General features: G+C 42.2%; 8 protein-coding genes across 10 annotated transcripts in view; 4 read left to right on the forward strand and 4 right to left on the reverse strand.

The window, feature by feature from the left end:
* Positions 1-549, forward strand: part of LOC308132130 (activated RNA polymerase II transcriptional coactivator p15-like) — a 3,959-nt gene extending 3,410 nt beyond the window's left edge. Inside the window, exon 5 of the mRNA XM_080499102.1 lies at positions 166-549. Coding sequence (XP_080355228.1) covers positions 166-245 — 80 coding nt within the window. The 3' untranslated portion in view covers positions 246-549. The remainder of the gene's footprint in view (positions 1-165) is intronic.
* Positions 550-4,283: 3,734 nt separating this feature from the next.
* Positions 4,284-9,382, forward strand: LOC308132122 (GTPase IMAP family member 8-like). Its single transcript, XM_080499093.1, has 4 exons — positions 4,284-4,715; positions 4,936-6,138; positions 6,215-7,831; positions 8,237-9,382. Exons 1-3 carry the CDS (start codon positions 4,403-4,405, stop codon positions 7,828-7,830), a joined length of 3,132 nt encoding a protein of 1,043 aa, XP_080355219.1. The 5' UTR covers positions 4,284-4,402; the 3' UTR covers position 7,831; positions 8,237-9,382.
* Positions 9,383-10,611: 1,229 nt separating this feature from the next.
* Positions 10,612-12,100, reverse strand: LOC308132751 (uncharacterized protein; the record flags this gene model as incomplete). The annotated part of the gene is made up of 2 exons (XM_080499933.1): positions 10,612-10,867; positions 11,454-12,100. 2 exons carry the CDS (start codon positions 12,098-12,100, stop codon positions 10,612-10,614), a joined length of 903 nt encoding a protein of 300 aa, XP_080356059.1.
* Positions 12,101-15,260: 3,160 nt separating this feature from the next.
* paxx (PAXX non-homologous end joining factor) lies at positions 15,261-18,029 on the forward strand. Its single transcript, XM_080499100.1, has 7 exons — positions 15,261-15,403; positions 16,119-16,179; positions 16,254-16,303; positions 16,540-16,718; positions 17,094-17,144; positions 17,478-17,574; positions 17,815-18,029. The coding sequence occupies exons 1-7, from the start codon at positions 15,309-15,311 to the stop codon at positions 17,861-17,863; spliced, it is 582 nt and encodes a 193-aa protein (XP_080355226.1). The 5' UTR covers positions 15,261-15,308; the 3' UTR covers positions 17,864-18,029.
* Positions 18,030-18,648: 619 nt separating this feature from the next.
* On the reverse strand, positions 18,649-24,786 carry LOC308132126 (phosphatidylinositol 4-phosphate 5-kinase-like protein 1). Of its 2 annotated transcripts, none has more exons than XM_080499097.1 (10): positions 24,725-24,786; positions 23,228-23,416; positions 23,096-23,146; positions 22,590-22,744; positions 21,720-21,844; positions 21,227-21,261; positions 21,065-21,120; positions 20,867-20,979; positions 20,625-20,787; positions 18,649-19,535 (listed from the first exon to the last, which is right to left on the reverse strand). In XM_080499097.1, the coding sequence occupies exons 2-10, from the start codon at positions 23,414-23,416 to the stop codon at positions 19,142-19,144; spliced, it is 1,281 nt and encodes a 426-aa protein (XP_080355223.1). In that variant the 5' UTR covers positions 24,725-24,786; the 3' UTR covers positions 18,649-19,141. The 2 variants fall into 2 exon arrangements, with proteins under 2 accessions (XP_080355223.1, XP_080355224.1); XM_080499098.1 differs by lacking the exon at positions 24,725-24,786 and adding an exon at positions 23,943-23,971.
* Positions 24,787-33,976: 9,190 nt separating this feature from the next.
* LOC308132132 (C-X-C motif chemokine 10-like) lies at positions 33,977-35,257 on the reverse strand. 2 transcript variants are annotated; one of them, XM_080499104.1, is made up of 4 exons: positions 35,144-35,257; positions 34,496-34,628; positions 34,340-34,411; positions 33,977-34,109 (listed from the first exon to the last, which is right to left on the reverse strand). In XM_080499104.1, the coding sequence occupies exons 1-4, from the start codon at positions 35,208-35,210 to the stop codon at positions 34,073-34,075; spliced, it is 309 nt and encodes a 102-aa protein (XP_080355230.1). In that variant the 5' UTR covers positions 35,211-35,257; the 3' UTR covers positions 33,977-34,072. The 2 variants fall into 2 exon arrangements, with proteins under 2 accessions (XP_080355230.1, XP_080355231.1); XM_080499105.1 differs by having other exon boundaries at positions 34,003-34,106.
* A 1,924-nt stretch (positions 35,258-37,181) lies between these two features.
* On the reverse strand, positions 37,182-38,286 carry LOC308132129 (uncharacterized protein). The gene is made up of 4 exons (XM_080499101.1): positions 38,171-38,286; positions 37,725-37,857; positions 37,562-37,639; positions 37,182-37,381 (listed from the first exon to the last, which is right to left on the reverse strand). The coding sequence occupies exons 1-4, from the start codon at positions 38,238-38,240 to the stop codon at positions 37,249-37,251; spliced, it is 414 nt and encodes a 137-aa protein (XP_080355227.1). The 5' UTR covers positions 38,241-38,286; the 3' UTR covers positions 37,182-37,248.
* A 2,845-nt stretch (positions 38,287-41,131) lies between these two features.
* Positions 41,132-42,220, forward strand: LOC308132131 (uncharacterized protein). The gene is made up of 4 exons (XM_080499103.1): positions 41,132-41,250; positions 41,554-41,686; positions 41,772-41,849; positions 42,030-42,220. The coding sequence occupies exons 1-4, from the start codon at positions 41,178-41,180 to the stop codon at positions 42,055-42,057; spliced, it is 312 nt and encodes a 103-aa protein (XP_080355229.1). The 5' UTR covers positions 41,132-41,177; the 3' UTR covers positions 42,058-42,220.
* The last annotated feature ends 26,951 nt before the right edge of the window (positions 42,221-69,171 follow it).

The following is a 69,171-nucleotide window of genomic DNA, read 5'->3' on the forward strand; positions in this document are numbered from 1 at the left end:
CATGTTTACTGCAGCAGTCTTTCAGAAAAGTTGTCTTTCCCCCGTTTCCACGGAGACGGCGTGGGGAGTGTCCTCAACCAGTCGTGGTTTTGAGCGCCGTTGTCGTATGAACGGGACACCCAAAGCGCGACGGTCTGTTTTCAGCGTGTCTGTGCTCTCCTGCAGGCATCTCCCTCAACCCCGAGCAGTGGAACCAGCTGAAGGACCAGATCGCGGAGATCGACGACGCCGTGAAGAGAACATAATCATTCCTTTTCGTCTTTACATTCTTCAACTACTTGTGAACGCCTCGGCTGATTTAGTTTTTGTAAAGTTAAAAAAAAAAGAAAAAGTTTTTGGTTGTTTTCTAATGGGTTTTATTTGTAGTTCATGGATGCAGACGTCTTCTGCGCACCCTGTGTTTTTGTGCGTGTGTGTGTGTTTTGGAGCTGCTGTAATGTACGTGTGTTTGTGTGTGTGTATGTGCGTGAGACCCTTCCACTTGGTGGGTACAGTACACCATCAGTCATGTTTTTGTACTGAATAATAAAAAAAAAAACTAGCAACACGCTTTTTGTTGAGTCGACGTTTACTGTGCTACCTCGTTTGTATTGTCGTCTATGAGGCTGATGGAGGGAAGCAGAGAATAGATGGATGGATAGATAGATAGATGGATAGATAGATAGCACTTTATTAATCCCAGAAGAGATATTCTACTGTCCTGCAGCTCATCAAAAGGAAACATAAAAACATCGACCGCACTTCCATTCATACAGCACTATTTCATAGATGAGAATGGAAGAAGTGCAGAATAGTAGGTTTTAAATATACATAAAATAGTTAAAATGGGATATGGAAAACGATAACAAATGATGATTGCTGTGATTGAGTTCAGGAGGCATTAAAAAGTCTTATTTCTCAGTGGAGGAGGTTCGTTGTAACGCACCGCCTTCACACATTGCTTGCATTTGGAGTATGAAATAGGCTTTATTGCAATTAATAAGTACTCATACTGGTAAGTATCCCTACTATAAACATATCAGAAATGGTGATTAGGAGGTTCAATTAAAAAAAAAAAACCCAGTGAGTAAGAAACAAATTCCCAATGAAAAAGGCATCGATGTTAGGGAATCTTTGGACATCGGTATTGGTCCGATACTAGCGCATAAATAAAATCCTCCTGGATCCACTGAGTAGTTAAACTTACTAAGTGATATTAAGCTGCTGGTGTTGTATAAACTATATTTTTATCCCCTTAATTCAGCAGAACATATTTTGCAGTCTCTTAATTTTGTCATTATCATCATCATTATTAAATAATCCCCAAACTGCGGACATCGCTCGTGCTCTCTCCCGTTGGCTGATGACGTCACGTAATGCTTGCCAGGTTAGAGTAGAGAGAGCTTTATTCCTCCCCAGGGGGAAACACAAACTTACAACAGCTCAAGGTAAAAGGTGCATAACTTAAAAAACTAAGGAATTAAAACATGTAAACATGCAAATATAGATACGAGCAAAAAGAGCACACAAAATAGAATATGTAAATATAAAAATAAAAAATAAATGTAAAATAAAACAATCCAGTAAAAAGAAAAATCCTGTAAAATAGAGTAAATTACCAGGATTGTTATACACACAGCGTAGATAGGTAAAGAGCTGTGTACAGTGCAGGTGTAACGGAACATGTAGGACATTTACAGTGAGTTGTTAAATGTCCTTACAGCTGTTGGGATGAAAGACTTCCGGTAGCGTTCTGTTGGGTACGATACGACACAACCGACACACTGCGGGTGTCGGTTGTGTCGTATCGTACTTGTAGTATCTGACCTGACACCAGTACTCCTGGTTAATTCCTAGTTTATATTGTTTTGGATTTGAAAGAGGGAGAATGTTAGTTTGGATTCAAAGAAGTGGAAGAAAGAGACGTGTTACTTTGAAAACAAAGTACAATTATCAGGGTTTTTGTTGTTGTTATTGTTGTTGTTTTGGTATATAATATACTTCCCAAATGTTTCTAAATATAGTCTGAAAAACATATTGTTGATGGTGTTCAGTAAATCTTCAATGTTTTAATGGTTTAACAGCCTCAAAATGATATGTTTTAATTTATACATTTATCTTAAAAAAAAAAAAAAAACATTCAAGGGACTCTCGCGTCAGACCTGGCAACCCAAGTGAAATCGAAAGTAAAGTAGTGTCAATACAACCGAGTGCATGTGAAAGCGTGACGATGATCAAGCTCTGGCATTTGTTCTTTAATATCGTGGAGTTGCAGGAGTTTTAATCCCGTAAGAGGCAGTTTGTGAAGGAACATCAGATTTCACAGGTGAGTTTTAATGAAACTTTCAAAGTTTTGTGCTCAGACATTTAATTTGAGGAAGTTTAAGAACTGTCCCCATCCTTGACGACGGCGCCCAGGGGCAGAAAATGGTTTCTACGTTTGAATTTAACTGTGATTTTATTTCAGAATATAAACAGGCTACATACTTGTAGTGGGACACTATTGTTTCCAACACCATTTGTCAATGCTTATGGAGAGGCGTCTGCCTGTGTTTCAATCACGTCTTTCTATTAGTTGTTAATGGTCATAGTTTACACTAATGAGTCCAAATCTGAAAAGAAAAAAAAACGTTTTTGTTTATTTCTTGTCAACAGCAACCGGATAATGTGTCAAAATTGCCTTTTAATAATAATTTACTTTTGAAAACAAAAAACGGTCCATACTGTAGTTTCTGAGATGTGTTTCCTGTTTGACTTTTCTTCGGTGGTGCTGGAAGGTGGTTGGTGTGAGGTGGGAGGAGTCAAGCAGGAACAGGTGGGAGCAGGTGGGAGGAGTCAGGCAGGAGCAGGTGGGAGGAGTCAGGCGGGAGCAGGTAAGACGAATCTGACTTTCTCCTCACATGCTTTTCGCTGGTGTTGATGTATCTTCCTCACACTGATTCATAATTTTGCATATTTGTTCACACAACAGATATTAGAAATTCTGATGTGTTTTTCTTCTTCTTCTTCTTCTCTCCAGTTTCATTAGCCTCAGATGTTTTCTTTAGAGGTAATGGCGACCAAAGCATCTGGTGAGTCTTTTTTCTTTCACTGCTTTCAAAACTTAAGTCCTCCCCCAATAAGAGATTTGACATGTGCACTAATGAAACATCAGATTTGAGTAACGTCACAACCGACCATTTGATGGAGAACCTGCAGGACGTGAAGACGTCAAACTAAAGTCTGATATGACGCAGAGGACAGTCCGTTGTCTTGATGCAGTCGTCTTCCTTTCAAAGTTCCGTGTCGAGGTTGTACACAACGCAAAGTAATTGACCACTGTAACGCTATGGGGGAGGAGTTTCTGGAATATCTCTCGTGAAATCGCATGAAACTTGTTGGCAGAGTGTTCACTTCCTGGTACGAGATGTTGCATCCTGGTACAATGTGGGATTCGATTGAAATGTGATTGGTTATGAATAAACAAGTTTTATTTTGTGCGAATATGGAACAAACCAGAAAATGGGAGCACCTGAAATGACGTAGTACAGCGGACCAATCACAGCCTCGTGTTCTGGGTTGCTTTGACGTGTAGTTTGAAATATTTGGAGCCATTAATTAGTCTGAAGTGAAAGATGTGTGGACGTTTGATTCCCGTCTTTTTCCAGTTTCAGGTTCACCGCTGAAGCGCAGCAGCAGCTTTTGGTATATTCCACCTGACAGTGAGTACAAGTTTCATACCAGCAGGTGGCGCTGCAGCAGTGCTCAGTTATTTAAAGTCTGACATTGTCGGAGCTGATAGGAATATTTTACAAACACATAAACAAGGGCACCCATTCCGATGTAGATCTACAACACACAGATTTACAACGACACAAAGTGAACATAAAGTCTTCAGCTGTAACAGAGGTACAGTATACATATAGGAACACTGTTCATATCTCAAACTCTGGTGAGGCACCCTTGAAAGATCTCGTTCGAGACGGATCAATATTCCTGTACTTTACTCTGACTGCCGTAATAAACACTGATTCAGGGTCAGAACTGTCTGATTGCAGAATAAAGCTCCTGTAAAAGTGATTAAACAACTTCATGTTGAACGCCTGATGAAATAACTTTCTTTCCAGTGTCGGAGCTGAGGGCGGTTCTGTTGGGGAACGGCTGGTCTGAGAGAACCTCAGTGGGAAACTTCCTACTGCGAGACACTAAATTCAACACGGAGGAAGAACTGAGTCAATGTCTCTGTGTCGGCAGAGAGTCATTGGACAAAACAGTCATTCTTATCAACACCCCAAACCTCCTGCACCCCAACATCTCTCAGGAAGAACTGACACGACATATAGACATTTGTGCGAGGTGCTCTGATCCTGGACCTCATCTGTTCCTGCTGGTCATTCATCCTCAAGACTTCAGCGAGGAGAACAGTCAGAGCCTTCAGTCCATCATGGAGAACTTCAGTGAGCAGTCATGGAATCATTCAGTCTTACTGATATCAACACCTGAAGAGGAAACGTCGTCGCCTCTTGAGGAAACTTTCCCCCCATTGAGAGACTTGATAAAGAAATGTAGAGTCACACTGTCGTGGAACCAAAACCTCCAACAGGACCTGTTGACTGGCATTTGGGACGTGATGAAGGAGAACAACGGAGAGCATGTAGAGGTTTTCAGAGATGCACATTCAGATTTCCTTTCTAGTCCCAAAAATGTGAAGCAAGAACCTTCGACGAGCTTCAACCAGGATCCAGCGGCAGGAAACAGTAAGTAGACAAACCGTTATACCGTTATATTGGCGCAAAACCTTGCAATGCTCATTTTAGAACTGGCCCTGAACTAGCTCTGGGTTCTTTCTGGTGGAAAGGCCCTAACAGTCATTTCCAATAAAACCTGACCTCACATCAGCTGTGTAAATATTCTTAATTTTAAATGTTTGAAGGTGTTTGGTTCTTATCCTCACTCTTATTCATGTTTTCATTCCAGCACATGGACTCAGGATCATCTTGTTTGGGAAAAGTGATGATAAGAAGACATCACTGGGAAACAGCCTCACTGGAAAACAAGAGTTTAAAGTGCCATCTATATACTATGGAGGAAAACAGTGTGTGTCTGTCAGTGGAGAATGGAACAGAAAACCTTTCACAGTGGTGAAAACTCCAGACTTCTTTAAAATGCCTGTGGAAGCAGTGAGAAAGGAGATGAAGAAATGTGTGGACTTCTGCTCTCCAGGACCAAATGTCCTGCTGCTGCTGGTGAAGCCCTCTGAATTCACCGAAGACGACAGAAAAACTCTGATGTTCATCCTGAGTCTGTTTGGTCAGGATGTCTTCAAACACTCCATGGTTGTCCTGACCCATGAAGAAGAGCGTCATGACACAGTAGACCAACTTATCCAGGACTGCCGGCAAAACGTTCACAGCATCACGAACAGGAAGGATCCTCCCAAAACCGAGGTCCAACAGTTGATGCAGAAAATGGAAGATATAGTGAGCACCCAGAGAGGAGAGTATCTGATAGTAGATAAAGAAACAGATGTTGTAGCAGTGACAAGAAAACAGCAACCTTGTGTGAACCTGGTGTTGTTTGGCAGAAGAGGAGCAGGAAAGACGTCAGCAGTCAATGCTATACTGGGACAAGGAAGGTTTGGACCAGCTGCCAACTCCTCAGAGTGTGTCAGAACCCAGGGAGAGGTGTGTGGGTGGTGGGTCTCTGTGGTGGAGCTGCCTGCTTTGTATGGAAGACCTCAGAAGGAGGTGATGGAGGAGTGTCTCAGGTGTGTCTCCCTCTGTGGTCCTGAAGGTGTCCACGCCTTCATCCTGGTCCTACCTGTGGGTCCACTCACTGATGAGGACAAGGAAGAGTTACAGACCATCCAGAAGACCTTCAGCTCTCAAGTCAATGACTTCACCATGATTCTGTTCACTGTGGACTCAGATCCTTCACATCCAGATGTCGTCAACTTTGTCAAAAAAGACAAGAACATTGAGGAACTACGTAAGAGCTGTGGAGGAAGATATACCATTGTCAACATCAACAAGATCCAAGTGTCTGGCCTGTTGAAAGCCGTGGGACAGATGGCCAACACTTTCACCATAAAAACGCTAGCATTAGGACAAAGGATTGACATGATTCAAAAAGACACGAGAATCAATGAACTCGAGGAACTGCAAAAGGGCAAACAGACTGGTGAGTTCAGGATGTGTTTAATTGTTAGAATGTTTTCCTTTCACAAAATAACAACTGACAACGTTTTCTTCTGCAGGTGTTAAAGGGATGCTGAGGCCAGACTGTCTCCGAATCGTTCTTCTCGGGAAGACCGGCAACGGCAAGAGCTGCTCAGGAAACACCATCCTGGGAAGAAATGTGTTTAAATCCAAATCAAGCCAAAAGTCAGTCACTAAACTTTGTGAGAAAGAAGTGTGTAAAGTGGACGGTCGTGACGTGGTTGTGGTCGACACTCCCGGACTGTTCGACAACAGTTTGTCCCATGAAGAGGTTCAGGAGGAGCTGATGAAATGCGTCAGTCTCCTGGCTCCGGGGCCACACGTCTTCCTGTTGGTCTTACAAATTGGACGGTTGACCCCAGAAGAAAGAGACACCCTGAAACTCATCAAGCAGGGTTTTGGAAACAATTCTGAAAAATTTACCATTGTTCTTTTCACGCGAGGAGATTCACTGGAACATGAGCATACCTCCATTGAAAACTACATTAAAGAATGTGACGATTCCTTCAAGAAGTTGATCAGTGACTGTGGAGACAGAGTCCATGTGTTTAATAACTTGAGTCCAAATAAACACACACAAGCCAGAGAGCTCATCGCAAAGATCAACGACTTGGTGAATGAGAACAAGGGCACGTGCTACACCGACGATATGCTGCAAGAGGCCGAGGCAGCCATACAGAAAGAAATGAAGAGACTCCTGAAAGAGAAAGAAGAAGAGATGCAGAAAAGGTTTGCAAACCTCGAGAGCAAACACAAGGATGAGAAGGAAGCCATGAAACGAAAAATAGAGGAGCAAAAAACAGAAATCAAGCAGGTGATGCTGCAGAAGGACCGAAAACTGAAGGAGATGGAAGCGCAGATCAACAAAGAACAGGATGAGAGGAAGAAAGAACAACACAAGAGGGAAGAGGAAGAAAGGGAATGGAGAGATCAGAAAAAGGCTTGGGAGGACAAACTGGCATTGCAGGAGGAGAAATTCAAGGCTGAATCGCAGTCTGAGGTGCAGAAGCGCACCGTGGAGATGAGAGAGCAACACGATGCCTGGGAGACGGAGCGAGACGAGTGGGTCAAGAAACGAAACAAAGAAGACGAAGAGAGAAAACAGAGGGAGGAACAACTTCTGAAGGAGTACACCCAGAAGAAACGGGAATATGAGAAGAAGAAGGAGGAGGACGAGAGCATCAGGGACGACTACAAAAAAGCGATTGAAAAATTGGAGGGTATGTTCAATGAAAAACTGGAAAACGTCAAAAAGACTTTTGAGGACGAAGCCAGGAAGAAAGCTGAGGAGTTCAACGAGTTCAAGACAAAGTACAAAAGTAAATTTGACGACCAGAAGCAGCAGCATCAGGAAAGCATCAAAGACAAAGATGAAAAATACGACATTCTGAAGGCCCTCAAAGAGCACAACGAACGAGAAAAGACGAGAAAGCACAGAGAGCAAATCAGCGACATCGTGACGTGTGTGATCAAAAAGAGGGACAATGTGACGGATATCAGTCGCTTGTTGATGAAACACGAGAGAGCGATGAAGGGGGCAAAGACGGAGGAGGACCGAGAACGGCTGCAGAGAATCCAGGAAAAGGAGACTGGCGACTTGATCGAGAAACTTCTCGAGACGGAGGAGCCTCAAAAAAACTGCGCGATTTTGTGAGGTGGGTTTGGTACGGCGCGCGAGAGAAACGTTATGTGTATTCAGTGACACAGTCGGTGGAGCCGGTGCTTGGTCTACATTAGGTTTGAATGTGCTGTAAAAGGCCTCCGTCGTACCGTCACCTATCAATTCAACTTTATTTCTCTCGATCCAAATACAACACAGTCATCAGAAAAGACACTGTTGTAGAGGAAAAACTCACCGATTCCACACGAGCGATGCAAAAAAAAAAAAAAACTCCCCTTTTCACCAGTCAGTGCTCGGACCATAAATAGATTTGTATAGATTCACGCTGATCCATAGATTTTGGCAGGAAGTTGTGTTGCTTGCAGCGAAGAGTGTTGGACTGGGTCTCAGTGCTGTCGCTGTTTTCACAATGACATTTCCTTCTGTCTCTCTGTTCCAGAGTCGGGTATGTGACCGCAGGAGGGGGTGTGATGGTGGGGCAGCGGTGCGTCCGTACGCCTCACGTCCTGCGTACCCCTGTTTGATTCCAGTCCTTGTCTGCATGTTCGTCCGCTGTACCGGCGTTGCCTTGCTTCCTCCTGCAATCCAAGGACTGGTTGGTGTATTGGTTGACCTCCTGAAGGTCAACATGTAAACATTTTTTTTAAAAAGACCAGCAATCAAGTTGAAGGTCACTCATATGTACTAATTGAAATGATACAAAATACATACATTTATATTCAAACTGTCAAATCAAGATTATTTTTAGGCCTCTGCCTGTGTTGTTTATTTTGTGTATGTGTCACAGGGTGGAAGAGAGCCTGCCTCTGACATGTGACATGTGGGCTGATGTCATACGGCCACATGGGGATGTTACTTAGGGATGTCCTGATCAGAATTGTTACCCCACCCCCCAATATTTGATCAATTTTTATTATTTTTAAATTGAGCTTTGTCTGACCCCGTTTGTCCCCTTCTTCTACTTTGAAATGACTTGCAAGCTGCTGTGCAGCTGCTCCGTGGATGTTTCACAGCAAACCACTGAAGGAAAAAGATTTGCTCCTTTCAGTGTCTGATTCATTATAAGATGCAGAAATCACCCTGATCTGATCAGGACAGCCCTCGTGTTACTATTTGGCGATCGACGCGTTTCAGTTAAATGAGTTGTGGTGTTCGTTGCAGACCTTTCCAGTTTCAGTGGAAGAAAGCGAGTGTCATTTTTTAAAATATATTTCATATATTTTTGTACATCTGATCTGGTCATGTTCAGTTTTTGTCCTGCAGCTTCAAGTTTTATTCTCACACTTTTATTTTTTGGTAACTTTCATTTCTGGTAATTGTCCTAGTTACATGGCATTTTCTTTTCTTCTTTTTTTTTAAGCAAATGTATTCAAGAATATAATCATTACAGGCAGAAGAAAATGGGAAAATAGTTTATCAGTATTTGTGGTCAACTCCATGGTTGAACCTTTGCTCTTTTCATTGAAACAGCCACACAGTGTTAGGTCTCGTTCTACATGTCAAGTCTGCTTCGCTTACCCGTTTCACCTGTGCCCTCCCCCTCCCAGTGAATTCAAACCCCTCTCCCTCTGTTGTCTGTCAGTTCTGCCTTTCAGAGCCGAGAATAAACTCTGTTTATAATGGAATTTGTCAGCGAGTCTGATTTTAGGTCCACCACGATTTGTGACGCAAGGTAATTGAGAAAATAAATTGAGAAAATATGAGTTGTTGATTTATCACGTTTGGTTACCAGACAGATCCAACCACCTCCCAACAAGCAACAGTTGCTCAACCACTCAGCGCTTACATGAAGCGATCAAGAAAGATATATGTAAATAACAGGGAGCTTCTAGGTCTTTTATTTTTTGGGGGGGTGGGGGGTCAACTGTGCTTCGAAAGGTCTATATTTTGGATTGTGATGGGTTTATCGGTTTAGAGTACATTTGATAAAATTCTCTGAATGCATTTGAGGGTCATGAGAAACATTGTTTGTTTTGCGGCATGAGCCACAATTCTTTTCCATAATTTTTTTTTAATATGATGAAAAGATTTTTTTTTTTTTACAGTAACATATTTATTCAAATTCAACTCAATTGACACATTTCATTCAGCTTGAAGAAGAAACCAAACAGTTGCATCTCAAAAGCAAATGAATTTATTCAAGTCTAACAGAGGAAACATGGAGACAGTGCAAGTTTCGCTAAAATAGCTACATAAATATATATATTTTTAAAAAGGATTTATTTTTCCATTTCACAGTAAAACAGTTGAGAGAGTAAAACACATGTACGACATTAAAACAAAAGCTCAGAAAACGGTGAATTTTTTTTAAAAAAGACAGGGGGCGCCACTGCTCCTGGCCTGCCAAAGTTCAGGCTTTGAGAGTCTGTTTCAGGTACCTGCCTAAACTCAGACTGTGGCTCTGCTTTGCTGAACAGCTTCAGATTCTCAACAGAAGTACGTTCCTGAAGAGGCAACTTCTCTACTGAAGCCCCCCGGTGGACCAGTGCCCCGACCGGAAGCATCCAACGCCCCAAAATTGACTCGGATGACAACAGCAGAAAGCTTTTAAAGGCTCAAATCTGGAAGCTGAATGGCGGATGGTCCAGGAGGAGACCGTCCAGGAGACGGTGCATGAGGGTTTTGTGTTTAAAGTGCTCAGAGCTGCCAGAACAGGTGGACGAAGGCGCCGCCTGCTGGTCAGCTGACAAAAACTCACATCGAACAGGACTGAGATCTCCGAAGGGGTTTGCAGTCGCCAAAGTGGGCCGAGTCTCGTTTTCCAGTCTCCCGACTGGACGCCACAGTCCCCGGCGAGGATTCGACGACTCCCCTTCACGGCGTTATCGAGTCCCTGAAGGCGAGGAGGAAGATGATGATGCCCGTCAGCAGCATCATCATCATCACCATGGCGGTCAGCAGGAAGGCGCGGCAGGCCGGCCGGTCCGTCAGCCTGTACAGCATCCCGGCCACGCCGCCCGGCTCGCCCGGCCGGACAGGCGGCGGGCTGGGTAGCCCCACATCCAGAGAGCGCCTCGGCAGCCTCACCGACAGTGAACTTTGACCCCACCGCTGCTGAGCCTCCGCGGACCTTAATGAGAGGGAGGAGGAGTTACTGAGGGGGATGAGAGGCGTTTTCAATAAAACAAGACGCAGCAGCAACAAAGCAGCAGAGATAAATGACCAACATACAGACGGCTCTTGGAAACTAACTGCTATTCAAGATTCAAGCATGCCGACGCGAATCACAGTTGCTGAAGATGCACGCTAATGCTACTTGGGACGTCTTTCATGGATTGCTTGAGGATTAATGAGGCTCCTCTTGCAAGTAAACTGGAGTTTAGGCAAATGGTAACTAACTCTTTGGATAATGCCAATGTGAGCAGTGGTTTCCACGAGCAATCTAAAACAGTAATCCCAGTTCTAAACTAGTGGATTTACAGGTCGGCAGAGCCTCAGACTTAAAGAAAACCATCATCCAATCAAACGCAGTTCGTTACTGATGGATTAAAGTGAGTAAACCGGGATTGAACCCCTCCTTCACCCCCAATGCTGATGATACCGACGATAGTTTCAGATACGAGTTCAAATGTCTCTTCCTGCGGGTCCAGCTTCCCCGCAGACGACGATAATCTGTACAACCCGTCTCAGTCAACACGTGGCGCCGCCCGCCTCACCTTTTCACCTGCAGCTTGCCCTTGTTGCGGACGAAGCGGATGCTGTAGACCCTCTGCATGGCGGCCGGCAGGCAGGACAGCACGCTGGAGTCGGTGGCGAGCCTGGGCAGGCCGTGGGCGGGCAGCGGCGTGAAGCGGCGGCACAGCGGGCACTGGATGGCGCTGGGCTCCGACGACTTCACGTTCATGCGCGCCAGACACTCCAGGCAGAAGGTGTGGTGACACTGCAGCAGCTTGGGGCAGCGGAAGACGTTGTTGAACTGGCTGAAGCAGATGGCGCACTCCAGGTCCGGGGGGGTCTCCTCGGGGGACGGCGACGGGAGGGGGTCCGGGTGGAGGTCCGGCGACGGGACGACGACGGAGACCTGGTAGGACGGCGGCGTGCCGGGGAGCAGGTGGAGGCCGGATGAAGGAACGGTGGCCGGATCGGAGGAGGGGAGCTGCGGGGCGGGGCCGGACAACCGGTTCGGGTTCGGGTCTGAGGGCGCCCGACGGGGGTCGGAGACCGTGGCGGAGCTTCGGCTCGTGGGGACGACCGGGGGGGACCACAAGCTGGGAAGGGAGGAGTCCGAGCTGGAACATGGCGGCGGATCGGGAGCTTCGAGCAAATCGGCGGGACTCGGATTGAAGTCTCTGTGCAGACTCATGACCAGACGGAGGACTTTGAAGCTCTGAAGAAGGAAGTCGCTGCGGAGGGCCGGACGGTCCTTTACTGAAACTCTGTGGAGGTAAAAACACAATCAGATCTCTGCTAAAGATGATTAAAACCTGGGAGTTTTGGTGCAGGACCACGACAGCTCAGTAGACGTCAGATAACAGGCAGTAAAACCATTTGTGACGGTTTTAAGCAACAATCCATACATTTTTTTTATCTAAAAAACAAACATAGGAAAACAGATCCAATCATTCAACCTTAGAGTTGAAATTACAGCAGTTGGTGGGAGGAAGATGCTCTAAAATCTGGATGTTCGCCCTTCTTAAAGAAACAGAAGAAATATCTATAAACTAATGACATCCAGTAGAAACAACCGAGAACCACATGCAGACAGCTCCCCAATGCCGCTTCCAGTGGGACACATTCCTGCCATTAGGACCAAAACAGGAGTTTAGAGAAATGGCCACCAAGCCGCTCTCCGCCGACGGAAACGCGGACGGATGGAAGCTTTTCCACACGGTTCCGCAACTACGGCTGACGCGCTCCAGTGCGAGTGAGAACAAACTGCAAATAACTGCACTCCTGTTTCAGTCCAACAAGGCAAATATTTGCATCCGTGTTCCAAGTCGGCAAACGCAAAGCACATGCAAACCAGAACTCAGCGCAGCGTCGGTTCCCTCAGAGGATTCGGTCAAACTCAAGGTTTTACTGGAGGGAACTTTTTTTTTTTTTTTAAAGCCTTAAAAAAATTCAACAGCAGCAAACCATATTGAATCAACTAAACGCACACACAGACCTTCAAAGTAAAGTTAGTTGAATTAGGCCCCATTTACAAAACAACTTTCCAGGTGAAAACGCATCATTTTTGTGTTTTTGTTTCACGTTTACGCGCCAACATATTGAAAACAATGTCTATTTTAACGGAAATGGTAGAAACTCTGAAAAACAACGTAGTGGATTGTTTTTACGGTGACTGTCAAAATAAAACCACCAAGTCCCAGGAAAATGTGGGTCTTCACAGTTTCCAGCTCAAAATTTTAAATTACAAACGCATATGATAAAGAAGATGACAGAATTCAGATTATGGAGTCGCAGGAACTCCAAAAAGTAATCCAGTAAAGTGTGGTTTATCATAGTATTTGACTTTTTTGATATAATTAAACTTACTTGCTTCTTTAAATTAAAACTACCAATATGTTATCGCTCTGATGCCATTTAATTTTTTGAGACAATTCACAACTACTCGTTTAAATTTGTTTTCACTGGTGTAAAAAAAAAAAAAGTGTTCAAGGCAAGTTTAAAAAATGTTCAGACCAATAGTATTTTATAGCTGATCACTGATGAGACCCAATGCAACTCAGTATATCTTGCAAAAGTAGAAAGCACTTCGTTGTGTTCATTTAGCCATTGCCAACTGTCCCCTTAATGTTTTTTTCAGATTCTTTTTTTTTTTTTTTAAACTGCTTATGTTAAATAAAATGTCCATTAAAAGTTGTTGGTTTTTTTTACATGTCTGAGAAATATTCTACCCAAAGTGTTGAAATAAATCTGTCCAATCTGGCAACCCTGCGGCTGTATAACCCATGTGATCAAGATGTTGCATATGCAGTTTGTTTTAAGAGGAAAAATAGACCATCTCAGAACAATCAGCTTTACATTCGAAATCTATCACATTAGTAAAAAGTTGAAAAAGTTGCACCACGACAAGCAATTAAATACAGGCTTAAAATGTATCCCCAGAGCAGAAGACAAACGAGTTCAAACTGCAGTCTAAAGCAAGTGCGTGTATTTCCTAAATAGAGAGATAACTATATTAATTAGCAGAAATATCAATTCACGTGCCTCAAGATAGACGTCACACCATAATGCAACAACGCGACCGTTTGAAGCTTTTTCTTCCACATTTAAAGCTTTTTTTTTTTCTTTTTTTTTAAAATCAAACATTAAAGCCGATTTTTACCCACACCTCTCTTGACTCGTAAACTCTCAACCACCGTGCTCCTCTCCGTCACGTCCCCCCACACCTGAAGTGAAAACGTGAAAGCGGCTGTTTTGTGGCCGAGGTTCTGCGCAAGCGCGCCCTCACCGCGTCTCCCGAGTCTCCCGGTGGGTCGAAACCGCTGGACGCTCGTGTCCTCCGAGCTCTCAGTGCGTTTGTTTTTGGGGGGGACCGACCATTTGAATAACCGACTGGAGGAGGAAACGGGTCAGTCAAATGAGCTGCGGTTGGCGGCGGGCGCCTCCCCGCTGCCTCCGCAGCGCACCTGAACCAGGTGAGCTGATTGGAGAACAGGAAGACCCAGGTCACCTGAAGAAACAGGCCGCTGGAAGAAACAGGCTGCTGGACTGCAATTTCATTGTGAACTTGTATGGTGCGTCCTTGAAACTTTCATAATCTCAATAATGATCATGATTAAAAAGTCATTAACGTCTTTGATCAGATCCAGAGGAAGGATGGACTGTGCAAGTCAATCCGTCTATATTGATACAACAGTGGGATGCAAGATATTGTTCGAGGGATGGAATAAATAAGACAATAAAAAATCTTAAAAGGCTGTACAAGTACACACACACACACACACACACACACACACACACATAGATATTAAGCGTATTCTTTGTACTTGTTTCCAATTGTCTATGCATTTGTTTTACTTGTCTTTTGAGATTTGTTATTATCTTATTAATTCCATCCCTCGAATATTTTGCACTGCACTGCTCTGTTATTTTATTTTATTTTATATTTTATTTTATTTTTATTCTATTTTCTTGTGTATATACTATTTATTTATGTATGTCGGCACCAGGGTAGACGGCAAAGTAAGAATTTCATTACACTGTGAAACCTGGCTTTTACTGTTGAAATGACAAATAAAAACACCTTGAACCTTGAACAATATCTCGCTCTATATATATTTTTTGTTTGATATCATAATCCAGATCATAGACTTTTAATAATATGTTACATGAATTATTAAATCATTTTTTTAATAAAATTTCTCATTTCTCATCTCCTCAAACCTCCGAGGGGTGAAATTAGTTTTTTTTTTACTTGTATTTTACCTCTCTGAGCAGAAGGGGGCGACAATGAGCATATAACCCGGTTTGCTGACCGCAAGGAAACTCAAAGGAGGAGAAGAAGTCGTTGTTTTTCTTGTTGTCAGGTTTTTATTGTTTCGTTGTTAAATTACACTTTCAACATGGACGCAAACCAGAGTTTTTACTGCACTGTGCTGGATGAAAGGAGTAAATTCATCTGTTACACGCGGCGAAAAGACGGAAGCTTCCGGATCTGGTGAGACGCGGCTCATCCAGAGTCCGTTTAAAATCCGGCGTTTTTTTTCTTTTGATGGTTATTGTTGAGAATTCGTCAGTGTTTGTACTCAAACTAATACCCACCCTGAATTATCAGCTACTTAATAATAATACGGCTCATTAATCGTCTTGATAGTAAAAATGGATGGTGCATAAAGTCAGGTTAACGTCGGAGGATGACAGTTTTGCCACTTCCGTGTTTGCCCGTTTCTATTTGAGGTTAAAAAAAAAAAAAAGGAAAAAAAAGTTATAATATTTGTTACAGACGATAAGCGTTTTGGGAATTTGTTACTTCTGTCATAAGGGAAAACGATAGCACTTTATCACTTCCAGTGAAGACCCTCTAACTGATGTAACTTCACCTAATATCCAGATAATTGAGCATATTTTAATAAAAATTCAGATTATATAGAATCTCCCTCCCCCCTAACATCCAGATTATACTGAGTATCTTCCTCCACTTACATCCAGATGATTAGAGCATCTTCCTCCTAACGTCCAGATTATCGAGCATCTTCCTCCACTTGCATGCAGATTATAGAGCATCTTCCTTCACTGACATCCAGATTATCGAGCTAATACGTCCCACAAGAGCATTAGCATGACCCATGTATATCACCTGAAGTGGCATCTTCATCCTCATGGCCATGATAGAAACTTCATGCATTCTCCTCTTGATAAACTGCATTTTGCAGTCTGACGGATGCTGCAGATGTTTGGAGCTCGGACTCGAGTGAAGACGCCCTGCAGCACCTCGTGAGTGTTTCCTCTCTTCATCTTGCACTTCTTCTGCTGCCGCCTTCTCCTCCTGACCGCTGCTGTTTGTCCAGAGACGGACGTTCTCGCTGAAGTCCACAGAAGAGTTCATCCTGAGACTACGGTGAGGGGACACGCCTGTGGGACACAGCTCATATTAAACTGTGATGATGATGATGATGGAATCCCCCCTGCCACTGTGTGTGTGTGTGTGTGTGTGTGTGTGTGTGTGTGTGTGTGTGTGTGTGTGTGTGTGTGTGTGTGTGTGTGTGTGTGTGTGTGTGTGTGTGTGTGTGTGTGTGTGTGTGTGTGTGTGTGTGTGTGTGTGTGTGTGTGTGTGTGTGTGTGTGTGTCCCTCAGGTCGTCCTGCAGCAGTGGGGACGTGTCTGTGCTGGTCCAGGACACCGGAGCAGAGCTGGTCCTGGGCTCCGGGTCCGGGGCTCCCAGAGTGGCCCTCAGCAGGCTGGAGGAGCCACGGGCCACCGAGGAGCTGAAGGAGCTGCTGTTTGAGATGGCCGATAGCCTGAATCGACTCCAAGGTGCTTCAACAGAGACACTACCAAAACTATTTAATAGTTACTATTAATACGACTTTGACTACTACGGTTACTTTTACTACTACTAATACTAGTATGACTACTATTACTCGGGCTACATTCCTGATATGGACTGAGAATCATGACACTTTGGGGGGAAACATTGTTCTTGTTGTCTCTTCTGCACATGCTTCTACTGAGCATGTGCAGAAGAACTGTTTATTACAGCCATAGTGTGCAGTAGCAGAATTTCCGAAAAAATTTATTTTCACAACATTTTTTTTTTTTTTTTAAGTTATGTTTTCAGTGTCTCAGAGCACGGTTGTTTTGTAAACAGACCCCAAAACGGAATGGAAATTTTTACCGTGTCCCCTGCAGGCGAACCTCCCGCTGTCAGTCCTCTGAAGAACCGGCTGAGAACACTTGCAGGTAACCTGCTAGTTACTCACAACTAGTACTCCACAGTTACGAGTCACTGCTCTAAGGAAGTGCTGGAGCGACTTCAGAAGTTACCTGCAAAGTCAAATGTTTGATGGCCTCGGTGTCTTTTACCCCAGGAAAACATAAAAACCCAGCATGAGGGTAAAATAAATGTTTTGTTAAAATCTACATTCAACCGATGAAACAGTTTATGGACCCGCTTAACAACCGATGATAATGATGAATCTGTTTTACTTTCAATGAGCATAATGTGAAGTTGTGTTTCATTTGGAGTTGTGAAGCAGTGGCTAGAGGCTGAGAGGTGTCTCACTCCTTCCTCAGACTTTGAGCCTCGACAGCAGAACGGATCGACGTCTTCCTCTCTGCCGGTGAAGAGGCGGCTTCCAGGAGCTTCTCTCATCAACCCCGGAGCCAAAAAGTACAAACACCTATCATCGTCCACAACTTCTGTTGAAGTGAAGCAAGTGTGTGAGTGCCGAATGTTTGTTTAATCTGCCTCTGTGTGTGTGTGTGTGTGTGTGTGTGTGTGTGTGTGTGTGTGTGTGTGTGTGTGTGTGTGTGTGTGTGTGTGTGTGTGTGTGTGTGTGTGTGTGTGTGTGTGTGTGTGTGTGTGTGTGTGTGTGTGTGTGTGTGTGTGTGTGTGTGTGTGTGTGTGCAGGAAGCTGCAGGCGACCGGTGTGGCCTTCGACGACGCAGATGAAGACTGAGTCTTCTTTTAACACAGCTTTGTTTTTTTTAATATTGTATTTTAACGATGACCTGGTGAAGAATGTCCGCACCTTTTCTCATGTTTGGATTTAATTTATTATGGGAATGAAATAAAATCATGTTGTGGATCATAAACCGCACCGTGAATCAAATTGTCTGCTTTTCTGCATCAATAAAAGACTTTGTTTGCATCTAAAATGTATCTTTGTCTTAGTATTTCAAGATATTTATTTTGGTGAACGTGTGTTTTTCATTATGTTGGACATTGATTATACATTTTAATTGGCAATAAGATGTCAAATTCTTCCTTAATAGAAGAAAACAAGAACAACCCCAGATTTCTCTTCAGCACTATAGCCAGGCTGCCAAAATTCAAGGCTCCATTGAACCTGATAGCTTTTATCTTTGAGCAGTAATGACTTTGTAAACTTCTTCAACCAGTAAATTCTATTTTAACAGATGATGAATTCTATTCCAAACATGTAAAAAAATAAGTGTGCTTGCACACTCCAGTTTATATTTAATGGCACTGGCTTCACATGTTCAAAAGGGGGGAGGCAGAAGTAAAATTGAAGACAATACTCCCCAAAACTGTGTCGTTATTGTTGTCAACACCCTCATACACCTGGGACTGTTTCCTGTAGTTTATTATTATTTTTTTATTTATTTATTTATCTGAAAAATACAATAGTGAACACATAGGATATTGTACATATCATATCCTTTTTTTTTTTTAAACAATAAAAATAGCAAGAACAATAGAACCCAGTCTGACAACAATATAATAATGAAATACTACGAATGTAAAGTAAAAAGTAAACAACAAAAGAAAAGAGAAAAAAAATAAAATAATAATAATTAAATTAAATTAAACATGAATAGGATAAGTAATAGCAATAATGATTTTAGAAAATAACAGTAACCACAACAATGACTAAGTAATAAGAATGACAATAATAATTAAACGGGTGTATAGACAAGTCTTAAGTACAGATGGGTAACAATGAAGTAAGTTTATTATTTTTATGACATATATAAAGTGCCATCCCAATATATCCATAAACATTTCAAATTTAAAGACACTTGAGGGGTTTGGTGATGACAGACCACAGGTACAAACTGATGATATTTAAAGTCTTTTACTTGAACTCCCCTGTTAAAGGAACCGACAGTGGATTTGATTATCATGGTGTGTGGCCGTCGCACCGGTTCCTTCAAAGACCATTTCGTATTTCTGACTTCGTCTTTATTATGTCGATATTTTTCAGAGGGGTGGATCACTGGCTGCGCTCCTCGATCCACCGGCAGAACCGGCGGGAGTACTTGTCCGGGCTGACGGTGGAGAAGGCCCTGCCCGGGAAGCGTAGGCGCTTCCACAGGTTCTCCAGTCTCTTCTTCCACCCGTACACCGTGAAGATGTCTATGATGCCCACGAAGTAGCGGCGCTCCGAGCCGTCGATCACGTGGATTGCGTTTTTGAAGTTGGGCAGCAGTCGCCGGTGACGCTCGTGGAACTCCTGCAGCTCCGAGTCCGTCCGGCTTCCCTTCAGCTCCTGGAGGGCAAATCCCTCATCGGCGGCCGCCGCCCCCGCGTCTGTGGCGTCGGGGTTCTCTGTGAGTAGAGGAACACTGGTGGGGTCTTCTGTCGGACTGTCGTCGAAATCTAAAGACCTGGAGACCAACAGTAGAAGAACTTTTATTAAGACTTTAATTAATGGGGGGGTTCCATCGGGAGGCACCTTGTCGGAGACGTCGCGAGGAGGATTCCTGACATTTTGCCGTTGCAGACTTCTACTTGTCATTGTTTTGGATCAATTTCAAACATCTCTGGCCCACATCGTCTTCTCTATTGGGACACCTTGGGGTCAACGTTTTTTAATCAGCGCGCTTTCCAGCTATATTGTTTTCAACCTTTGCAAACAAATAATAATAAAAACTGATATATAAACTACCAGTTAAAGATTTAGACCTTGTTATTCAATGTTCAAAATCCATATGACGTGTTTAAATGTTAGTTAAGATCCCTTAATGTCGGCACTATTTGCTTTGTTGACGGCACTGCAAATACTTGACCTTCTGTGTTGTGAGCTTCATGAGGTGATCGAAATTATGGCAAGAACCAATCAGCTGAATAAAGAGATTGAATTAAAACTTATCTTTACGAATATATAAGACGATTGTGTGTTACATTTCGTATGTGTAAGGCTTCCATCCAGCCAGCAGGTGGCGTACCTACTCCGTTATAGAGAACCTTGATGGCCTCAGTGCCTTCACTGAAAGGACCAGTAATTAACTGTATAATCCATATCAACATTTATCTTTCCACCCACTTATACAATAGTAGCATGTTGGATCTGGCTTGTTGATGCCAGAGGTGCAGGGCGGAGACGTGAAACGTTAAATTCAACGTGTAAATCAATGAAGACAAAAGAACGAGTCTGATAGCGCGCAATATCGGGCCTTAACAACCTGATGATACCTGGCTAAGAAAATCTAAAGTAATCTATTAGTTGTGTTCAAGCTGTCAATCAATCAGCCAAACACTTGAAAACATATAATGTTGACCAGTGTGTTTTGAGTCTGATTGGTGATGAGAAAAGGGGCGGGGACTGAGCATGGACGCCATCTACAGTCGGAAAGGTCACATTTGGTTTCAGAGCCATGTTTACAAGGGTAAATTTAACTTTGGCGTGTCGTTAATACCAGAAAACCACATAGATTTTGTGTCGATCTGATGGAAAAAAAAAAAAAAAAGCATACTTTGTGGTGCGAATGACGAGATTGGCCAAGGTATGCTTGCCGTCCCGCTCGTCTCGGTGCAGAGGCTGATGGGCCAGCAGGAGGCTGTAGTCCAGAACATTGAGGTCTCTCAGGAAGGCGGCGTCCGCCTTCACCTGACTGCTGAACCAGGATTTCTCTCGACCTGCAACATCAGCCCGTTACGTCCCGCGGCAGCGGCGCACCAGCAGTACCTTCTGGGTGAGCTCTGGGCGACGACTGACCCAGCGCGATGCTCTGCCCTTCGAAGTTGTTGTCCTTCAGCACTTTGATGATCTGCTTCCCGCCCGTGTCGGGGTTGGTCCAGCGGCCCACCTCACAGCCTTTGACGTCGTACCTACGCGTGGGGAAAAACAAGCCACACGTGGTGAGGCGTCCACACCGGCAGGCAGGGGGTGGGGGGGAGAGAGCGGACACGGTACCTGATGTTTATTCGCTCGTCGGGGTAGAACACACTCTGCATCACAATGAAGTAGGTCTGCGGGACAAAACGCACAGAAGACGACAGTCTTGTTTGTACAATGAAGACAACAGTCTTTGTGTACAGAGATTATAGTGACGACGACCAGCCATCGGTCACTCACCTTCATCTCATTGGGAATAACAATCCTGTGGACGCCTGGAAAGACCAAAGACGACAGACATGATGCTCTTTACCATGTTTGGCAGCTTTGTATCACACAGTTATTTTCGTCTAACATCCACATTATAGAGCAACTTCTTCCCAATCAATAATATAATTTATCACTCCTATCATGTGACTACATACATGAACGCAAGCAGACAGATTGATGGATGGATCCTCTTATAATATTATAATATTATTGTGCTTTTACAGCCTAAATTTCAAGACTTTCTAATAACTTAAACATTAAATCCCTCATTCTCACTGTTTCTTCACTGCAGATCTTTACAGTCTTGGTTTTGAATGTGTTATTTTTTTAAAGAAATATAGTCATTGACTTGCTAACGGTGTCTCAGATCGACATGAAACAAATGAACCTGATAATGGTGAGGGTTCTTAATCCTTTGCAAAACACGTGCCCCATGACACAAAACAGAAGGGTCCGGTCTTACCGAGGAACCTGACCATCAGGGAGTGAGGATACTTCTCCAGGTGCTCCATGTACTTCTGCAGGTTGGACAGGAGGAACCGGACCTCACGTTTACTCTGCGTCTTCAGGAAGAACCTCTTGTCGTTCCTGAAGAGACACACCAGCGATTTTCTCCAATTCTTCAATAGATTCTTCAAATAAATAAATAAAGCTATTACGACTATGAAAGCCGATGACAAGAATAGTTTGTTAAAATGATAGAATAAAAATAAAATGCATTATACATTTAACATAATCAAATGATTGGTTTAGCTTAAATGCACAAATAAAATGATGAAATATAAAGACAATACATTAAAAAAATGTACAATTCGTGAAAAAAAATACGTGTCATGGAAGCTCAATTGCATTATAGATTAAACGTTGACTAATAAATGAAACGAGATGAAATATAATTGAAATGATTCATTAATTGAAAGTAGATACATGAGAAATGTACTGAAATAGTATTGTTGTTAATATTGAAAATAATATTATTTAAGTGTCTTTATTATTTTTGAAATATGTATTAAATCCTTCATCCATGTATGCATTAATAATAATAATAATAATAATAATAATAATAATAATACATTCTTTGGGCACATTTTTTTAAATAGGCAGTTGAAAAATAATCTGATAAAATAAATTAAGGTATAAAAAGGTTTACTGATTGCTGTTATGAACATTTGCTTCCATGCATGTCTTTTTTTTTTTTCAAGAAGAATTCAAAAATGAAAGCCTTCAATAAACTTCAGTTGCCTTGTGCAGTTCCACCAGGACTCCTTCCAGGGAGTGTCTTTGACCTTCAGCGTGATCTCACTATGTCCGTACTGATTCATCTCACACTCACGTGACGAAGAAGTCGGCCCTGCTCTTGGAGTTGCTGACGAACTGCAGGTAGCATCCTCCTGAGCACAGCGAGTTCATGTACTCCTCCTCCGTGATGTCCAGCGAACGCCTCACTCTGGCAAACACTGGAGCCGCGAACGTCTGCATGACGAACCCCTGAAACGCCCAGAAAACGGATCATTAAAGGGACACATTCTGCTCTTCTTCCTCATCAAATGGCAGCTACAATTTGAACGACTTTTAGCAGCATCACTTTGACAAGCCTTTGACGTCGATCTTCTGTCGTCTTGACATTTCTGATAAACCATCAAAAGGCTGAACTGATCTGCTCCTACTATGAAATGACAAAATGACAAAGATCCCCATAGTTTTCTTCTTCGGCAGCTCATAAAACACTGGTTTCGGTTAAATGTCGTCAAAGCTTAAGAGCCGGGAGGCAAGCTGAACCACACCGTGTCAAACCACTGACCCTTCGTCGATGAAATGCGACAGGAAGTGAGGTCTCACCTCGTGGGTTTGAGTGTCTTCTGCCTTGAAGTGCTCAGCGGTGAGTGTGTCCTGCAGAAACAGCAAGGAGTTTTGTCAGCGCATGCGAGGCCGTCGCGGCTCCAGGCCGCGGCGTCGGAAGGCGTCCCTCACCGGCTGCGGAGCGTCCAGCGTCGCCTGGATGGACGCCTGCATGCCCTCCTTGATCGTGGAGGTCAGGGAGAAGAACTCGTGCTCCTGGTCGATCTCGAACACCCCCAACATCCTCCACCGCTGCCTCAGCTGCCACCAGCGCCTCCGCCTGCCGGCCCTGGGACCGCGGGCCGTCTTCTCTGGAGCCATCTGCAATACAAGGATTCTACAATTACCTTGTTTACCATTGTTGTATGTCTTCGAAGGTTTAGAAAAAAAAATGCAAAAGACCCTCACAATTTGAACCTGGTGTGACTTTCACCGCAGTATTCAGGCTCCAGTTTACACAACAACCCCACTGTCAACTGTACATGTAACAAGTCCCAGGAGAATATGGACTGGGTTCTGCCGTTTCCATGGAGACAAGAGTCAAAGCGTTTTCAAAAAGTCGTGCTTTCCATGGAGACCAAGTCTGAGAGTGTTCAAAAATGTGGGTTTTCCCCTGTTCGAACAGAGATGGAGTCAGACTGTTTTTGAAAAGTTGCGACTAAATTGGAGCGAGTTTTCGAAATGTTCCACTTGGGAACTCTTTTCTGCAACTTCGTTTTCAGTGACTGCAACCAACTTTCTTGTGTAAACAGACACGCAAAAAGCCGTGAAAGTATTTTTTTTTTTATTATCACTTAAAAATGTCAGCTTTCGTCTGGATTACGTCATAGATTTTTCTTAAACTTACTCTCGATTCGAGTCCAGTTTCAGTCGGCTTTGTTGTTTAGTTTTCATCTGAGTCACAGTAAATATACGAGTCAGGATCAAATTTGTTCACATGTGACTTCATAGAAATGTGACACATGTATTTTCTAGTTTATTTTGAACATGTGTAAAATACAATAGTTTTTTCTTTAGCGAACCATAATCCACACACTTTCTCCTTTTTGTAAAGAAATGATATTTAAAACCAAGAAAATTGTAGGAGTCACTCCAACTGCAGAGCACGTGTTAAAGTCAATAAAACCACACGAGAGACAAATATGATTTAAAGTGACTTAAATGGTTCACAAACAAGGTGCAAATGAAAAGATTGTGTAAAAAAAAAAAAAAAAAAGTGGATTTTGAATCACAGTTGAATATTCTTTAGCTCTTCGAGTAACAAGAAGAACTTTAAATAACATCAAAAACAATATAATATTAATGAGCTTAGTCTTTTATTTTGTTGGACTCTGTTGGCAGAGTGGCCAGAAGGTTCGATTCCCCATTTCACACTGCCCACATGTCGAAGTGAAGTGTCCTTGAGCAAGACTAAATAGATTGAGCGAATTGCATGGCATCCAAACTAAGCATAATTTAGAGAGAGAGCGAGAGAGAGAGAGAGAGAGAGAGAGAGAGAGAGAGCTGGGTCTGGACTTGAACCAGGGTCTTCTGGGGTTAACCACTCTCCTCACTGTGTCACTAAGCAGGTTTCTGCACACAGGAAATGAAGAAGCTGTTGGAAGACAAACATGTTGAGGTGGATCTTACCTGGAGTTCCTCGCTGCTCGGACAGAAAACCGTCAAACTGTGTGTTCACTCAGCGTCTGAAAGCACAAAGCACCACTACCGCATACCAAACAGGCTATTCAGGGTGTGTCCCTGCCAGTGTGTGTGTAGGTGTGGGTGTGGTAACGGTGTATCCTCTGTCTACTACAGACTGAGGCGTGTGAAGTATGTGTGTGTGTAGCGCCTGTGGCGGTTGTCCAAGAGGTGGAGGAATATTTAATATTTAAAGTGCTCCACAGAGGATACGGAAAAAAAATTCCAGCCATCCTGTTGATGTTGGTTTGATTTTTCCGAATAATTCTCGGGTCGCCATTGATGACCCGAGAGTCGTTCTCTGGGTCTGGCCAGGTATATTACGATATCCTCCGCAAACAGACCGATGGTTTGAAATTGGTCACTGATTTCTATTCCTTAGATTTTCTGTTCCGGCCTCACGAGTCGAGCTCAAGGTTCTACGCCGAGGACGAAGTAGAGTTGGACTGAGGCATCAGCCTTGTCTTGTCCTCTCTCGTGGATTGTCACTCTGGCTGTTCGTGTTCTCGAAAGACATTTACAGTCTATTGATTTTGTGTTGAATCCCGATCTTTCCAGTGTCAGATATAGAAATTGTCAATTAACCCTCTAAAATGTTGGGGGTTTTTTTCAGCATCTCAGCTGATCAGAGCTGCTGGTGACTTCGTTTTATGTACGGTATCTGGTTGACGACATGTAGTGTTCGTTTAATGTTGATTAATGATTTTCTGTGATGAACAAACCCTGTTTGGTCTTCGTCCATCGGTTCTGAGGTTGTTGTCTGTTTTGTATTTGAGATAATTAAGATGTACATCTTGTAGTCAATATTTAGAATAGATATTGGTCTGTAGTTTTAGCAAATTTCTTTGTCGTTTTGCAGTTTGAGAAGTACTGTAATTATTATATTATTGCTTCTTTCCAGGAGGGGACGTAGTTCTGTTTCCTAAAAATCCAATTAAAAGTAGTTTGGAGTATTGGGGTCAGTTCTTGTCCAATTGTTTTGTACCATTTCGGTGGAAAACAATCACTGCCTGGTGCTTTATTTGCTTCTAATTTTTATCTTGCTTTGTCAACTTGATGAATATCAAATGGTTCATACTTTATCGATGTGTGAAGAAATGTGATTGTTTAATCAGTACGAGTGAGAAAAAGCAACGCGGTAAGTGTGGATGAAAAGGCGTTTATTTTAAAGAAACAGAAGCGTCCCGGCCGACTGCAGGTCCGCTGGAATTCGATGGAAGCTGCTTACGTCACATTAATCACGCTGAGCCGTTGACGTCTCCTGACTGAGTCTAGAAACGAGAATAGAACAACACATGAGACAATTATAGAGAAGAGTTCCCTCGAGGTCCTACATTTTTTTGATTTAATAGTAGTCGGCTGGTTTAGAATAACAAAAATAACAAAAATGTTCAGAAAACTGTTGAAATTCAGCTAAATTCATAGTTCAGTATTTCAAACATTGTCCCTGAAATACATTGTGTGTACTTGAAGAATTTAATCTACATTTTAACAACTAAATCAGATTTTAAAAGTCTGCTGAAGTTTGAGCCATTTTTTTTAAAACCCTGGAGGTTAGCATTTAGCCTCCTTATAATAATAATAATAATAATAATAATAATAATACTGCTCCGCCGTCCTGATCTCCAGGTACCTGGTCTCCGTTGTGGGCACAGGCCCCCCGGGGTGGGACCCCTCCAGGAACTGGAGCAGCCCCTGCAGGTTCCTCCGAGCTTCCTTCGGGTTCTGAAAGTCCTGCAATGGACATTAGCGCTCAGTAAACAACCCCTAGCAGTCCAGATCACAAAGTTACAGTATTTTTTTGATGACATTTACTCCCATAAAAAAGTAGGTGAGTTTCTTATTAACATATAAAATGTCTTCTTTCAGGGTAAAAGCTGCAACATAAACCATTGAAAATCTGACTACACATTAAACCCTCTCAGGAGCTCCCATCAGCTTTTGCTCATTGGTTTATTCGATTTGATTCCGTACATAAATCAAAACAAACAGTGAATAAAATGAAGACACGCTCGACAAGGAGCTGGTAGAAGGATCAGCTGAGGTGGCTTAACATTTAACAGTGTGCAGTCGGCGGGAGGACGAGCCTCTCCACATGTGAAGCTACAACCAACTGGTCAACCAACTGACCAATCCACCACTGACCAACCAAACACTCCAATTAATCGGCAAACTGAACGACTGACAAACCAACTGGAAATAAAAAATAAACCCGCTGATCCAAACAACCAAGCGGGAAAAGAAACGTCCCCGACTTTCGTACAGGTCAACTCCACCAGAGCAGTCCAGCTGACCACTGCGTGTTAAGGAGACGTCGGACGGAGGACAGGGCTGGTGCTCCTGGGCGCCGGCTTACATTTGTCTCTAAATGACAGCAGAGAAACTTTGGGGCTCGTGTTTTACCGTCACCGTGGCTCTGAGCACGCCGGCTGCCTTCTGCATGGTTTTCTTCAGCTCTCTGACCAAGTCCTTCTCTTTCTGCAGCGTCACATGCAGCTGCTGCGACTCGGACGTGTCCTGGTGAAGCTGCTCGGACATGGAGGCCAGCTGAGGTCTGGAAACACATCACACACACAGACACACACACACACACACACACACACACACACACACACACACACACACACACACACACACACACACACACACACACACACACACACACACACACACACACACACACACACACAGAAGACCTGCTGAAGGGACGGTGGAGGCCCCTTTAAACAAAACCACCTGCAGCTATATACACTAACTCCATGAATTCCATCACTGATTAGTTAGTAACTGTTGTGGAATCTGCAGCTCAGTCACTACAGTCTCAGCATGGAGGTATTATATATGCAGGTATTATTGGTGAAACAGGTTTGACCACTTGTCAAAGTGGAATTTGTATAGTTGTGTACCTCCACAACTACACCACACTTACACATTCACAAATTCTTAATTATAGGTGCACAAGTCCTGCTTTACAAGTCACAGATTAAAAATGCTCATATTTTTCTTTTTGTTGCAGTATATTTAATTAAAAATATATATTTGTGCTCCTGTATTGATGAGCCACACACTCTGTTTTTCGTCTACTACAAATCACACATCGTGGCTCCCCGCTGAGATATCTGGTGGGAAACCACCCGCGTCTTGAGTCAACGGTTAAAAAGGCGGCGCTTATCTGAGATTGACGGATTTCACAGCCAATCATGACAGGGGATTTTGTCCTGCAGCCAATCAGGAGAGGGTTTGTTTTTTGTTTTTTTTCTGTATTGAGGCACGATTAAAAGCCACGTTAATAAATTAACACCAACGTGGAGCTGAAAAATCCCTGCACTTACTAAAAAGTGTTCGTTTTCAAGCGGCCTGCTCGGTGTCACTGATTAGCAATCGGTACATTGTCCGAATATGAGTCTGAGAATTCCGAGGTTTCTACCTGAGCGTTCCCTCCACGTCGAGCGCTCTCTGCAGATGCATCCTGCTCTCTGTGAGCTTCGCCTCCTGAGCCTCACACTTCATTGCCAGCTGCTTCAACTCCTGAAAAAGTGAATTCTGATGATTTTTTTTTTTTATTTGAAGATCTGCAGACTTTTACATAAACAGGTGATTAAACATAAAGTATATTATTGCAGGAATTTGAGAAAATACTTCTTTTTTTTTTTTTTCCCCACAAATCAGAAAATTCCAAATCCATGTCACCTAACTGTAGAGACCTTGGAATTAAAGTGCAACTTTTGAAAAAAAAAAAAGAAGAAGAAGGTCGCGGCGGGAAACCGTCGTAGTTTGACAGCTATAGTGGCAAATTTTTTTGCCAATCCGATCAGCATGTCACTGGTGCTGATGCTCAGACAGACAGACAGACAGACAGATTTCACCGTGTTATATTGGTCGATGTTTCCAGTTAACTCGGCCAGGAACGTCCGCTCCTTCGCTATCTTTTCCTGAAGCTTGATCTTTCTGTCCTTCAGTGACCCGGTCTCCACCACGATGCGCGACAGCTCCTCTTTCATAGACTGGAGCTCCTCCGCCTCCTGCCTGGCCTCAGACCTCCTCTCCTGCTCTCTGGCCTCCATTTCCCTGACGATGGTGTCGTGGGTCTCCTGATGCTTCCTGTTAGAAGGACGGACGGAGGGAATCACCGGGAGCAAAGGGTCAGTGTGACTTTGTGTCTCGTTTACCTTATTATCTTCGTGTCCATTTCCAGTTGCAGGCTCTCCATCGCGGCTTTGTGTTTTTCTGCCTCAAGCTTCAGCTTCTCCTCCATCAACTCCCGCCGCTCCTTCATTTGCTTCTTCAGCTGCAGTATCTCATCCTTCTGCTGTGCCAACTTCTCCGCTGTGGGAAGAAACGATAGAAAAGCTAAAGCCCGGGACGGCACAGCGAGCTCCTCTGTGATCCTCGTCCCGTTTACTCCACAACAAATTAAATTAAATTAAATTAAATTAAATTAAATTAAATTAAAATAAAATAAAATAAAATAAAATAAAATAAAATAAAATAAAATAAAATAAAATAAAATAAAATAAAATAAAATAAAATAAAATAAAATAAAATAAAATAAAATAAAATTTAATTAAATTAAATTAAATTAAATTACCCTGGTGACTGATGTTTAATACCTCATATGCACTACTTTTTTAAAGGAGTGACTGTTATTCGAGGAGTCTGTCTAATAAACGGTTGGCGTTTCTCACCAGTTGAGCGTATTCGCGCCGCCTGTTCATGAATCTCCTCCCTCTTCATGCTCAGCAGCAGCTTCGTAGCCTCGTCCTTCTTCTGAGCGTCCAGCTGGTCTTGCTCCAGCAGCCGGAGCAGCTCCTGCTCCTCCTCCTCTTTAGCAGATATGCAGTGAAGCAGGTACTCTGATATGTCCTGCCTGTCCTCCTTCAGCGTCTCGTTCAGACAGGACAGCTTCTGGTTCTCTTTCTTCAGCTCCTCATATCTCAGCTGAGACCTGCAGGACCGAGAGAGAACACGAGTGTTACATACCCACCAACATCTAGACCGCGGTTCCCCAAATTCTGTCCCGGAGACCCCCGACTCTCCTGCATGTTGCCGCTCTACACTGTAAATGCTAACATACAAATTAATGAAAAAATAATAATTCAACCAAAGTCAGTTTTTACCAACCTGTTGAGAACACTACTTTTAAATAATTAAGTGGTAATTTGGGCTTAGAAAACATGCTTATTGTGAAGCATCCCAGTTACATGAACTTAGGAAAAATGATTTATTATACCAGTGTCCTTTGCGCATTGTTTCAGACATGTGCAGATCTACTTTTATCCCACACCATGTACCACATGTCTACAGTCATGGCTCGGTTGGTAGAGTGGATGTCTCCCAGTCAGAAGGTTTAATTCCCATCTCTGCTAGCCTACAAGCCGAAGTGTCCTTGGGCAAGACGGAGAACCCCGAACTGCCTATGTGAAGTGTGAGAGTGAGTGGTTCAGTCTGCCCCAGGGCAGCTGTGGCTACATACATAGTTTACCACCATCCAGTATGGAGTGAGTGAATAATGCAATGTAAAGCATGTTTGAGTGTCGACAGAAACACTATATAAAACCAATGCATTATTCTTATGTTGACTTTAATAAGATGAATGACTATAACTAAAGATAAGCTTTCAGTTACTTTGAGTACTGCAAACTCAAAATAAACCAGTTACTATAATCTAAATTCTTTAATTTACTTTGAGTACTGCAAACTCACAAGAAGTAATTTAAGTTAACATTAATTATTTTTTGTAAACATTTTTTTAATTAAAGTTCTAGGTAGATTTACAATGTACCTAGAATACTGGCCCCAATCCAGGACAACTTTGAACTGTTAAAGTTTGACTGTATAATCTCAGCCACACAATCTTAATGAAGCCATGAAGACTATACTCAAGTTTTTTTCTTATATTGTTATATTGATGTCTGGTCCTATATGCCATTACTGTTTGTGAAACAGCCAAACGTATTATCTTCTCCAGCAAAACATCTAATAAATTTAGTTAAAAAACAGTCTTACCCCTTTATGCTTTCTTCTAGATACCGGATTTGTGTCTTATACACGTCAATCTCGCTTTTTTCAGCCATGTCCGATGGTTTTCTTCTGTTTGTTTGAATTCTGATTGAACGTCTTTTAGGTTAAATGGCAGTTTGCTGCCGACTGGTGGTTGGTGTATGGGGTCATGACGTCACACATGCGTCATCAACGTTCCGCCCCCTAATTGCTATAAAATTAAGGAACATTTTGGACAATACTATGCAGTTCTATGTAAATACAGTTTAATACTGTAAATTCCTGTATTTTGAAAGAAAAAAAGTATTTACAGCAAGCTGTACAATTCTGCGGAAGCCTTAAACGGACCTGGTTAAAAAATGTCCATGTCCTTTTTGGGCTTCCGTAAACACAAGAGGAAGAAGTGAGGACTACGTTCTACCCAGGTCCAACTCCACAAACTGCTTTCACCATCATCCATCCTTCTCAGGTGGCTCACCTAACAAGGTAATTATTATCTCATTACCGTTTGGGGTTTTTTTCTCACAAAACTTGAAGTTAAATTCACTGATTTGTGTTCGCCACAACTGAAAGCTAATCGTTCCAGTCACTGTTAGCATAGCATAGCATCGGGAGTGGACTCAACTTACGAAGCAAAGAAGCCAATTCTAAACTAAACTGCCTTAATTTTGCTTCTAAAGAAAGAGTAAGCCATGATTTAAATATGGCAACTAGTAACACATGTGCAAAGACCTGCAATAATGCCTTTGCATATGCACATGCGAACCCATCGTCAAATGCCTTATCATTAGACATACAGATCGGAAATATTACAATATTACCGCATATTACACATTTCCTGAAATCTCATAGCCTTGCCTTCACGATTACATTACTTTTGGAGCTATAAAATATATGTGGTGGTATCTAGAGCATGTTAAAGGAAGTAATATCCTTAATTTTGCGTGTGAGCACGACCTTGACCTTGAAATAAATGAATGAATTCCCCATATCAAATAACCCACATGTAGGCATTGCAAATGTATATCACTTTTGTATGCTGAGCTATTGCAATTTTACAGTTTCACAGTTTTGCACATCTGAAAAAAACCCACATGACTGAAGGCAAGATGGTCACGTGTCCTTTCAGGGATTGTGGCAAAACACTGACTATTAAGTCCACATTCACATCCCATGAATCAAGAAAGCGTAAGGATTGTTCTGAAGACAGTTTGTTTGACTCATTTGTAACTCGTCGCAGCAATGATGATGGTAATTTTGACGGTTGCGATTATGCCACTTCAGAATCTCAGTCAGTCCAGCTAATAAGACATGGAGGTTTTTCTCAAAAATGCAGACAAAGAACAGTTTCTTAGAAATTTAGCATTGTTTTATCTCAAACTGAAAGCTAAATTACTCCTGTCTTGGACTTCCTGAACTGACATAAACGCTGTGATAGAGACCCTGAAAAGTGAGGATCTCCACAGTACTTGTAATACTCACACACTCAAAACTGACCATAAGAGAAAATCTTTTTTTTTAGTAATTATGTGCAACTAGTGTCTGTTTGTCTTGGTGAAAATGAATAAGGAAAATAATGTTTTGCATATTATGTACCACTTAAAAGTGCCATTGAATCTCTCTGGTCATCAGAGTCAGTGAGGGAAGTGCAACAAGTACCAACGAGAATTCAGCCTGACAATGTCGTTCAGGATTTGTGAGACGGGACAAAAGTTGCAAACAACTTGCTGCTCAACCACACAGCATCTTCATTAATATATTTCACATTTTATGAGAAGTAAAATAATTTTAATGTGGTTAAAACTGCACAATGTGCCTTGAATAGTGTTTAAAATGCCAATTCCATTGTCTTTGACTGGTTACCGTGTTTAGTGTACTACTCAGAAAGGTCAGCAGAGGGCGCTTATAGCATGGGAGGACCCTAAAACCTGCTTAAAATTGTAATTCTTTTTTTGAAGTTTGAGCATCAGAAGTCAAAGAATCTATCTGCTTTGTTCCAATTAAAGTGGAATTTTAAAGTTACGTTTTTTTCAATATTGAAGGATAAAAATGTCTCCAACTAAAGAGCTTAGATACTGTTATAATGGCAACACTGGTCTGGTGAATCCATGCTCCAGTTTTGCCAATAATGTAATAGTTGGTTAACATAAATTCTCCATTACTGCATTAGGCGCTTCATTGGTATCAATCCTGAGAGGGGAACGAAGGCCAGCCGGGGGCAGCGACTGTGAATCCCTGTGTGGTCACCCTCAGAAAAAGAAAAAAAACCCAAAACTCATGGACTTTGAATGGGGTTTTATGTAAACTCCACACATATCAGCTCTGCTGATTGTTGATAATGTTCCTGTTGATAATGTTGATTGTTCTGATGAGTTATATTTTACAAAACTTGAAATGTCTTAAGTGCTGAATGTTTTCAGTGGAGCAGGTGATTTAAATTCTGATTGACAAATTTTGTTATAGTTTAAAAAAAATGGAAGTTAAACTCGGGACACCTGGATGAGGTCTTACAAAATGAGATCTTGTTTCAGTTTGTATGTTTCAAGAATATTATAGATTTAAATTTGTCAGTTATTTAAAGGTGTTTTATACTGAATTGGCCTTAATTAAAAAAAAAAAAGTCATCTTTTGTCAGTGTAATTTTCATGCGCACAATTTTCCGGAATCATTATTTTGAGGTGTGACATTTTTAAATCATTAGATTTTTGTAAAGTTATCACACTATACCGTCACATTCTGCATACAGTAATAAACAGTTAATGAAGATTACTGCAGCAATAGTAAAATAACAGTAGAAGGCCCCAAGAACACAGTAAGTTTACTGTAGAATAGCTGTGGAACTTCAGCTGCCAGCTCTTTACTGTAGATTTACAGGGACATTTCTAAGATGCCTCTCCCGTCCGCTTTGTATGAGAAGTTTTTTGCTTTTTTTTTTTTTTGCATTTTTTCATTCATAAACAACCAGATCACACCAAAGAAATTCAAAGCAAACTATTCCTGAGTGTTTCGACACATTTAGATGTGCTTTTCAAAACTGCCCTCTCTTTGTATAAAAGTGTATTTCCTCCTCTGGCTGAGTTTGTCTCATGTTGACATACAGGAAGTGAAACAAAAACAAACTTCAGAGGATAAAGTTCGGTCAGGATGGTTTTATTAAAGAAAAGGATCATATATACAGCAACAGGTAGAAATATATAAATTAGTGCTTTGGTCTGTACATGTGAGCTGCAGGAGGACTTCACAGTTTGGACATGGTGTGCACACTGGCTGGACTCCATGTTTGAGTCTGACTGGACGCTACAGTCGAGCAGCGGCTTCCCTCTGCTGCCTCCTGCTGGAGAAACCACAGACTGTCAGTTAGTGATCAAACACAAGCTGCACACAGGAGAATGATCATCAGAAACAAACGAATTACGAGTGAATTTATTCCTGGAGCCCAGAACCAAACACACAGCAGTGTCATGATATTACGTCAGGGACATAAAATATACATTAAAACTTTTTCTGATATAGCATATTACAAATGTCACGTTTACGTGTCGTGACATAAAGTATTCGTCTCACCTCTGCTGTACTGCGAGCTTTGCCCAGTGAGAGTTGGGGTTCAAACACTTCTTCTGTCCTGGGAGGATGAGGCTGTTGGAGGAGACAGAGGAGTGTTAAGTGAACAGAGCCCAGTGACGGGTCAGTGAACGCAGCGCGGCCTCTTCTATGACTCACATGATCTCCAGTTGAGGACAGAAGGCATCCGGCTCGTACACGTTCAGCTTGTACTCCTTCAGCAGAAACCCCCTGGGTGGTGTGGAGTAACTATTTGAACAGTGACACGTACTGGACCTGCCGACTGGATGTCCTGCAGGAAGAACACACACTGAGGTCAGGATGCATTCACACACATTTACAAACAATCCTGTAAATTAACACCAATGTTGTGCACAATAGACAAAATAAGTTCTTCATTAAAGTTCCTAGGTTCTGCTAATAGTTGCAGCACATTGCCTTTGTGAAACGCACCACAGTGCTCGCTGGGTGCGGTGCCCGAACATTATTTGATTAAATGGAATCCAGACAACTTTCATAAAACGTGTAAACCAGCTTTCAGTGACGCCAAAACGAGGACAGATTCAGCAACTGCACTGCTTTTTTTCCCCCTCACCTCACATGAATTCAGAAATGCTTTTAACTGAACTCTTTTTGTGATAAAAGAGGACGTTTAATCAGAGTAATCATTACTAACATCTTGCTGCCAAAAGTAATGGATTACTTTGAGGAATTGCCTCAGAATGCATCATTGTCATCAGAGGTCCTCAGTTTCTTATTGGAGTGTAGAAACAAAGTTCAAGTGTTGCAGAGCGGCTGTGTCAGTACCTTGTGCACAGAGGACCAGCAGGCAGCTGAAGATGGCGACGGCGGCCATGACGGCGGAGGACTTCATGGTGGCGTGTGCAGGCGGCTGGGAGCTGCTTCTGTCCGTCTGTCTGCAGTCCTGATGGAGTGAAGCAGCACTCGGCCTCTCTCCCTTTTATCCTCACGGCCCGCGTTCACTTTCACTTTCCCTCCCTCAGCTTCCCGTTTCTCTGCAACCTGACGTCTTCCCACAATCCCTCAGTGTGATGAAACCACAGTGCCACCCTGAGCTCCACAGTGAGGATCAGAAGAACCAGTCGATTTGGATCCTTTCCAGCTCATTGTCGGGGGAATTTCCCTCAATGAGCTGATCACTTTCACTTCTCGTCTCTCTGGAAGTCTTCATGGAAACAGGAAACGCGCAGCAACAGGACAGAAGACGGTGTTTGATGATGACACACTTCAGGAGAAGCAAGTCTGCTGACTTCAAGTAAAAACCTGAATTCTCCTGAAAGGGTCAGACCAAACAGTGGAAGACAGAAGAAATAAGTGAACTGTGGAATGATTCCGTTTATATGTGTGAAGAAACTCAATGTTCAGATCATAAAAGGACTTGATACAGTGATTTTAATTCATATTATTCAAGAAATATGACATGTATATTCTCTAGAAGTGCTGTAGCGATGCACCGGTACCAGTGTCAAGTATCAGGTCCGATTCTGCACGGAGGACTTGTACCTGGGGAAAAAAAGCTCCTCGTACAACCAGGTGAGTATTACGTAACATCCTGCGTCAGCAACAAGGGAAGCAAGAGAGCAGGAGCGCCGTCCGCGGCTTGGAGATACAATTTAGAAAGTTAATTTATTAATGTGGTTAAAAACACCACCTACATTGAATGTTGCGTAAATCACTGTCACTGCTTCCTCTTTGCATTTAACTTTTCCTTTTTGTCTGTATTTGTGTCTTACGTGTGTTTTAAATGTGTTTTGATATTGACTGAGGCCATGTTAAAGAAAAAAATTCTGTCATCGCTTGGGGCAGGCACACTTTATTTCATCTCACACACACACAACCAATAAAAACCATCAATGACAGTTTTCGCATTTCTGTACATTCAGCCCGAATCTGGTTTCCAAAACGCCCAAATGCTAAAACCTGACAAAACAGCAACAAAAGAGACGTGAAAATCTCAATGCAGTGTGACGACAGGGTTTTGTTCTTTTGGAGGGAACACTCAACTCTCTCATTTCACCTCCTCTCCTGCCATCTAGTGGCCAGCAAAGGAAACACTATTGAAAAAAATCCCCTCTGAGGGGAAGACGAGTTCTGTCTGTGGTAATCTCACTTCTAAATATTGTACGTTCTGAACCTGAACAAGTAGCTGTATTGTTGTGGTATTAGCATTAGCATTAGCTGAACCGCTGTGTTTGGCTAGCCTGATGACTGATTCATTAAATTCTGATTAAATTGCATCAATTAGCAGGAGGAAGATCCTCTAGAATCTGGATGTTAGCTGAAGTGACATGAGTTATCACGCTCTATAATGTCACACACTTGGGCTAAACTGCCAACATGTAGACGTCCCTCAGAAGGCTAATGCTAATCACAGCGACTGGGTACACATGCTAATGCTAATGCTACATATAATAGTTCATCTTTCATGTTTTTTGTCGGCAGGCCAGCAACAACAGCCAAAATAGCTAAATGGAGTAATTTCATTGCATTATTTTAGTCACAATAACGTTAAAGGATGAGATTATAACTCTATAAATCCATGTTGCAGGTTTCTACTGGAGCCTTACACTCATGACGGCCCTTTGAAAGCCGACCAAGCTCCCCTTCCACACCCCCACTGGGAAAATTTGCCATCCATCCATCCAGTTATTTTTTATGTCAGTTCCCTGATAAAGCCTTCACGCCCTCTGCCCTCTCATTGTATAAAAGTGTATTTCCTCCTCTGGCTGAGTTTGTCTCATGTTGACATACAGGAAGTGAAACAAAAACAAACCTCAGAGGATAAAGTTCAGTCAGGATGGTTTTATTAAGGAAAAGGATCATATATACAGCAACAGGTAGAAATATATAAATTAGTGCTTTGGTCTGTACATGTGAGCTGCAGGAGGACTTCACAGTTTGGACGTGGTGTGCACACTGGCTGGACTCCATGTTTGAGTCTGACTGGACGTTTGAGTCTGACTGGACGTTTGAGTCTGACTGGACGCTACAGTCGAGGCGGCAGCGGCTTCCCTCTGCTGCCTCCTGTTTGAGAAACCACAGACTGTCAGTTAGTGATCAAACACAAGCTGCACAAAGGAGAATGATCATCAGAGACAAACAAAGGTGAACAAGGGGAAGAATTACGAGTGAATTTATTCCTGGCGCCCAGAACCAAACACACAGCAGTGTCATGATATTACATCAGGGACATTTCTATCTCACCTGTGCTGTTTGAGGGCGAACTTTCCCTGAGGAGAGCTGGGGTCCACACACTTCCTGTTCTGTCTTGGGATGGTGAGGCTGTTGGAGGAGACAGAGGAGTGTTAGCGAGGACAGAAAACAGTGACGGGTCAGTGAACGCAGCGTGGCCTCTTCTATGACTCACATGATCTCCACTTGAGGACAGAAGGCAGTCGGCTCATGCACCCGTAGCCAGTTTTTTCTGGGCCGGAACCCCTCGTTTAGTTTGACATACTTGTTTCTACAGAGACACGTACTGGACCTGCCAGCTGGTTGTCCTGGGAGAAGAACACACACCGAGGTCAGAATGCATTCACACACATTTACAAATATTTAAATGTAAATTATCAGCAATGTTGTGCAGAATAAACTAAATAAGTTCTTCATTAAAGTTCCTAGTTTCTGCTAATGGGTACAGCAAAAAATATGTATGGAGTTACTTGAAGTTACTGTGGTAACAATGATCACTTTGCATTATTGTCGTGTTGGTTTTATTAAGAGCATGAGATGAGCTGTCAGCAGTGTGTGGATCAGTTTCTTATTGGAGTGTAGACACAAAGTTCAAGTGTTGCAGAGCGGCTGTGTCAGTACCTTGTGCACAGAGGACCAGCAGGCAGCTGAAGATGGCGACGGCGGCGGCCATGACGGCGGAGGACTTCATGGTGGCGTGTGCAGGCGGCTGGGAGCTGCTTCTGTCCGTCTGTCTGCAGTCCTGATGGAGTGAAGCAGCACTCGGCCTCTCTCCCTTTTATCCTCACGGCCCGCGTTCACTTTCACTTTCCCTCCCTCAGCTTCCCGTTTCTCTGCAACCTGACGTCGTCCCACAATCCCTCACACAGTGAGGATCAGAAGAACCAGTTGATTTGGATCCTTTCCAGCTCATTGTCGGGGGAATTTCCCTCAATGAGCTGATCATTTTCACTTCTCGTCTCTCTGGAAGTCTTCATGGAAACAGGAAACGCGCGGCAACAGGACAGAAGACGGTGTTTGATGATGACACGCTTCAGGAGAAGCAAGTCTGCTGACTTCTAGTAAAAACCTGAATTCTACTGAAAGGGTCAGACCAAACAGTGGAAGACAGAAGAAATAACTGAACTGTGGAATGATTCTGTTTATATGTGTGAAGAAACTCGATGTTCAGATCATAAAAGTACTTGATACAGTGATTTTAATTCATATTATTCAAGAAATATGACATGTATATTCTCTAGAAGTGCTGTAGCGATGCACCGGTACCAGTGTCAAGTATCAGGTCCGATTCTGCACGGAGGACTTGTACCTGGGGAAAAAAGCTCCTCGTACAACCAGGTGAGTATTACGTAACATCCTGCGTCAGCAACAAGGGAAGCAAGAGAGCAGGAGCGCCGTCCGCGGCTTGGAGATATAATTTAGAAAGTTAATTTATTAATGTGGTTAAAAACACAACCTACATTGAATGTTGCATAAATCACTGTCACTGCTTCCTGTTTGCATTTAACTTTTCCTTTATGTCTGTATTTGTGTCTTACGTGTTTTTTAATATTGACTGAGGCCTTGTTAAAGAACAAAATTCTGTCCTCGCTTTGGGCAAACACACTTTATCTCATCTCACACGCACACTTGCGGTGGACAGGCATTACTGCAGTAAGAGGAACAGACGTTAATATTTACATTCTTTTTTGGACTTCTCCTTAAATTCATCCTGTTGTGAACAGAACCACAACGTGACAACAAAAAGCCACAACGAGTTTCACATCCCCTGATAATGTTGTTCATTCAGGAGAATCTTAGGAAGTCTGGAAGTCGTGTTTCCCTCGACGTGCTCCTTCAGTTTCAGAACCTTTTTATATGTGTGAAGAAACTCAATGTTCAGATCATAAAAGTACTTAACAGTGATTTTAATTCACGTTATTCAAAAAGTATGACATGTATATTCTCTAGAAGTGCTGTTTATAGATTCAGTTCGTATTTTGTGGTGAGTTGCAGTTCTCATGAAGTTCTTTGAATTTTGCCTCCTTCTTTCCCACATTTCCTCATCGTCTGTCGTTGAGCACTGTTACCTTTTTTTTTTTTTTTTTAACCATGATGGGAGTCAGTGCTGCAGGTCGACCGTCATTAAAGCTGGTGACGGTGGATTCGTGGCGTTTGGGACTGATGGCAGCAGACTTGAGACACGACGGGACGGCAGCCTGGTGTTGAAAACATCCCTCTGGTTTAGGTTTTCTCTGGCTTTTCCGCAGAGATCAGGAGCTCCGTCTGATCATAACATTATTAAACCTCCCACATTAAGGGTGTCGTCGGGGGGCCGATGATTTTTACCCCATGTTTTAGTCAAAATTCTAGCGCTGCAATCTCCCGTCGTGGCTAATGAATAAAGTGGTGATTCAGGAGGCCTCCAGCTTTAAAGGGAGATTTTCAGGCTTTCACTGACTGTCGAGACGCTTTCTTTCAAACACAAAGGTCCTGATTTGAGGCGTTTGTGTGTGTTTCAGTGTGTGACGTCATCGAACGACCTCTGCTGTCAGGTCAGGGCCTGTTCTGTGTTTCCACTCATGGAGCCCTGCAGGCTTCCAGCAAAATGAGAAGTGAAAGTGGAAGCGGCTCTGCCATCCTGAAACGACAGACGATGAAGAAATCTGGGAAAGGAGGAGGCAAAATTTAAAGAAATTCAAAGAACTTCATGAGAACCGAAACTCACCACGAAATACGAACTGAATCTATAAACAGAACTTCTAGAGAATATACATGTACAAATACAGACAAAAGGGAAAAGTTAAATGCAAACAGGAAGCAGTGACTGATTTGTGCAACATTCAATGTAGGTGGTGTTTTCAACCACATTAATAAATTAACTTTCTAAATTATATCTCCAAGCCGCAGACGGCACTCCTGCTCTCTTGCTTCCCTTGTTGCTGACGCAGGATGTTACGTAATACTCACCTGGTTGTACGAGGAGCTTGTTTTTCCAGGTACAAGTCCTCCGTGCAGAATCGGACGTGATACTTGATACTGGTACTGGTGCATCGCTACAGCACTTCTACAGAACATACATGTCATATTTCTTGAATAATATGAATTAAAATCACTGTATCAAGTACTTTTATGATCTGAACATTGAGTTTCTTCACACATATAAACGGAATCATTCCACAGTTCAGTTATTTCTTCTGTCTTCCACTGTTTGGTCTGACCCTTTCAGTAGAATTCAGGTTTTTACTTGAAGTCAGCAGACTTGCTTCTCCTGAAGTGTGTCATCATCAAACACCGTCTTCTGTCCTGTTGCCGCGCGTTTCCTGTTTCCATGAAGACTTCCAGAGAGACGAGAAGTGAAAGTGATCAGCTCATTGAGGGAAATCCCCCCGACAATGAGCTGGAAAGGATCCAAATCGACTGGTTCTTCTGATCCTCACTGTGGAGCTCAGGGTGGCACTGTGGTTTCATCACACTGAGGGATTGTGGGACGACGTCGGGTTGCAGAGAAACGGGAAGCTGAGGGAGGGAAAGTGAAAGTGAACGTGGGCCGTGAGGATAAAAGGGAGAGAGGCCGAGTGCTGCTTCACTCCATCAGGACTGCAGACAGACGGACAGAAGCAGCTCCCAGCCGCCTGCACACGCCACCATGAAGTCCTCCGCCGTCATGGCCGCCGCCGCCGTCGCCATCTTCAGCTGCCTGCTGGTCCTCTGTGCACAAGGTACTGACACAGCCGCTCTGCAACACTTGAACTTTGTTTCTACACTCCAATAAGAAACTGATCCACACACTGCTGACAGCTCATCTCATGCTCTTAATAAAAGGAACACTACAATAATAGAAAGTGATCATTGTTACCACAGTAACTTCACCAAATAACTCGATACATATTTTTTGCTGTACCTATTAGCAGAAACTAGGAACTTATTTTGTTTATTCTGCACAACAGTGATGGTATTTTACATTTAAATATTTGTAAATGTGTGTGAATGCATTCTGACCTCGGTGTGTGTTCTTCTCCCAGGACAACCAGCCGGCAGGTCCAGTACGTGTCTCTGTAGAGACGATTATGTCAAACTAAGCAAGGGGTTCCGGCCCAGAAAAGAATGGCTACAGGTGCACGAGCCGACTGCCTTCTGTCCTCAACTGGAGATCACGTGAGTCATAGAAGAGGCCACGCTGCGTTCACTGACCCGTCACTGGGCTCTGTCCTCGCTAACACTCCTCTGTCTCCTCCAACAGCCTCACCATGCCAGGACAGAATGAGAAGTGTGTGGACCCCAGCTCTCCTCAGGGAAAGTTCGCCCTCAAACAGCACAGGTGAGACAGAAATGTCCCTGATGTAATATCATGACACTGCTGTGTGTTTGGTTCTGGGCGCCAGGAATAAATTCACTCGTAATTCTTCCCCTTGTTCACCTTTGTTTGTCTCTGATGATCATTTTCCTGTGTGCAGCTTGTATTTGATCACTAACTGACTGTCTGTGGTTTCTCCAACAGGAGGCAGCAGAGGGAAGCTCGACTGTAGCGTCCAGTCAGACTCAAACATGGAGTCCAGCCAGTGTGCACACCACGTCCAAACTGTGAAGTCCTCCTGCAGCTCACATGTACAGACCAAATTACTAATTTATATATTTCTACCTGTTGCTGTATATATGATCCTTTTCCTTAATAAAACCATCCTGACCGAACTTTATCCTCTGAGGTTTGTTTTTGTTTCACTTCCTGTATGTCAACATGAGACAAACTCAGCCAGAGGAGGAAATACACTTTTATACAATGAGAGGGCAGAGGGCGTGAAGGCTTTATCAGGGAACTGACATAAAAAATAACTGGATGGATGGATGGCAAATTTTCCCAGTGGGGGTGTGGAAGGGGAGCTTGATCGGTTTTCAAAGGCCCGTCATGAGTGTAAGGCTCCAGTAGAACCCTGTAACATGGATTTATAGAGTTATAATCTCATCCTTTAACTTTATTGTGACTAAAATAATGCAATGAAATTACTCCATTTAGCTATTTTGGCTGTTGTTGCTGGCCTGCCGACAAAAAACGTGAAAGATGAACTACTGTATGTAGCATTAGCATTAGCATGTGTACCCAGTCGCTGTGATTAGCATTAGCCTTCGGAGGGACGTCTACATGTTGGCAGTTTAGCCCAAGTGTGTGACACTATAGAGCGTGATAACTCATGTCACTTCAGCTAACATCCAGATTCTAGAGGATCTTCCTCCTGCTAATTGATGCAATTTAATCAGAATTTAATGAATCAGTCATCAGGCTAGCCAAACACAGTGGTTCAGCTAATGCTAATACCACAACAATACAGCTACTTGTTCAGGTTCAGAACGTACAATATTTAGAAGTGAGATTACTACAGACAACTCGTCTTCCCCTCAGACGGGATTTTTTTCAATAGTGTTTCCTTTGCTGGCCACTAGATGGCAGGAGAGGAGGTGAAATGAGAGAGTTGAGTGTTCCCTCCAAAAGAACAAAACCCTGTCGTCACACTGCATTGAGATTTTCACGTCTCTTTTGTTGCTGTTTTGTCAGGTTTTAGCATTTGGGCGTTTTGCAAACCAGATTCGGACTGAATGTACAGAAATGCGAAAACTGTCATTGATGCTGTTTATTGGTTGTTCATGTTTTCGCTCTCAGAGTTTCGCGTAAGCACAGCAGCTGTCAGGCACAAACTCTGGCTTCAAGAAGATCAATCAATCCCTCCATCCGTCCGTCTGTCGAGCCATGCATCCATCCGTCCATCCACCCATTCATCCTTACTGTTTGATCTATTCGTCCCTCTCCATGGATCCGTCTATCCATGAATTCTCTCACCCACTCCTCCAATCCTCCCCTCTCTTTCATTCCATCCATCCATCCATCCATCCATCCATCCATCCATCCATCCATCCATATATCCATCCATCCATTCCTCTCTGGGAATAGTCTCTGGGTCACTGAGGGCAGGAGCTGGAGACTCCTGGAGCTGGAGAGGGTATTGGAGGGGGGGGGGCAGGGAGGACCTCATCCTTTGGGATGGAGATGGGATGCTGACCCCAAGGCAGATGGTGTGTGTGTGTGTGTGTGTGTGTGTGTGTGTGTGTGTGTGTGTGTGTGTGTGTGTGTGTGTGTGTGTGTGTGTGTGTGTGTGTGTGTGTGTGTGTGTGTGTGTGTGTGTGTGTGTGTGTGTGTGTGTGTGGCCCCTCCTCCACACTTCAAAGTGGGTAATCAATTAACCCCCATCCTCACGGCCCGGGTCCTTTGAGTCAGCAGATTGCGATGCTTCAGCTGGCACATCTCAACCACCTCTCCTCCCTAAACCAAGCCCCGACGAACCGGCACACCAAGTAAAACCTGTGTCAGCACTGAGTGACGTGCCGATCCGCCCAATGAGAGGCAGTGGATAAGACCCAGATGGGGGGAGGAGGAGGAGGAAGAGGAGGAGGAGGAGGAGGAGGAGGAGGAAGGGGGGTCTCGGCATGTACCGTATGAATATATTTACATAACTGAGTGCAGTGCACTCCTTCAATACATGCAGGCCGTCATGCGTTTGGTGCAGCTGACAGCAGATAGAAGGACTGGAAACTGTGCCGGCGAGAAGTTTTCAGCGGCGTTTCAGTGGAGTTGGTCGACAGGCCTGCTCCGTGTCCGGGGAGAACATTAATAAACTCCCAAGACCTCAGAAACCTTTTGTCTTCTTTCACCCAGTGCGATGTGAAGCACCGCTCAACACTCACAGCCCTCAACGAGCCATCATGCAGCACATCAACTGTCGCATTGGACGGGGATCTTTTCAAGAATGGCCGGTGGTGGGGGGGGGGGGGGGGGGGTGGGGGGGGGGGGACAAGGCCCCCGGTGGTCGGTTACTGACAGATTACCAGTAGAACGAGCTGTGTGAGAGCCACTTTGTAATCCCATGAGTTCACATGAGGAACATCAGAGTGGAGGTGAGCTTTTACTGCTCCTTGTTCAGGGGATTATTTCCTCGGGTTTGTTGACATTTTTTTTTGTTTTGTTTACGTGCGACTTGTTGCCCCCGGTGTTCTGCCCCTCGCTGTCCCCCGGCTGTGGGCTGGTGGTGATATTCAGGCTGCTTCCTCAGAGCGAGGCGGCCCTGCAGACTGAGTGTACATTAGTCTGCAACACCCCTCTCCCTCACTCCCTCCCTCCCTCCCTCTCCATCTATACCATGTGAACGGCTGCGTTGTCATGGAAACGCTCTCTTCCCATTTTCCTCCTCTAATGCCGGATCCATCCGGAGCTGAGCGCTCAGACGGCGAGCTCGGATCCGGAGCTGCAGGAGGACAAAGAGGAGGGGGAGGAGGAGCAGGAGGAGGAAGACGAGGAGGAGGATGGAGAAGACAGGGAGGAGGAGGAGGAGGAGGAAGAAGATAGTGAGGAGGAGAAGGAGAGGATGGGTTGTTTATGGTATTGATTCCGTGCAGACAGGGAAGGGTTAATAATGATTTCTATGCAACATACGTACACAGAAGATCACACACATGCACACACACACACACACACACATACATCTGCACACAAATCTAAAGCGGTTTTGACATGTTTTTGTCTCGTCTCCAGCGTTTTTGCCGACGTGCAGTGAGACTCACAGGCGAGAACAGTCGACGACGTCTGAACCCGTCGATTCGTCTCTTCTCCGCCTCGCCCGTCACACGTGGTCACAAGCGGCACAGAAATGTTCCCTGTGACGTTCCCGCAGTTCCTCTGGAGGAATCTGATCCACGGGAGAGATAACCTCTCCAGGTTCGTCATCTGGTTTGACCCCTGGCTTCCACCTAACATGATAGAAGATAAAAAACCAACATGCACTGAAATTACGAGACACACAGAACCCGACTCCTCGCCTGTACAGCTCTATATCTATACGTCGATTAAAAAAAAACAAAAAACTGCTTCTTTGCACTTTAAAGTCTTCGAGTATCCTTCGAGGTGTAAAATCTAAATACATTTAGTAAAGCAGGTTCTTAACTCACTTGAAGCGTTGACTGTCGTCACATAATGTCAAACACATGCAGTCCAATTTCATCTTGAGTGGATTGGACAGATAAAATATAATAACCTTTAGGTTTAAACTTTAAAGGTTTTTTTGGGGGGTTGTGACGATGAAAATATGTATATTTTTGCAAAACCAAATGATTGCTAATGAAAATAACTGTAAACGCAACATAAAGCCAATTTTAATGAATCCTTCTGCTGCAAAATACAGTGAAATAAAAAAAAAAAAAAAAAGAAATAATTCTATAGCTGATGCAATATTGATGTTTTTACAAACTCACCCTGACAGAATGGCTTTGAGGCAACGAGGCACGAGCTTTTATAGCAGCATCGCCAATATCTCAGCTCGGGTCTGTGTTGTGTTTTGGCTGCTGCTCCTTAGAAATGTGTTTTTTAAAACAAATCAGGTTTTTTTTAACAGTTTGCTTGGTGGTTCGTTGGGCATATGTTTTGTCCCACGTGCCTTATGTTTGACAACCCTGATGTCGAGACTCAACACACCCTCTTCTGGTAGAAGGTGGTACTGCAGGGAGGGATGGTTCTGTCAGTACATTTAATGACATTGGAAATGAAACATCTTAAGGCTTCTGAATGCTAACTGGATGAGCACTGCTTTTTTTTCTCAGATTAAAATGTTAAATCAAGTTGGAGCTAACATGAGTAGATTATTGTTACAAAAATAAGCTGATTACTTGATTGGATATTTAAGCATTGAATGTATTTTGTGATAAAGTAAGTGAAGATTATAGAGTATAAATAAGTCTAAATGTTGATTAATCCCATGAAATAAGAGGAACATTTTGGGTTGTATTTATTTTTTTAACATTAAAATTACTTTTGACAGTTGTTATTTCACATTTTGTGGACTCAATTATTTGTTTATTAAACACATGAAAAACATGTATTGAAATAATAATTTTTCACTGAAATCTAAACCCATAATAACGATATATATTGTAACTTAGCTCACCCTTTTGGAATATACACAATGCTGCTATTTTGGTTATATTTACGTAAATCGTGCATTTAAAAGCGCACACTTAGATTTATCTATTGATAATTGTCTTTTTCTTCATGTTTAAAATGAGATAAAACAGCCACAACTAGTTTAATTTACACAGTTAATTCCATATATATGTGCCTATTGATCAAAGTGTAACTGAGCATTTAAAATTATCGATCACTTGTTTATAATAAAAGAATAATAAATAGCATTTCTCTTCCCCAAAAGAACTCATTTCAGGTTCTGTTCATTGGAGTCAACTAAATAGAGACTAAAGGCCTTCAGATGGAGTTTTATTAATTTTATTCAATATTAGATAGTTGTTTTTAAGTAAACTAATTCAGAGTTGTACAAATGTGAGAATATTAATTGTAGTAACTTATATACTCATTGAAACTAAACATTTTCCAAAGTTTTAATAATCTGATTAAAAACATTTGATCTTATGAAACTGTAGTTTACATTTAATAAGTTATGAGTTAAAACTATAAAGATTAAACGAAAATATGCTTGAAAAGTTACAATTTTGTTACCAAAACTAATATAAATTGAAATTCTGCGTTTTATTGAGTTAAATACATTTGATCATCTGTGGATGTGATTGTAATGGGATTACTGGCAGAGAGAAGAGGAGTTAGATTTTAGGCCTGACATTATTTTTTATTTTTTTTAAGGTATTATTCACTTGCGGGCTGGTCGGGCTCCGGGGCTTCGTTAGAGATAATCCCGGGGTGCGTGCTGGAGGAGCGCCCCCCGCTGTGGAGGCTGGGTGGGAGTTATTACATGACGTTAATCCCGTCAACTCCATTAGTTTTGGCATGCGTGCGGACATGAGGCTCCGAGGCTCATCCAGAGGACCCCCCCCTCGACACACCCTCCCCCCTCCCCGACATGTGTGGTCCTCTAGGCCGGCAGCAGCAACAGGTCCCCGGGGTAACCCTTTCACCTACCCCCACCCCCACCACTCATATGTAATTTTTTTTTTTTCCCCTTTCTTTTTTCGAGTTGCGGTATCTTAACCTGCGGGGGATTGACGTGCCGCAGCGCGCCGAGGAATTCACCTCACTTTTCCTTTTTAGTTTTTTTTTTTGTCTTCTTGTAACTCCGCGGGATAATCTAGTTCCGTCCAGACGCTGCGTCGCTTTGAAGCGTGTTGCCATGGTGACGCCCTCCTCTATACGTCCCGCTGCCAAAGTCGAACGTACACACCGCGGAGGAATACCAGAGCTGCACGAGGGCTGGGAGAGGTTAATGCTGCGTTCAGGGGACATGGGACGAACTGACACAGAAAAAAGTGAATTAAACAAAACAAACGAAGCAAAATACGACGAAACTCAACTTTTTTGAACACAAAACAAAACAATATGCAAGTGCACTAAAATAAGTACAACAAATTATATCATCAAAACACAAAAAACACCAAATATATTCCTACATCTAATCAAACGCTCTTTTCTAAACAGACTAAAAGAAAGACTCATGATGTTGGACTCGTACTGAGTTAATTATTACAACACATTCAAAACCACAAAGGGAAATTTCAAGAAACAACAACACAAAATTATAGTAAAGATAAAATGATAGTCATAAAAATAATAGAAAAAATATCAAACACAAACTACTTATCATAACAATAATAATAATAATAATACTATTACTACTAATACTACTAGTACTACTGCTACTACTACTAAAACTAATAATAATAATAATAATATCTCATGAAGAAAGGCCATGCTTGTGTTTACAAGCAAAGCAAGACATGAGAAATTTGAAATAGTATGGCACCTGTTACATGCATATTATATTTGTAGGATATGTTGTCTACCTGTTTTAAAATTGCACAATGCAGTGAACGAAACTGCAGATTTGTTGAACACACCGGTTGGTTCCGCTCTGCAGGCGCATTCAGTTTCCAGGAATCTGAAGGTCAAGTGAAAAAAATGTGTTTGCAGTTCCTGGAATTTCCGATCTGTACTTGAACGCAGCACAAAGGGGGAAATCCAGAGATAAACCCCGCCCACTGGAATGTGAGGACCCCAAGCCCCGCCCCCTCGGAGACAGCAACATTCAAACATACACACATATGGCAAAAAGAAAACTGGAAGTTTCAAGTTTGAGGTTTTTATCTGTGTCATTGTTGAGATGAAATTCAGCTGAACTGAAAGGAATGTAATGCAATGTGTTCATGTTCATGTGAATGCAAACAGTTTCTGCATTAGACAGATTTTCTTTCTTCATTATTACTCCGGGACATTTTAACTGTGGTGGAAATTATGCAAATGAACCACTTCTATTAAACCAACCTTAATATGGACTTAATGGTTTGTTTGGGATCTTTCAATTTAGACTTTAGCAGCCTGGTGAAAATGTTATTTTGTGTTACTCCAATGTCTCTTCTATTTTTGGAAGATTCTTTCCTGTCAATAAAATTGTACTTAAACTTTTTCTTTCATAAAAACTCCTCCCTCAGATATGGACGTACCTACTTGCATTTGAAAGCAGAATGGGATCACTTCTGCCCCCTCTGAGTCAACGTACCACAAACATGCGTTTCAAGGCCTGGAGTCTGAAAACAGCTCATGAACGACTGTACATATGACATCATCGCTGTGGTGAGAAACAAGAACACGGGTCCGTGGGTGAGGCTGTTATCCACGAGGCCACGTATACCCCCCCCCACCACCACCACCCCCCACCCTACCCCACCCCACCCCACCCTGCCCCACGGTGGCGCCGTGCTGCTCAGAGTAACTCGAGTCAACAAGCACCCTCTCCCCCATCCTGACATCTGGCTTCTCCGTGGCTGCTGACCCCGGAGGTCACAGGTCGGATGGTGTGGGAGGGCCCAGGAGGGGAGGGGGTCGGGGTGGGGTGGGGGGGGGGGGTTGTTTTCAGCTTCCTGCAGAGAGGCTTTGTAAAGGGGGCAGAAGATCTCGATAGCTCTGAAATAGAAGACTGTACACTTCCCTAACCCAAAACCTAAATTCAGATAGATTTGAACCACTGGTGACCTTGAATTTAGGTTGATGGACACGGCAAATAAAAAAATGTCCTGCTGCAGACACAAAAACTGCAACTGGGGCACTGAATTCTTCATCCGCTGGAGGTTGAGGTCTTGTGTGTTTGTTATACATATGTATTTATATATACTATATATGTTTTGTGAAGTATGTGGCTGCTATACTTTCTCATTTGATTCTTTTCTAATTCTGTTCTCATACCCTTTAAACTGCAGCTCCACTGAGTCCACAAAATAATCTTATTTTCTTGTCTTGTCTTGTCTTGTCTTATCTTGTCTTGTCTTGTCTTGTCTTGTCTTGTCTTGTCTCGTCCCACCCCATCCCATCCAATCCCATCTATATCTCATATTGTCTCGCCTCGCCCCGTCTTGTCTTATCTCAGTTTATCTTATCTTATCTTATCTTATCTTATCTTATCTTATCTTATCTTATCTTATTGCATCATATTGTATACCGTATTATATATCGTATTGCACCGTCTATCGTATATTGAACCGTACCATACCGTACGGTATCTCATCTTATCTTATCTTATCTTATATTAAGTCTCAAAATCTATTAAGAAACTAAAGTAAGTTGGAGTTTGTCACGCCTTTCGGAGTGGATACAGTCAATGAGCTGCAGAGCTGTTGTCTCACACCCGCTGTTAGCTTTAGCTTTAGCGTCAACAAATTGTCCTCCGGACGGGAGAGGGAGTGTCAGTGGGTTTGTGTCAAAGCCGCTCTGGACCAGGTTTGGTGACATTCTGACACGACGCGTTGAAGTAACTCGGCTGACGACAAAATACGCCTCGAACCCTGAAACCACCGCTCACAACGTTTTCTGGACATTTCATCTTGTCGCAATGGCGGAATGTCGCGTCTCATACTATCCTGCAGCATCTGGTCTCGTCCCGTCTTGTCTCGCACACTCATCTCGTCTCATCTCATCTCATCTCATCTCGTCTCATCTCATCTCATCTCATCTCGTCTCATCTCATCTCGTCCTGTCTATACTTATGTCATGTCACATCTTGTCGCGTCGTAGCACGTCCTGTCTCATTTCATCATATCTCATCTCATCTCATCTGGGAATGTCTTGTATTCTGTTAAGGAGAATCAAAAAACAGCCGTTTCATTTCTGATTAATTACTAGATAAAATCATTTCCATATTTTTTTATGTTTCCTCTTGTTTTTTCATTTCATTTTCACTGCTTAGCAATATTTTATCTGGGTTTTTTTTGGTCTTGTTTCTCTAATCTGCTCTCGTCTTATCTCCACCACCCCGCAGCAAACCGAGAGTAGTTAACTGTAAGTGTAACTTTTTTGCAGCTCCCGTAATCGTGCCAAACGTTTTCTTTGTGAGTCGTTCCTTCCTGAGGCTTTTAAAGCGCGAGATGCTGATTTAATGTCACTGAACTCACAGAAGTCAGTCTGGTCTCCTCTGGGGAGATGCAAAAAAAAAAAACCTCTGCCACAAAAATTCCAAGTATTCCCTGAACCTCTCTCTCACACACACACACACACACACACACACACACACACACACACACACACACACACACACACACACACACACACACACACACACAGACACACACACACACACACACACACACAGAGTGGACTGTTTTCAGCTCGACTTTATCTGAGTGACTGTTTTACCTGTCTGTTAGAGAAACCCAGACTGGACTCTGGAGCTGTTGCGCCGTTACACATGTAAAAGGTGAGCGGCTGCAGCCCGGTCGACTCGTGTGCAATCTATTGCGCAACTGTCGAGTAAAAATTAACCCGCTGCCGCCGCCGCTCTGACAAACAAGCCTGGACCCTGGCCATGCGTGACGCGGCCTGCACCGCGTGTCTCTACGAACCATCACACCGATCGCCCGTCAGCATGAGGACGCTCATCAAACGTCGTATTATCACACGTTACCTTATTAATATTATCTGTCCCATCAGCATGCATTTGCAGAAACAGCAGACAGTATCACGTTAACACTGATTTTTATGACCCTACACTTGCTACCAGCATGGTAAAGCTACTTGTAACGTCCTTTCTCTGTGCTTCTTAAAAAAAAAAAAAAATAGCACACAAACCTGTTTGTGTGCATTTTGCAGAGATTCGGTGCAACGTTCTGAAAATGAGCAGCAAATTACAATCACTTATTTACTAAATGTAGCCAAGTTATTTCATGGAATAAAGTTAAAATTAGCTTGTAACTTCCTGTGTTATTGTAGTGTTAGCATTAGCTGAGCTATTAGCACTGTATTGGTGAGTTGATTAGCTGGAGTTACATCAGATGGTGGGAGGAAGATGCTCTAAAATCTGGATGTTAGTGGGAGGAAGAGACCATTTCTATGCCATTTAAGTATGCTAAGTATGTTATTTTATAATGAAACAACAGCATCTGCTCATGTGTTCAATGCCAATAGTTGGAAAGTTCCCACTTCCAAGTTATTCATGAAAGAGTATTTCAGCTGGTTACTTCCTCGATGTGAATAAGAATTTCTTCCCTCCCCTGGAGCAAAACACACAACACAAGAAGGACAGTTTTTAGCCTTGATTATTTTCACTTATTTAACTCGGAGTACGACCCGACGATGATATCGACTCTGCGCCGGCTTCAGGCTCATTTCCCCACAGAATATCTTTTAGTACCTGCAGGACTCCAGCTTCTGATGAGGGTCAACCTCTTCAACCAGTGCAAACACTCACACACATACACGTTTTATTGTGTTTTATTGGCTGCATCGATTGATCAAACTTTATTTTATTTATTTTTTTCAACTTTTTGGTACGAGTTTGAGCTGGAAGCGTGTGGGTGCAAATCGGATTTTCAGCAGTTTAAGAGCTTTTAACTTGTCAACTGGCGGCAGCAGCAAATGCAAAAACATGCAACATGCACCTCGTCCAATAAGGTCCACAATTCTTTTTGATTTTCGAAATCGAGCGTTTCCAGAATACCAGAGATCGCTGAAACACGGACGCTTGTGTAGTGTCAGATTGTGGACTTGCCAGGCCATGAGCTGCTGGTTGTTTTTATAATGAAGCTACAGGCACATGTGCACAGAGAACAATACACTATAAAGTTTAAACATTAACAATGGGAGAACACGGACATTCTAGTGGACAGACGACCAAGTAGGATTGTTATTACGGTCACTGTCGACTATAAAACTACCAAGTCCAAGGAGAATATGGACGGGAAGTGATATGACACTATAGAGGCAAACATTGTTCTTATTGTCCATCCACTGAGCATGTGCAGAAGAACTATTTGCAACGGCTGCGAAGCACATGACCAGTAGCGTCGTTTCAGAAAAGTTGGGTTTCCTATGTTTCCACAGAGATGAAGTTGGGTTTTTTTCAGAACATTCGTTTTTCAGTGACACTGAGCAGATTTGTCGTATATACAGTTTTCTAAAGGTTTTCCATTTCCACTTGAAAATGTTGGTGTGTAAATCTTCCTGAGCTGAAGAACTGTGTGAATGCTAAAAGTGTGTGAAAACACTTCAAGTGGTTAACGAAATTATGAAAAATGATTTATGATAATATGGTCAAATAGTTTACTATATATAATTGCTAAAAACATCTTGAAAAGACAAAACACCAGAAAAATCTATAAATGGCTACAGTGGGTAAGTCCAATAAAAATAACTAGAAATGCATTGAACTGTATTTACAACTTAACAAATACCCAATAAAATTCATTTTTGTATCATTAACAGAACTATATCTACAATTTCCGAGCTGGGTTGTCTTAATTTTAACGAGTTTAAATGTTTTAGAGCTTGAATTTATCAGCTTATTTCCACATAACAAAGCTTGTCCAACAAGAATACAATTAATTCCATGAATTGAGAGGGTCTAAATATCTTTTTTTAGAACATTTACATTTTATTTACATGTTGTATTAAATCCCACAATTTATATAAAATTCACACAAATTAAATAAATGAGTAAGTTTTTTTTAATATAATGTACCCCCCTTTTTTCTCAAATATACAGGCAAAACCTTCAAAATGTTAAATGTAAAAAGTTGAAGATAATCCTTTTGAAATGAATAAATTAGATTGGCTTTAAATTAGTTTCCATTGCATTCATAACTTATTTATTTATATAAAATTTTATGAACTGAAGAAATTTTAAATATTGCACAAAAATGGCACAAAATACATAATGTATACAAAAAACCCCGAAAGTAAACAATTGTGACTTATTTAATAAAAAGTGTATAAATCAACATCATTGCAATAAACAAATATTTTAATTGTTTTAGCATTTAAGTATAAAAATAAAGATAAAACATTTGTTCTTTAAATTGTAATAGATAATTTTTTTTAAGTGGGTAAAAAAAAATTTAATAAAAAAAAAACCCCGGTCCCCTTTGTTGCTGTGCGCGTGCACGGACCCGGAGCCGAGCGGTGGACCGTCCTCACCAAATATGGGCATGTCGTTTCCTGCGGGCCCCGCGCAGCGCCGCACGTGCACGCGCGGGCAAGGGGCCAGGGCGTGAACGCGCGTTCCACACATAGCATCCGATGCACGTCATGTGAAGGCAGTCGGGGTTTTTACTGTAGTACTCAGGAAAGTAACGAGAGTAACGACAGTAACGCAGATGACCCCCCCCCCCCCCACACACACACAACTCTTTTGAACCCCCCCCCCCCCCCATTATATGTTTCTTCAGGTATTTATTTTGTGATAAAACATAGCTCTATGGAGGGAGGTGGGGGAGGGGGCAGGAGGAGGTATGTATGTGTGTGTGTGTGTGTGTGTGGGGGGGGGGGGGGGGTGCAGGAGGAGGGGCAGCATGGGGGTCTTTTCTCTCCTCCATTCAAACCCAGTCTTTGTAGACATGAATGAGGGGAAGCCGAGCTGGAAAGGTCAGATTAAAAAAGCTTTTATTAAACTCACAGGAGCAGAAAAAACCCCACCTTCAGACATTTTTCAAAAGCAATTATTAATTATTAATAATTACAAGTTATTAGTTTGTCGAAAAACCCTTGCATGCTTCTGTTGTTTATGAATATGCAGGGATGGCCTCTGTAGGATCAGTTACAGGGCCCGTCTTTGTTATAAATACAGTAAAACATTGAGTAAACAATAAACAATGCTGTATAGATTAAACATTTACCTCCAGTGTCATAATAGTTTATGGCTAATTGAGCCCTATCAATGAAGCTCAAAATGTAGAATATGTAATATAATTTATGAAAAAGTATTGTACTTTCTTACCATTAATTAGTCATTATGTTAATCTCTTAACTATTTAAAGGTGTAACAAATATATAAGACCATATACACACAGATAGAAACAACAAATTAAATACATTTTCTACTTTAAATAAAAATCTAAACACAGAAATTAAAACAAGATGAACCGGATTTTAAATAAATAAATAAATAAAAAAAAAATTCAATGAAGCATTGAGGAAAAAACTGTTGAAAATGCAATAAAGGAAAAAAAATATTTTTAATGAAAACTTAAATTTATGAAAAAAAAATATGTTGTATGTAAAAAATATATTAAAAATATGAAATAATTTTCATTAAGTCAAAAAAATGACCTTTCATTACAGTTTTTTTGGGAGTTGTTGTTGCTATTCATACTAAATTGCAGTTTGTATGGCGTAAAGACACCCTGTGAAAATACCTGGGTTTCAGTGTATCCGGATACTTTCCATTCTCAATAAGCTTCCAGAGTGGGCCCTGTGGTGAACAGAGTCAGATTGTGGACCATTAAAAAAAAAAAAATCTGTGACACCGTCACACCGTCAGTGCCCAGTACAGGGGGGGGGGTTAGAGGCGGGTCTTTCCCACCGGACAATGCCATTATTTCAGCTCCATTGATCAGGAATGCCAGATTTCACAGGCTGCTGCCCTCCTGCCAGCGGCCGCCGCAAACCTCCAGCGCGCCTCGTCGCCTTTAACCTTTTCCCACCCCGGGCCGTCCCCCGGCCACACTGCACCACCTACAATCCCCCCCCCCCCCCCCCCCCCCCCATTAGAACCCAGTCCTCTGGTCATCTGACTGACCACCCCGTGTGTCAGTGTTATTAAATGTGTTTCAATTTAATTTGCTGAGTTTCACTGTTCATACACAAAAAGTCCAAAGTTGTTCATGAGTGTAGGTGACGACTTCGACGTGACTTTGTTTACAGAACAAACTGCCTCGGGTGGTATCGTTTTCCCTTTTTCCGCAATGTTTTGAAACTTCTGACGTACTGTCTGAATGTGAGAATTGCTGTAGCTTACTTTCCAAGCCACTATGTTGTTTTGTTTTATTTTTGTAATACACATGGTTTACAATTCCACGTAAACCTGTGAATTCTATTTCGCTTTCATTCTTCATGGTAGAGACCAGGGACCTGCAACCTTTAGGACTAAAAGACCTGTCACCACAGAGCAGCCAGTGAAACACCGCTGGTAGAGCTGCATTCAGAATCTGTATGAAGAAATGTTCTCCATGTATGCAGATGATGGTGTAGGAAAACAAAATCAATGTTTGAGACTGACTTTAATTCAGCGTCGATGTGCTGACCACACAGAATATTATTATTATTTTGTAAACTTTGAATGCAAATAACAAAAAAATTATTAAAAAAAGGACATGCTAGTGTTGACACTCCCAAGACACGGACCACAATGAGGGACAAATATGAGGGATTCAACGATATTTTGCACTGGTAAGAGAACAAATTCCTCATGTGGGAAGTAGCTAAGCTAACATTAGCAGCAAATCGATGTCAGGATGAAACAGAGGAATTTTTTCAGTTTGATGAATATGGGATGGAAGCATTGATGAGAGCACGCAGTGTGCAAACTATGAACAAAGAATTTACAGCCCAATACTAACATGTAACCACCACCTGTCAATAAACATGTGGCCAACAGCTAATGCTAAACATGTAGCCACCAGCTAACACTGAACATGGAGCCACCAACTAATGCTAAACACGTAGCCACCAGCTAACACTGAACATGGAGCCACCAGCTAATGCTAAACATGTAGCCACCAGCTAATGCTAAACATGTAGCCACCAGCTAACACTGAATATTTAGCCACAAAGTAACACTAAACATGGAGCCACCAGCTAATGCCAAACTTGTAGCTACCAGCTAACACTAAACCTGCAGCCACCACACTAAATGTGTAACCTCTAGCTAACGCTGAGGTTATTACTACTGTATATTTAAACTACACATGACAAAATAATTTAAAAAAAGATTACATAAAGATGATTTTATTGTGTACGTCGGAGACTGAAGAATAACATAAAAGTACGGAGAAAGACATACAAGTACACAGTGATTCACATTTATTATTATATTTACAAAATACCACAGTTTTTTGTGTTGGTTGTATCATTTGTTGTGTTTATTCGCCACACCTAAAGGCCAGTCCGTGAAGATATTGCTTGACATTAAACTGTTCTGTGGCGCAATAAAGGTTGGGGTCCGCTGCGTTAACCTATTAATTTACTGAGCTAAAATAACAACAACTTTACATTGAAAAATAATTTACGTGATTTATTGCAATCAATTAAGTACCCCCCTATCAGTTTTTCCATTTTTATATTTCATCCTTAATAAATACCCGAGCTTATTAAAGAGAGATATTAGTGGAAGCCCCTAATGTCCTGCAGGCCTCCAGGTCCTCCTGATGGTGGATCAGGACCCAGGTGGTCCCATGTGGACGGGGGCCCCTCCTGTCCCTGTCCTGGACCCTCCTGGTGTCCATGCGGAGCCGAGCTGGGCCTCAAAAGGCGCGTAATGAGAAATTTGTGAATGGAAAGGAGAATTTGTGTTCATTGTTAAAATTAAACTATGCGGCGACGTCCCCCTGCCCGCGCGACCAATCATCTCCGCGGTGAGATAAATTTTGAACCAATGAGAGCAGAGAAGAGCGCGGCGGCGGACCAATCAGGGGCAGGCATGCAAATGAGGAATTCGTCTCGGCAGGAGCTGAATGTCAACTAGTCAAAGATGGAGTCCGGAGCTGGGAGGCCGCGAGGTGCCACAGAACGGAATACGACGGTTTGTCACCGGGGAGTCGTTCGTGCGGCGCGCGCCGCCGCCGGGAACGTACGTGCAGCGGAATTAACGGTAACGGACAGCACGGGTTTATTTTTTTTTTCTTTCTCTCTGCGCGCTCGGGTGGCTCAACTTGGCTCCCGTTGTGCGTCTCCTCTTGTGCGTGTGTGTGTGTGTGTGTGTGTGTGTGTGTGTGTGTGTGTGTGTGTGTGTGTGTGTGTGTGTGTGTGTGTGTGTGTGTGTGTGTGTGTGTGTGTGTGTGTGTGTGAAACATACGCGGACCGGCCCTGCCTCCGCCAGGTACCGCTCAACGGCGGCTCCGTCTGCGCGCGGCGCGGCGCGGCGGGGCGGAGACGGAGCGGGAGACTCGCGGGACACGGATGTCGGTGGGTCTTGATTGGCCCCGGGGAGGTCTGCGCGAGCTGAAAACTGTACCACCGTTGCTTTTGTGTTTGTGTGTGTATTTGGATAGAAGTGGAGAAGTGGACCCCCCCCTCCCCCCTCCCCACACACACACACACACACACACACCACCACCACCCCTCCCTTCTCCACCCCACCAAGTGCGCGCGCCTGTGCGTGCGTGCGTGCGTACGTGTGGGGGCACGCGTGATGAAGCGAATGATTGACAGACAGGTGGGTGTCACGCTGCAAACTGAGACCTCACCTCTGAGAGGGGAGCTTCAAAGTGTAGCCTGGTCTGGTCTGGTCTGGTCTGGTCCGGGATCCGTGGGGGTCTGGCAAGAGTCTGGTCCGGGATCCTCGAGGATCTGGCAAGAGTCTGGTCCGGGATCCCCGAGAGGCCACAGCGCACGTGAATTAAATGTTTTGGTTTTTATTAAAGCTTCTCCTTTGTTCTCTGAGGAGATTTTGATTTGAATATTTGAGATCATGAAGTTCTTTGAGCTGCCGGATCTCCCGGAAACGTGTTGAGCAAGTAACTTCAGGGAGGACAGGGGGGGGGGTAATAATATGTGGAGGGGGAAACTCCAGGGAGACAGGGGGTAGTAGTATGTGGACGGGGTAATAACATGTGGATGGGGGTAACTTCAGAGAGGACAGGGGAGTAATAACGTGGAGAGGTAACTCCAGAGAGGAGAGGGGGTACCAGCATATGGACGGGGTAACTTCATCGAGGACAGGGGGTAACAACATGTGGACTGGGGTAGTAAAACAGTGTTTTGGTGTGTTTGTAGAGTTCTGGCTTTTCAGCTGATTGTAAACTTCTCTCAACACTGGAAATAACAAAGCTCCCTCCTCCTCCTCCTCCTCCTCTTCCCACTCACCCCTCGGTTTCCTAAAGGAGGCGGGTTTCAAATTGCCACTTTGGCTAAAGGGACAGGAATAGTAGGTATTAAATGAAGGTTTCTGGTATTGTATCGCGGAATGTGCTCTTTGCCCTATATCTGTCTCCTCCTCCTCGTCTCCTCCTGCTCTCCTCCTCCTGCTCTGCTCCTCATCTCCTCCTGCTCTGCTCCTCATCTCCTCCGGGCTGGGAGCTGTTTTCTGCCGCTATAGGAAGAGCTTCTCGCTTCACCATTCTCACTCTTTTTTTTTTAACCCCCTCCTCCTCGTCTTCTTCTACAAATCACAGGAAAAACCGAGCAGCCCCAAGCTGCTGCACACATGAAAGAAACAACAAAAGAGGAGAAAAAAGAAACAAAACACACATTTTATTTCCATTAATCACAGCGCGCATGAGTGTAACAGCCCCCCCCCCCCTCCTCCTCTGGACGCCACACAGGCTGCATTATAACCCCTCATGATAAACCCTCTCCGCTTGTTTCACGGCTGCTGCTCTGCAGGCAACATGTTAATCAGCGGCTCGTCGGCGCGCTCACGCACACGCAGGGAGTTTGAAGTGAGGCGCGCGCGCGCGCGGCTGAGGATTTGAGGAGCCGCCGTGTTGTCCAAAGCCCTTTTTCTGTTGTACTACTGTGAAATCAGATGAGCAGTGCAATATTAAAAGGGCATTGGCTGACAACACCACCCCCTCCTCCTCCTCCTCCTCTTCCTCCCCCCCCTCCTCCACTTCCTCTTCTTATATTTAAACGTGACTGCTTGGACGCATGCATGTGTGCATATGAAGCGTGCGTGGTTAAGTGGTATGGCGGCTGCGCTCCGTCTCCTCCTCCTCCTCCTCCCCCCCCCCCCCCCCCCCCCCCCCCCCCTCCAGCCGGCATGCAGAGGTCAGCTGCTTTGACGATGTTGCACTACTGTACCATCCGCTGAAGCAGTGCAATAGTATTGTCATAGCATTGGGCCTTCGCCCTGCAGCTCCTGCAGCAGGAGGACGGAAGCCGATGAGGGGAGGAAGAGGTTGAGGTCTCTGCAGCCCCCTCCCACTCCCCTACCCCCCCCCCCCATCCCCCAATCCTCCCCACCCTTCCTCCACTTCACACAATCATATGACACAGGCCATACCTTTAAACTACACTCTCCCCTCCTCCTCCTCCTCCGTCTTCCTCCTCCTCTTCCTCCTCCCCCCTCTGCCTTGTGATGGTGATTTCTACACATCTGCTCGCTTCCTCTTCCTTTAAAATCGATGTAAAGAACCCGAATGCGTCGTTAACTAGCGTGCATCTGGAGTGCTTTTGTGGGATTTATGGACGTGAAACCACTGCTACTTTTTCAAAAAGGGAAAATCTTGTGGATGAAAAAGGCTGAAAAACAGGTTTGCTCTTCGAGAAATTTTGTCTGTTCTTCCTTTTTTTTTGTACCGAGTTCAGCTTTTTTTGTTTTGTTTGGGTTTTTGTTTTCACCATTTCAGCATTTTCAACCTATTATCTGGTCATAGCTATTTTGGGGGGGCTTATTTGCACATTGTACTTTTTTTTTTTTTTTTTTTAAAGGACTCGACTTGTGGATAAACATAATTGAAAGAAAAAAAAAAGGTCTACTTTGGTTATTTAGTTGATCAATTGGCTAAAATTGCAACAAATACAGTGTTGAAAAAAATCAAACATTAACATTGATTGTATGTATATTGAAGAAGCTAAAATGTCCCCCAAAAAACAAATAAAAGATAAAATCATGACAAAAATATTATGTCCAATATTCCAAATTCTACTCATCGGTCATCGGAATTGTCATAAATAATTTAAATGTTATAAAAAAAACTTTTATTGTTATATATATTCCCATAAAAGGTAGCACTTGTGCACAGAGAATAAACCAAAACACAAATAAGACCATTTCCACTCATTTCTAACCCGGAGAAGTGGCGTCATCTTTGGACACCTGAGCGCAAGGGATTCTGGGATATCAAAGATGGCGTCACGGCAACTCCAGCAAAAATATCAACATTCAACCGATTCAGCAACAAAAAAAGCCAGACTTCCTCAAAGAAAGTTTTCAAGCCACGAAAATAGTCCTAAATGTTGTGAAGCGTTTCTCTGGTTTAAAATTAATTTATAGATATTAAATTATATGTTTATTTTATGTTTACGGCAGAAAAAAACATACATTCCTCAAATAACATCACAAGAAATGTTTTTAATAAAATCTAAATAACATAAAAAAAGGTTATATATTTTACTCATACATGTTCTTTCTGTCCATCTGAGCCAGTAAATTTAAACTGAATTAATATAATATAATTTAGAACTTCCTTGATATATTCATTCCATTGTATTTATTTAGATGACTTGATATTACAACATGTATGTTATATAATAACTATATAGACATAATATAGTTTTGTTTACATCAATTATATATACAAGTTAAATCCCTCCATCAGTCATTGAGTAGCTATAAAGTGAATTTATATTAAATAATGTATATCTATATTGATACAGCTACCACACTATGAATTTATATGTCATATTTTAGTTACATTTACTTTTAATTATATAAAGTTAAACTGTTGTGTGTATTGTGTCTTGTTACATTGTGTTATAGAATAGACAATACTTCTCTTAATGCCTGACGGAAATCCTTTAAATCTTTAAATCTGTGGAGCCTTCATATCGTGGATTTAGTACGTATAAAGCTAATGTATATGTTGTCTTCTGAAAACTTCATTTCTCCAGTGATGAGTTTCATTTAAACACGTCACTCATGAATGAACGTACATCTCAGAATCAGATTTATATTTTCTACACAAGTAGTGGAATTCTAGTTGTTTTTTCTTCTTCTTTTTTTTTTTCAAAGCCATTTGTATCTGAACTTTGAAGTCCCCCCCCCTCCCCTCCCAGTGAGGGTCCGAGGGCCGTGGCAGTGACAGGAGGAAGCCTCCCCCAGCCCGCCGGGCCTCCTGCTCCTCCTGCTCCTCCGCGCCTCCTCACGCCAGAACATTTTGTTCACAGGCCGCCTCCCAAACCACGTGTCAGATTAAGTAACACACTCCCGGCTCAACTTTCACAACTTTTACCACTTTCTGCCCCGTGGGGGTCGAATACCCTTCCATCTCCTCCCCCCTCCTCCCCCTCCTTCTCCTCCCCCCCCCCCTTCCTGCTCCTCCTGCAGTGGTTAAACTCTATTTAAAAAAAAACAAATGTGTTTTCTTTTCTAACATTTTCTGGGTAAAAAAAATCAGTTTTCTGTCATTGTGTGGCGACTGCGTCTCGGTTGGTCAGGCGGTCATCTCGCAGGTGGGAGGTTGCAGGTTCGATTTCTCTATCTGTCTGCGCGCCGAAGCGTCCATGAGCAAAGACACCGAAAGTGTGAATGGGTGAATGTGACCAACAGCTGGAGTGGTTGAAAGCGCTTATGTAAGTGAAATCCGTTTCCTCTTCAGGAAAGGAGAATTAAAGAGTCAAACTAAATTCGAGAAAAAAAACTGTATTTACTTTGCGATTTCTCCCACGTGATTTATTTTTAGCTCACCTGCGTTAAGCCGTGAGCTAAATGTGCGACGTTTTTGTCATTAGCTATTTCCTTTTATTGTGGTAGCTCAAAAATGATCTCAGAACTTTTTTTTTTTTTTTCCTTATTTGGCAATGTGCGTCATTGAAATTGTTAGCATCCAAAAATTCTGTTCGTAGATTCAGTCGTTTGGAAATGGCGGCCATTTTTATGCCGTAAATAGCCAATTTCAGCACTTAAAAGCAATTTTCACCAAAACTGATGACTTTTTGTGATATGGGACATTGTTGTCCAAAACAATATATTTTTGTAGATTTATTCGTTTTCCGGAAATTCCGGTGAGCGACGGGGCCATTTGGTCCTATTTTAGTTTTTTTCATGCCATTAAATTTTCAGTATTTTCGTCCAAAGCTACATATTTTAAGTTTTTCTTCATTTAAAAAGTGTTTTGTGAGACTCAATAAACACAGTAGAAAGGCACATTTCTGGAAATCATATTTAAATATACAGATAAATCTAAAAAGATTCACTGTGATAATGTTAAAATCTGCCATTGCAATGCTGGAATAGAAATAAATGAATATAGTGATTACATAGCGAATAGACAAAAAACTATGAAAGTAATTTTGTGTAAATAAACCATTTCAGTGTTGTTTTACAAAACCTTGTGGTTTTACTTTGTTTTTGTATTTATGTCCTGGTCATTTTCAGGGGGATACAATATTATTTTGACCAAAAATGATATAGTTTATTCAGTTAATGAATCAGAAAGTGGAATTCCGTTAAAATATGTTAAATAGATATGATTCTGATAAATAATTCCATAAATATACATTCAGCTTAACTATATTAATGTATTAAGATACAAATATTAAATGACAACAATCTGGTTATAGCAATGAACTTAATATAAAATAATTTAGTAGTTACTTATAAATTGACTAGTACATTATTTGATATAGTAAACAAATAAGTTGCATTTATTCTTTTTTTTTTTAATTTGTATTTTGATTTCAAGACTCAACTTTAAAATATATACTATGAATGTAATTTGACTGTAATGAAAATGAATATATCATTTAAAGTACAAAAACTGGAAAATATATATTTTTAATAGATGTAAATATAAAATTCAACAAAGGTCATTTTCTGAAGAATAAAAATTAAGTTTAGGTCCAAAGTTTTTAATAAACTATATATCCTGTGTTACATTTAATAGTAATTAATTTCATTATTATTACATATAAATAATGACAATTGTCTGAAAAATCTAAATTGAAAAAAAAATATTATTCATAAAAGTCTCACGTATAATGTGAGAAACATTTTCACAAGAAAGTCTTTTTTGAATAAACACATTTGGTTTAAATGTGTTATTAGGGTTAATTATATAAAATGGCTTTATTACACCGAAGATCAATCCAAATATTATTTTAATACAATAAACAACACGGAATTTGTTTTTGTGAATCAATATGTTGAAATAATAAATCGAATATTGTCTCCGCAGTTTCAATTCAATTCAAATATCAAATATCTATATTTATATCTGCACAACTACATTATGTTTCAATTACTGTTATACAATTTAGATTATGTACTTAAAGGGAAGAGAACTCCACCTCCCCTCCTCTAGTGTGTGGCGCTACTACTACTACTACTACTACTACTACACACACACACACGCACATACACACAAAACAGAACCTGCAACTGTACAAAGTTTACGTTTTTCTGGTATGTAGATGTAATTTGTGTGTGTGTGTGTGTGTGTGTGTGTGTGTGTGTGTGTGTGTGTGTGTGTGTGTGTGTGTGTGTGTGTGTGTGTGTGTGTGTGTGTGTGTGTGTGTCTGTGTGTGTGTGTGTGTCAGGATTAAAAACAGAAAGGAGCCGAGTGTTTTCCCTGTAAAGGAACATGTGAGTCTGGAGGTTAATGCTACAGTCAGTGTGTGTGTGTGTGTGTGTGTGTGTGTGTGTGTGTGTGTGTGTGTGTGTGTGTGTGTGTGTGTGTGTGTGTGTGTGTGTGTGTGTGTGTGTGTGTGTGTCTTCCTTTTCAAAGCATAATTTGAGTGTACAGGCTTGAAGAAGTCACGGTGTGGGTGGGAAAAATGGGGTAAGTTTCCTATTTGGGGCAGTTTGGGGGGTGGGTGGGGAGTGGAGGGTTGGGGGGTGGAGGTAGGGTGGGGGTGGGGGTGGATGGGGCTCCTTGTGAGGAATGTGGAGGGGCAGGGCCGCACTGAGGGAGGAAGGGAGGCTGAGGGGCGGGGGTGCTGTGTTTCATGGTAGCTCTCCATTGCTGCCGTGTGCGTGTGACTGAGGAATGTGCAGTGTGTGTGTGTGTGTGTGTGTGTGTGTGTGTGTGTGTGTGTGTGTGTGTGTGTGTGTGTGTGTGTGTGTGTGTGCGTGTGTGTGTCTTTGTGGGGAAACGAGTGGTGGTGAATGGAAACAGTCCAGAGGAGAATGAGAGGAATGTTCTGTGATAAGAAAGAAAGAAATCATCAAAGGCCTCAGAACTCATGAAATCTTCTCTAAATCTCATCAGATGTTTCGATCTCATGAAATCTCATGAAATCTCATGACGTATTTAAATCACTTGGAATGTTTGGATCACTGGAAATTAGAATTACAAACTTGTTTTAAAATGTGTGTGTGATCGGACGTGTTGTCATGTAATCTATGAATGATTGACATTTGAGCATTTGGATTTAAATTAAAAACGTAAATGCAGATTCCTCATAATTACTTTGAGATTTTTCATTTCGTTTTTAAACATTCTATTTAATGTATATGTACTTAAAATAGGCAAAAAAAATTTAAGTGTTTGCTAAAATATTTCGATGTAGATACACGACATCAACATTCATTCGTTCATCCATTTCTGCATTTTAAGAAGATTTTTGTTAAACAAATATGAGAAATTAAAACATACGCAGCTTGAAATTCACATTATTATTGCTCTTTTAATCAGTGTTAGATGTTGCTATATTGGCATGTGAATGGATCTTCCCCAAATGTAAACAAATAAATAAAATATAATCATGATCATAATCATCTCGATGATATAAAACAAATATGAAGTTGATGCATAATTTGTTTTCCTCATAATTGAGTAATGTGGAAGTCAAACAGCAGCTTCTCATTCATTTTGAATTTCTTATATTTACAGCTCCGTATTTGCGCGTTAGTACTAGAATATGTCGCCTTTATATTGATTATAATAAATGAAAGGACTTAATACTATACACTATTTGTGTCCTTGTAGTATTTTATTATTAGTTAAATATCTCTGTGCATCGACGGACTTTGTAGCAGATCAATCGGGTGTCCTCGTCCTTCTCCTGATTGGAGGGTTTTTAAAAAAAAAAAAGAAGAGGGTCAGAGTGCAGCGGAATAAAGACAAACCTTTCCTTTCAGATAACAGCTGCAGTGACCTTTGACCTCTGAAACAAAGTCCAGTCAGCACTTTGTGGAGAATCAATGCAAACTCTGTAATGTCACCACCACATCAGACACTGTAATGGAGCTCATCACTGCGATGAGGAGTAAGAAGTTACTGTGTTGATAATCTCACAGCTGGAGTATTGTAGTACCGTAGTACCGTAGTACCGGAATCGGCTGAGCTGCTGCTCTGCATGGATCAGTGTGATTCACCCTTTAAATGTAGCTGCAGTTGCATGAGTCAGTCGGAGGAAGATGCTCTATAATCTGGATGTTAGAGAAGGGAGATGCTCTATAATCTGGATGTTAAGAGGAAGATGCTCTATAATCTGGATGTTAGTGGAGGAAGATGCTCTATAATCTGGATGTTAGTGGAGGAAGATGCTCTATAATCTGGATGTTAAGAGGAAGATGCTCTATAATCTGGATGTTAGAGAAGGAAGAGGCTCTATGGTCTGAATGTTAGAGGAGGAAGATGCTCTATAATCTGGATGTTGGAGGAGGAAGATGCTCTATAAGCTGCATGTTAGAGGAGGAAGATGCTCTATAATCTGGATGTCAGAGGAGGAAGATGCTCTATAATCTGGATGTGAGAGGAGGAAGATGTTCTATAATCTGGATGTTGGAGGAGGAAGGTGCTCTATAATTTGGATGTTGGTGGAGGAAGATGCTCTATAATCTGGATGGTAGAGGAGGGAGATGCTCTATAATATGGATGTTGGATGTTAGTGGAGGAAGATGCTCTATAATCTGGATGTTAGAGGAGGAAGATGCTCTATAATCTGGATGTTAGAGGAGGAATATGTAGAAGAGGCAGGCAGCAAAATCCAAGATGGCGGAAATCGGGAAGACGTAGTTGAAACTGGTAGTACAAGTCGCCTCTTTGTTTATTGAAGTGTGCTCACCGGTGACAACCTGAGATTTTCAGGAGGATTTTTTCAAAATACATTGACAGTGAATTAGTTTCAGAATAAAGTGATAAACAGACGGATTCATGACCAATGCTTGGACACTAAACAAACCCAGCCTCGGTTTTTTGCTGAGTCACCAGAGACGCGCTGGGACTCCATGGCTTTGTCTCGTTACTGAAGAAACGCAGAAGAGGAGAGAAACCTCCTTGTACTTTCATTTTGAAGGATTTTGAAATCAGAACAATGAAAATGCACAATTATTCTCTGGAAATTAGTCTTTTATTTGTTCTTCATTGTGTTTCTGGATGATTTATTCCCCCCAAAATGTGCAAAAATTGCCTTTTCTTTTTTTTTTTTGCGTGACAATATTTTCGGTAGTTACAAATGTAACCTGGAACTTGAATGCTAAAGCATGTATGCTCTTCAAATAAACTTAGATTACGTGCTAATATTGTCTTTTTGTTAACTATTAACCGTTTAAGGAATTTGAGAATTTTAAGGGTAGCGTCATTGTACAGCAGCTTTTCCAGAATTTAATGCAGAATCGAATGACACAATAAAATAAAAAAGAAAAGCTATTAGTAATATAAGATTAGAAAAAAACCCTCTGAAAATATTCAGTGTGTCAAAAATACATGGCATCGCAAAGGCAAACTGCTTCTTCCACAACTTTAATGATATTTTCACTAAACTTGATGAAGCCACTTATATGAGCTACAACAAGTTTTTATATTATTTAGGCGTAATTTTGTTTGTTTTTTTGTGACCTGATTTAGCCAATTTAGTTTCAGAAAAACCTATTTTGGAATGTTTTATACTAAAAGGAGACGATTCTGTGGTGCTTTGATATAGAAGTCGTAACAGAAAAACAAAATTGAAGCTTTAAAGGCAAAAAATTCCGATTATAAAACTCCCTTTAATAAAATTAAAAACGATTTAGCATTTTCAGTTTCCTGAGAGAATTCTGCACGGGGATCAACTTCAGCTTGATTTTTCACCCAGTTCTCACATTTGTCCGTCTCAAATCGCGTCGTCATGGCGCCTACGGCTCTATAACGCCACCTGTCTACCTTCTTGCGCCGCTGTCTTTTCTTTTTCATTCGTCTCCTCAGTTAATCAATCAGCTTTCATCTATTTATGACCCCTGTCTCCGTCAAACTGCCTCTCTGGCAGCACAGCTCTTTTATTTCTTCGTCTAATCCAGGCGTCTGCGACCTTCATGACCAAAAGAGCCGTTTTCACCAAATCCCATTTAGCTGACTCGGCGAAAAACAGGATTCATAATATAGTTTTGATGTATGAACATAAACTGTGTCTTCCTTTGAGTTGATAATTCAATTACAGTTTAAATTTCATGACATTTTCAGCGGCTTTTATGGCTGATTTTAGCCGCTTTTTAGACATTTTACCTGTTTTAACCGTTTTGGCTTCTGATTCAGCAGTTTTGTTTTTTTCTTCCTTTTGAAATCCTCGTCCGTTTTGTTTTGTTTTTTTCTTTTTTTAGGCATTTTCGCAGAGGATTTTTACACATTTCTTGTGGTTTTAGCTATTCTTACCCATTTTTCCTTTTTTTTTTGTTTTTGTTTAAAAAAGCTCTTTTTTAGTCCAACGTTAAAAGTCATTTCGATAATTAAATGAAAGCAAGATAAAATGTGTATCCAGGTATAATTTTGTGAAAGCTTCAGGTAACCAGAGCCAGAATCCTGATCCGACCCTACGGTACGGAGCGTCGATCTCCAGCTCTGGCGCTCGCCGCCGCCGTCTTCTTCTTCTTCTCCGTCTTTCTCGCCAACTTGCTCACGTGAAAGTTAACGTCCGTCTTCCTGTCTCGCCTTTTATGTGACGACCGAGTCGTCTGAGTTTATCTTTCCAGCTGATTTACTTATCAGCGACTCACGTTCCCCCCGTCCGTCCCTCCGCCATACTTCCTGTTGAGCCACTTGGCTGGATAGACGTCACATAGACCTATATCACATAGATATATAACGCAATGTTACCTCTCATGTTGTGACTTTTGCTTGTGTGTGTGTGTGTGTGTGTGTGTGTGTGTGTGTGTGTGTGTGTGTGTGTGTGTCTGATTTCATGTCCCAAAACGTTTTTTTGGCCTCATTTTCACGACAACGTTTAAAGTTAAAAACTTAAAAAAAAAATTTTTTTTGCGTTTTCGACGTACGCGCGGAAAACTATGTACTTATAGCATGCTAGGCCACCAGTTGGCGCTGTTGTGTGTTTTTGTAATGAAACCACACACACATGCACACAGAGAACAAGACGCTATGAACATTAGCGATGTTCGTACGCGGGCAGTGACTTGCCAAAATAAAAGTACCAGGTCCCAGGAGAAACGCGGAGGAAACGTTGTTCTTGTTTTACATCTACTGAGCGCGTGCAGTAGAACTTTTTTCTACAGTCGCGCTCATGCAGAGTT

Source organism: Blennius ocellaris (genome assembly GCF_963422515.1).
Source record: "Blennius ocellaris genome assembly, chromosome: 7".
Classification (NCBI taxonomy): Eukaryota; Metazoa; Chordata; class Actinopteri; order Blenniiformes; family Blenniidae; genus Blennius; species Blennius ocellaris.

Bases quoted from the DNA above. Each gene is read 5' to 3' on its own strand.
- paxx (XM_080499100.1), top strand. From the start codon at position 15,309: ATGGACGCAAACCAGAGTTTTTACTGCACTGTGCTGGATGAAAGGAGT. The intron at 16,719-17,093 runs GTGCTTCAACAG...TGTCCCCTGCAG, and splicing joins TAGCCTGAATCGACTCCAAG to GCGAACCTCCCGCTGTCAGT. The intron at 17,145-17,477 runs GTAACCTGCTAG...CTCCTTCCTCAG, and splicing joins CCGGCTGAGAACACTTGCAG to ACTTTGAGCCTCGACAGCAG.
- LOC308132131 (XM_080499103.1), top strand. From the start codon at position 41,178: ATGAAGTCCTCCGCCGTCATGGCCGCCGCCGCCGTCGCCATCTTCAGC. The intron at 41,251-41,553 runs GTACTGACACAG...TTCTTCTCCCAG, and splicing joins GCTGGTCCTCTGTGCACAAG to GACAACCAGCCGGCAGGTCC. The intron at 41,850-42,029 runs GTGAGACAGAAA...TTTCTCCAACAG, and splicing joins TTCGCCCTCAAACAGCACAG to GAGGCAGCAGAGGGAAGCTC.
- LOC308132126 (XM_080499097.1), bottom strand. From the start codon at position 23,416: ATGGCTCCAGAGAAGACGGCCCGCGGTCCCAGGGCCGGCAGGCGGAGG. The intron at 23,147-23,227 runs GTGAGGGACGCC...CTGTTTCTGCAG, and splicing joins CGCTGGACGCTCCGCAGCCG to GACACACTCACCGCTGAGCA. The intron at 20,980-21,064 runs GTACCGTGTCCG...CCCCACGCGTAG, and splicing joins GACGAGCGAATAAACATCAG to GTACGACGTCAAAGGCTGTG.
- LOC308132122 (XM_080499093.1), top strand. From the start codon at position 4,403: ATGGAGAACTTCAGTGAGCAGTCATGGAATCATTCAGTCTTACTGATA. The intron at 4,716-4,935 runs GTAAGTAGACAA...TTTTCATTCCAG, and splicing joins GGATCCAGCGGCAGGAAACA to CACATGGACTCAGGATCATC. The intron at 6,139-6,214 runs GTGAGTTCAGGA...TTTCTTCTGCAG, and splicing joins GCAAAAGGGCAAACAGACTG to GTGTTAAAGGGATGCTGAGG.
- LOC308132132 (XM_080499104.1), bottom strand. From the start codon at position 35,210: ATGAAGTCCTCCGCCGTCATGGCCGCCGTCGCCATCTTCAGCTGCCTG. The intron at 34,629-35,143 runs GTACTGACACAG...TTCTTCCTGCAG, and splicing joins GCTGGTCCTCTGTGCACAAG to GACATCCAGTCGGCAGGTCC. The intron at 34,412-34,495 runs GTGAGTCATAGA...CTCCTCCAACAG, and splicing joins TGTCCTCAACTGGAGATCAT to CCTCATCCTCCCAGGACAGA.
- LOC308132129 (XM_080499101.1), bottom strand. From the start codon at position 38,240: ATGAAGTCCTCCGCCGTCATGGCCGCCGCCGTCGCCATCTTCAGCTGC. The intron at 37,858-38,170 runs GTACTGACACAG...TTCTTCTCCCAG, and splicing joins GCTGGTCCTCTGTGCACAAG to GACAACCAGCTGGCAGGTCC. The intron at 37,382-37,561 runs GTGAGATAGAAA...TTTCTCAAACAG, and splicing joins TTCGCCCTCAAACAGCACAG to GAGGCAGCAGAGGGAAGCCG.